The 72,089-nt window shown below is 41.0% G+C and overlaps 1 protein-coding gene and 1 pseudogene across 1 annotated transcript; one reads left to right on the forward strand and one right to left on the reverse strand.

Annotated features, from left to right (window-relative positions):
* Positions 1-15,429: 15,429 nt before the first annotated feature.
* LOC104212049 (protein PHOSPHATE-INDUCED 1-like) lies at positions 15,430-44,204 on the forward strand. The gene is made up of 5 exons (XM_070157348.1): positions 15,430-15,714; positions 33,235-33,240; positions 34,098-34,214; positions 34,513-34,562; positions 43,685-44,204. Exons 1-5 carry the CDS (start codon positions 15,430-15,432, stop codon positions 44,202-44,204), a joined length of 978 nt encoding a protein of 325 aa, XP_070013449.1.
* LOC104212048 (protein PHOSPHATE-INDUCED 1-like) lies at positions 40,553-42,225 on the reverse strand (annotated as a pseudogene).
* Positions 44,205-72,089: the final 27,885 nt, after the last annotated feature.

Here is a 72,089-nt window from a genome sequence, read left to right on the forward strand (position 1 = left end):
CTCTGCCTGGGTCGGGCTCCTTCGCAATTGCGAAGCCCTCCTCGCAAATGCGAGGTTCGCATTTGCGAACAATCTCTCGCATTTGCGAGATCTGCAACAGTAGCCATGAACACCAAAAATTTGCTGTGTTTTCAACTCCTCTCACGCGTCCGAACCTCGGGGCTCCACACCAAATACTCCCACAAGTCTAACAACATCAAACCAACTTGATTGTGCGATCAAATCACCGAAATAACATCTAAAACTACGTATTTAACACCAAAACACATGAATTTCTCAAGAACATTTGAAATTCCTATTTTTACAACTGGACGTCTTAATTAAGTCAAATCAGTCCTGACTTAAAAGTTATATTTGACCTGTACCGGGTTCCGGAACCAACATATGATCCCGATACCAACATGATCAAACATTATTCAATTTCTTTAAATCCTTAAATTTTCAGTTTAATAATTTTAACAAAAATTCGTTACTCGGGTTAGGGACCTCAGAATTCGATTTTCGGCGTACGCCCAAGTCCCATATTTATTACGGACCCTCCGGGACCATCAAAATACGAGTCCGAATCCGTTTACTAGAAATGTTGACCGAAGTCAAACTTGGCATTTTTAAGCCAAGTGTTCCGATTTCAACCAACTCTTCCAAATCCCGAACCAACCATCCTCGTAAGTCATAAATTAGTAAAAGTAAGTACGAAAAGTCTTATTTAGGGGAACGGGGTTCTGGAAAGTAAAACGACCAGTCAGGTCATTATGGTTTTTGTGTTTTTGGTAAGTTGTCGCTAGTTCAAGTTGACTTTAACATAAGGAACATAACAAAGAATAGAAAAATTATTAAGTATTCGTATATTATTTAAAATTATGTGAAAAATATATGGTAGTTAACTATGGTTATTTACTAAGAATTGTGGTTAAATAAAATAACATGTGTCATTTATTTATAGAATGGGTATAAACACCCGATGCGGATAAGTATCTACCTATATATTTTTCAATAGATGATTTAACATTCTACTTAGTAGCAAGTTTTTATTTTAGTACTTCAATTTCTCCGTTCTTTCATTTTCACAAACTAGTATATTTATTAAGTTATTATCTTTCTTGATTTTGAGATACATTTATTGAAATTTTTTAAAAGTAAATGAAATATATCATTGAATTTTTTTTGGAGTTTTTATTTATTCTTTGTAATTACTAAAATTTGATTAGGCTTTAAAATATATATGAATGGAAGTTAGACCTAGTAAAAGGAAATTTGGTTGGTTCGGGTTCAGAGTGGTTTTGGAAAGGAATGAGACACTTAGTCTCTTTTGAGTAAGCTTTTGGAAAAGTCAACTGGATATTGACTTATGTGAAAAAGGGCTCGGATGTGAATTACGATGGTTCAGATAGCTTCGAGAGGTGATTATGGACTTAAGAGCGTGATCGGAATATGTTTTAGAGGTCCGGAGTAGATTTAGGCTTGAATTGGCGAAATTGGAATTTTGGCATTTTCCGGTTGGTAGGTGAGATTTTGATATAGGGGCCGGAATGGAATTATGGAAGTTGGAGTAGGTACATTGTGTCATTTGTGATGTGTGTGCAAAATTTCAGGTCATTCGAACGAAGTTTGATAGACATTTTGATCGATAGCGAAATTTGAAAGTTTTTGAAATTCTTAGGCTTGAATCCAATGTTAATTTGGTGTTTTAATGTTGTTTTGAGCGTTTCAAGGGTTGGAACAAGTTTGAATGAGGTTATGGGATACGTTGACATGTTTGGTTGAGGTCCCGAGGGCCTCGGGTGAGTTTTGATGTGACGACCTGGCCAGTCGTCTCATGAGTTACCGCTTCTTTCCCCCATTTCTGATTCTTATTGCTTTGTCTATCGGTTCTATATGCGATCGGGTTGGTTGGCTCGAGTTCAGAAAGGATTTGGTAAGGTTTGAGACACTTAGTCTCTTTTGAGGAAGTTTAAGTTGGAAAAGTCAACCAGATGTTGACTTATGAGTTAGAGGGCTCAGATGTGAGTTCCGATGGTTCGGATAGCTTCAGGAGGTGATTTGGGTCTTAGGAGCATAATCGGAATATGTTTTGGAGGTCCGGAGTAGATTTAGGCTTGAATTGGCGAAGTTGGTATTTTGGCGATTTCCGGTTGATAGGTGAGATTTTGATATAGGGGTCAGAATGGAATTCCAAGAGTTGCAGTAGTTTCGTTGTGTCATTTGGGATGTATGTGCAAAATTTCAGGTCTTTCGGACGTGGTTTGGTTTGGTTTTTGATCAAAAGCAAAATTCGGAAAATTTTGGAAACTTAAGCTTGAATCTGATGAGTTTTCGTTGATTTGATGTTGTTTGGGTGTTTTGAAGATTGGTATAAGTTTGAATAAGGTTATGGGGTATGTTGGTGTTTTTGGTTGAGGTCCCGGGGGGCTCGGGGTGATTTCAGGTGGTTGACGGAGAAGTTTGGAATTTTGGTGAGCTGCAGATTTTCTGTTACTAGTATTTCCGCACTTGCGGATTGGGGATCGCAGGAGCGATACCGCAGATGCGAGAAGGGAGGTCACAGAAGAAGAAAATGGCTGGGAGGCTTTGACCACCGAAGCGGTTGGTAAACCGCACCTGCGATGGCGCAGGTGCGGAAAATTGGAGGATAAGTGAAAACCGCAGAAGCGGCTCTTTGACTGCAAAAGCGGTACCACAGATTCGGTGGATTGACCGCAGATGCGAAAATGCCTAGGTCGGAACATATAAATTGTTTCCTTCGCGATTTTTGAGCTATTCCACCATTTTTTAAGTCGGCTTTGGAGATTTTTGGACGATTTTGAAGAAGGATTTCAAGGGAACTTCATTGAGGTAAAGATTTTGGACCTAAAACTCGTTCCTAGAGTATTATTTCACGGATTAGAGCTATAATTAATGGAAATTAAGGGGTAAAATTTGGGGAAACTAGGGCTTGGAAACTTAGACCTTTATTGAGGATTTGAAGGACCATTTGAGGTCATATTTCTGAACTTTTGATATGTATGAACTCGTGGGGAGATAAGGAATCTATTAATGTAAAAGTTATCGAATTCCGAGACGTGGGCCTGGGGGTCGAGTTTTGGTAATTTCAGGATTTGTGTTGTAAATTAAATATTTTCGCTTGGGCTTTGTTCTTTTAGCATATTTTGATGCCGTGATTCTGATTTTGGATATATTCGATGCGAGTGGAGGCCGATTCGAGGGGCAAAGGCGTCGCTCGCTAGATTTGGACCGGATTGAGGTGAGTAATGATTGTAAATGATGTCCTGAGGGTATGAAACATCGGATTGCACATCGTTGTGCTATATTGAGGTGACGCACACGCTAGATGACGAGCGTGGGGTCGTGCACTGTTGGAGATTGTGACTTAGTCCATCCTCGAGTGATTGTTTTACCATGTATTTGCCTGAATAACTATTTGCTATCATCCTATTTTGGGCTGAATGCCATATTTGGGCCTCGTGCCAACTATTTGAACCCTTAGGGGATTTTTATTGATATTTCCTCACTGTTTTGACTTTATACTTGTACTCAGTCATGCCATATTCTGTTGTTTCCATAACTCAGCCATGTCTACTCTGTTTTAATACATTAAATGATATTTTAAATGATAATTTGGGCTGAGCATCATGTTTTACTTTTTCCCGAGTGGCTTGTGAGATTCTGACTGAGTAAGGCCGAGGGCTATGTTGTGAGGAAACACTGATTATGATTATGAGGCGAGTGCCTGAGATTTGTACGCCACGAGGTGGCTTGTTGATATGAGGCCGAGGGCCTAGTGATGATGCCACGAGATGGATTGATATTGTGCTTGGGCTGTAAGGGACCCCTCTAGGAGTCTGCTCACCCCCAGTGAGCGCAGGTACCCATTGTGATGTGAGAGATAGCCCGAGGGGATGGAATTGTTGACATTGTGCCCGAGGGGAAATCCTTTATGTGCTTATCTGTCTTATTTGTCTGTCATTTACATGCTTAATTGTTAAAAAGGCATTTCATGAAGTTTGTACTGAATTAAAAATGACTTTACACATTATCACTACTTCACTATTTCTACTGGTTTTACTGCTTCATTATAGCCTGTAATGTGCCTTATGTGTTTTCATATCTCTCAATCGTTTATTTATGATTATTACTCACTGAGTTGGAGTACTCACTTTACTCCCTGCACCCCGTGTGCAGATTCAGGCATTGCTGATCCCGCTAGCGAGTGTTGATCTTTCTAGCTCGGGCAGATCCGAAGATTCTCTAGGTAGCTGTCGGCGTTCGCAACCCAGAGCTTCTTCCCTTATGTTATTTCTCTTTGTTTTAGATTTGTATTGAACTTTGTAGACTTTCTTGTTTTATTCCGGATTTTTAGATGCTCATGACTAGTGACACCCCGGTATCGGACTGTGTTGGGTTGTATTCCGCGAATTGTTGGTATTGTCACTGCTTACTTTTGGATTTATATCATGTTTAAGACTAAATGCCTATTGTTAAATTGCTTAAAATTGGATTGGAAATGTGTCGGTTGGCCTTGCTTTCACGAGAGGCGCCATCAGGACCGGGTCCGGGTTTGGGGTCGTGACAATTTGGTATCAGAGCCTAGGTTACATAGGTCTTACAAGTCATGAGCACGTTTAGTAGAGTCTCATGGATCAGTACAGAGACATCTGTATTTATCCTCTAGAGGCTGCAGAACCTTCAGGAAAAACTCCATATTCTTGAAATTCTTGTCGTGCGAATTTGTTGATTCGAGTACTAGACTTCTGTCATTCTATTCTCTCACAGATGGTGAGGACACATGCTACTGGCCATGATGGATGACCACTAGTGCCACCAGCTATGGCCACTAGAGGCCGAGGCTGCGGTCGTTGTCGTGGTAGGGGCAGAGGTGAGGCCCGCATATTAGCTAGGGTAGCACCTGCAGATCCACCAGCGGCCCCAGTTCAGGATCAGGTCCCAGTTGTGGACGCTCCAGTAGCACCAACTCAGGTACCAGCTGTGCCCATTGTGATTCGGGGTCTTTAGGAGGCCTTGGCTCAGAATCTATTAGTTTGCACTGGCCTAGCTTAGGCAATTTCAATCACTACAGCCGCACCTACCTCTCAGGCCGGGGGAGGCAATCAGACTCCCGTCGCTCGCACACCTGAGTAGGTCGTGCAGGGACTTCACACACCGGGGGCACATCCAGCCCAGCCGGTTGCAGCTGCTCAGGACTCTGTATTTCCTTCCATACCAGAGGACGAGCAACATAGGTTGGAGAGGTTTGGTAGACTTCAGCCTCCGACCTTCAGCGGTGTAAAGGGCGAGGATGCCTAGGGTTTCTTGGATAAGTGTCAAAGGATGCTTCATACAACGGGTATTTTGGAGACCAGTGGGGTCGCTTTTACTATTTATCAGTTTTCTGGAGCTACCTTCATGGTGGGAGACTTTTGAGAGACGTAGGCCTGTTGGTGCAACACCCCTTACCTGGCAGCAGTTCTCCGTTCTCTTTCTGGAGAAGTATGTGCTGCAGTCTCACAGAGAGGAGCTGCATAGGGAGTTTGAGTGGTTGTGTCAGGGAGAGATGACAGTGATACAGTACGAGATGAGGTTCTCCAAGTTAGCTCGTCATGCTATTTGGTTGGTTCGACTAATAGAGAGAGGATTAGGAGGTTTGTTGATGGCCTCACTTTTCAGCTTCGTATTCTCATGACCAGGGAGAGGGTGATTGGTGGTACTTTCGAAGAGGTTGTGGATATTTCCCATGAGATTGAGTCTGTTCGTCGCCAGAAGCGAGAGGAGAGGGAGGTTAGGAGGTATCGAGGATCTGGTAGTTATAGTGGTGCTCCTTCGAGAGGTCAGTTTTAGCACGACAGAGGCCGTCCATTCAGGCATGCACAACCAGCTCACTCAGGTTATCATGAGGCGTTGTCGGGTCATGGTTCTCATAGTTCTCATCAGGGCCAGTAATCACTTAGCGCCCTTCTAGCTCAGAGTTCGTCCCGTGCTCCATCAGTTCAAGGCTCTTCTATGCTAGGTGCATCTGCTAGTTACTCTGGTGTGAGGGGTTCCCTTCAGTCCCCTTCTCCAGCACCTGGGAGTTATTATGAGTGCGGAGAGATGGGCCATATGTGGAGGCAGTGTCCTCGTCATCTTGCGAGATCATCTCAGTAAGAGGGGTTAGTCATCGGCTTCAGCGCCAGTTACTTCACCACCACCCGCCAGTTAGCTAGGGGTGGAGGTTAGTTAGCTAGGGATCGCTCTAGAGGGGAAGGTCGATCAGGTGGCAGTCAGGCCCATTTCTATGCACTTCTAGCTAGACCCAATGCAATTGCTTCCGATGCTGTCATTACAGGTATTGTTTCAGTCTGCCACAGAGATGCCTCTATATTATTTGATCCTAGTTCCACCTTTTCTTATCTGTCATCATACTTTGCTCGTTATTTAGGTATGCCCCGTGAGTCTCTTGCTTCACCTGTTCATGTATCTACCCTGGTGGGCGACATTGTTGTTGTATACTGTGTGTACCGGTTGTGTGTGGTGGCTATTGGGTGTCTGGAGACCCGAGTGGATCTTTTATTATTGTGTATGGTGGATTTTGATGTCATTTTAGGCATGGATTGGCTATCTCCGTGTGGTGCTATTCTGGACTGTCATGCCAAGACATTCACATTGGCTATACCAGGTGTGCCACAGATTGAGTGGTGAGGTGTGACTGATTATGTTCCCAGTAGAGTGATCTCATTCATGAAAAGCCCAGCGTATGGTTGGGAAGGGTTTTCTTTCATATCTAGCCTTTGTAAGGGATGTCGGAGCAGAGACTCCCAGTATTGATTCTGTTCCAGTTGTGAGGGATTTTCCCGATGTGTTTCCTGCAGACCTGCCGGGCATGCCATCGGACATGGATATGGATTTTGGTATTGACCTGGTGCTGGGCACTCAGCCCATTTCTATTCCGACGTATCGTATGGCACCGACATAGTTGAAAGAGTTAAAGGAGCAACTTCAGGAACTCCTCGATAAGGGGTTCATTCGGCCTAGTGTGTCACCTTGGGGTGCGCTCTATTTGTGAAGAAGAAGGATGGCACTATGAGGATGTGCATTGATTATAGGCAATTGAACAAGGTAACAATTAAGAACAAGTATCTTTTGCCTCGCATTGATGATTTATTCGACCAGCTTCATGGAGCGAGAGTGTTCTCCAAGATTGATCTCCGTTCAGGTTATCACCCGTTGAAGATCAGGGACTCGAATATTCTTAAGACAACTTTCAGTACCCGATATGGTCATTATGAGTTCTTTGTGATGTTTTTTGGGCTGACCAATGCCCCAGCAACGTTCATGCATTTGATGAACAACGTGTTCCGGCCTTATCTCGACTCGTTTGCCATAGTCTTCATTGATGATATTCTAGTATATTCACGTAGTTAGGAGGAGCACGTGGAGTATTTGAGAGTTGTGTTGCAGAGATTGAGGGAGGAGAAACTTTATGCAAAATTCTCCAAGTGTGAGTTTTGGCTCAATTTGGTGGCTTTCTTGGGGCACGTGGTGTCTAGTGAGGGTATTCAGGTTGATCCGAAAAAGATAGAGGCGATTCAGAGTTGGCCCAGATCATCCTCAGCCACATAGATTCACAACTTTCTTGGTTTGGTAGGCTATTATCGCCTGTTTGTTCAAGAGTTCTCATCTATCACATCGCCCTTGACCAAGTTGACTCAGAAGGGTGATCCATTTGTGTGGTCGGATGAGTGTGAAGGGAGCTTTCAGAAGCTCAAGACAGCCTTGACCACAGCTCCAGTGTTAGTTTTGCCATCAGCTTCAGGTTCATATACCGTGTATTGTGATGCTTCGAGAGTGGGTATTGGTTGTGTTTCGAGGTGTTTATTGATCATCGTATTCTCCAGAACTTATTCAAGCAAAAGGATCTTAATTAGAGGTATCAAAGATGGTTGGAGTTGCTAAAGGATTATGATATTACTATTCTGTACCATCCGGGAAAGGCCAATGTGGTGGCCGATGCCTTAAGTCGAAAGGAGGTGAGTATGGGTAGCTTGGCATATATTCCAGTTGGGGAGAGACCTCTGGTAGTTGATGTTCAGGCCTTGGCCAATCAGTTCGTGAGGTTGGATATTTTGGAGCCCAGTCGGGTATTGGCTTGTGTGGTTTCTCGGTCTTCTTTATATGATCGCATCAGAGAGCGCCAGTATGATGATCCGCATTTGCTTGTCCTCAAGGATAGAGTTCAGCACGATGATGCCAGATATGTGACCATTGGTGATGATGGGGTGTTGAGGATGCATGGCCGGATATGTGTGCCCAATGTAGATGGGCTTCGGGATTTGATTCTGGAGGAGGCCCATAGCTCGCAGTATTCCATTCATCCGGGTGCTGTGAAGATGTATCAGGATTTGAGGCAGCATTATTGGTGGAGAAGAATGAAGAAAGACATTGTGGGATTTATAGCTCGGTGTCTCAATTGTCAGCAGGTGAAATATGAGCATCAAAGACCGGGTGTGTTGCTTCAGCGGAGAGTGAAAGTGGGAGCGGATCACTATGGACTTTGTAGTTGGACTTCCACGGACTTTGAAGAAGTTCGATGCTATTTGGGTGATTATGGATCGACTGACCACGTCCACGCACTTTATTCTTGTGTGTACTACCTATTCTTCAGAGTAGTTGGCAGAGATCTATATCCGTGGAGATTATTCGTTGTCATGGTGTCTAGTTTCCATCATTTCAGATAGGGGAACTTAGTTTACTTTGCAGTTTTGGAGGTTTGTGCAGTGAGAGTTTGGTACTCAGGTCGAGTTGAGCACAGACTTTCACCCTCAGCCGGACGAGCAGTTTGAGTGCATTATTCAGATATTAGAGAACATGTTGCGTGCTTGTGTCATTGATTTCGAAGGGTCATGGGATCAGTTTCTACTGCTTGCAGAGTTTGCTTATAACAACAACTACCAATCGAGTATTCATATGGCCCCATATGAGGCTTTATATGGGAGGCGGTGTAGATCTCCAGTTGGTTGGTTCGAGCCAGGTGAGGCAAGACTATTGGGGACAGACTTGGTGCAGGATGCTTTAGAAAAGGTGAAGGTAATTTAGGATAGGCTTCGTACAGCGCAGTCGAGGCAAAAGAGTTATGCTGATAGGAAGGTTCGAGATGTGTCCTACATGGTTGGTGAGAAGGTTCTGTTGAAGATTTCACCCATGATGTGGACCCAGTAGCTATTTTGGGTCGTCGGGTTCGAAAGTTGAGGTCAAAGGATGTAGCTTCAGTTAAAGTGCAGTGGAGAGGTGGGCCAGTGGAGGAGGCTACCTGGGAGATCGAGCGGGAGATGAGAGTAGATATCCTCACCTGTTTGAGGCTTTAGGTATGTTTTTTGACTCATTCGAGGACGCATGTTTGTTTAAGTTGGGGAGGATGTGATGACCCAGCCAGTCGTCACATGAGTTACCACTCTGTTCCGCTATTTCTACTTCTTATTGCTTTGTCTATCAGTTCTATATGTGATCGGGTTGGTTGGCTCGAGTTCAGAAAGAATTTGGTAAGGTTTGAGACACTTAGTCTCTTTTGAGGAATCTTAAGTTGGAAAAGTCAACTGAATGTTGACTTATGTGTTAGAGGGCTCGGATGTGAGTTCTGATGGTTTGGATAGCTTCGGGAGGTGATTTGGGACTTAGGAGCGTGATCGGAATGTGTTTTAGAGGTCCATAGTAGATTTAGGCTTGAATTGGCGAAGTTGGTATTTTGGCAATTTCCGGTTGATAGGTGAGATTTTTATATAGGAGTCGGAATGGAATTCCGAGAGTTGTAGTAGTTCCGTTGTGTCATTTGGGATGTGTGTACAAAATTTCAGGTCATTCGGACGTGGTTTGGTTGGATTTTTGATCAAAAGCGGAATTCGGAAGATTTTGGAAACTTAGGCTTGAATCCGATGAGTTTTAGTTGATTTGATGTTGTTTGAGGTGTTTTGAAGATTGGTATAAGTTTGAATAAGGTTATGGGTATGTTTGTGTTTTTGGTTGAGGTCCCGAGGCCTCGGGGTGATTTCGGGTGGTTGACGGAGAAGTTTGGAATTTTGGTGAGCTGTAGATTTTCTGCTTCTGGTATTTCCGCACCTGCGGATTGGGGATCGCATGTGCGATGCCGCAGATGCAAGAAGGGAGGACGCAGAAGCAGAAAGTGGCTGGGAGGCTGTGACCGCAGAAGCGGTTGGTGAACCGCACCTGCGATAGCGCGGGTGCGGCTGGTGCATCGCAGATGCGGAAAACTAGAGGATAAGTGAAAACCACAGATGCGAAAATGCCTGGGTCAGAACATTTAAATTGTTTCCTTCGTAATTTTTGAGCTATTCCAACATTTTTTTTAAGTCGGCTTTGGAGCTTTTTGGATGATTTTGAAGAAGGATTTCAAGGGAACTTCATTGAGGTAAGGATTTTGGACCTAAAACCCGTTCCTAGGGTATTATTTCACGGATTAGAGCTATAATTAATGGAAATTAAAGGTTAAAATTGGGGGAAACTAGGGCTTGGAAACTTAGACCTTTTATTTAGGATTTGAAGGACCATTTGAGGTCAGATTTCAGAACTTTTGATATGTATGAACTCGTGGGGAGATAAGGAATCTATTAATGTAAAAACTATTGAATTCCGAGATGTGGGCCCGGGGGTCAGGTTTTGGTAATTTCGTGATTTGTGTTGTAAACTAATTATTTTTGCATGGGCTTCGTTTCCTTGGCATATTTTAACACCGTCATTCTGATTTTGGATAGATTCGACGTGTGTTGAGGCCGATTCGAGGGGCAAAGGCGTCGCGAGCTAGATTTGGACCGGATTGAGGTGAGTAATGATTGTAAATGATGTCCTGAGGGTATGAAACCCCGGATTGCACATCGTTGTGCTATATTGAGGTGACGCACACGCTAGATGACGAGCATGGGGTCGTGCACTGTTGGGGAATGTGACTTAGTCCATCCCGAGTGATTGTTTTACCGCATATTTGACTGAAAACTATTTGCTATCATCATGTTTTGTGCTGAATGCCATATTTGGGCCTCGTGCCAACTATTTGAACCCTTAAGGGATTTTTATTGATATTTCCTCACTATTTTGTCATTATACTTGTACTCAGTCATGCTATATTCTACTGTTTCCATAACTCAGCCATGTCTACTCTATTTTAATACATTAAATGATATTTTAAATGATAATTTGGGTTGTGCATCATGTTTTACTTTTACCCGAGTGGCTTGTGAGATTCTGACTGAGTAAGGCCGAGGGCCTATGTTGTAAGGAAACACTGATTATGATTATGAGGCCGAGGGCCTGAGATTTGTACGCCACGAGGTGGCTTGTTGATATGAGGCCGAGGGCCTAGAGATGATGCCACGAGATGGCCTAATATTGCGCTTGGGCCGTAACGGGCCCCTCCAGGAGTCTGCACAACTCCAGTGATCGCGGATTACCATTGTGATGTGAGAGATAGCCCTAGGGGTTGGTATTGTTGACATTGTGCTCAAGGGGCAATCTTTTATGTGCTTATCTGTCTTATTTGTCTGTCATTTACCTGCTTAATTGTTAAAAAGGCATTTCATGAAGTTTGAACTGAATTAAAAATGACTTTACACATTATCACTGCTTCACTATTTCTACTGGTTTTACTGCTTCATTATAGCCTATAATGTGCCTTACGTGTTTTCATATCTCTCAATCATTTATTTATGATTATTACTCACTGAATTGGAGTACTCACTTTACTCCCTGCACCTTGTGTGCAGATTCAAGCGTTGCTGATCCCGCTAGCGAGTGTTGATCTTTCCAGCTCGGGCGGATCCGAAGATTCTCTTGGTAGCTATCGGCGTTTGCAGCCCAGAGTTTCTTCCCTTATCTTATTTCTCTTTGTTTTAGATTTGTATTGAACTCTGTAGACTTTCTTGTCTTATTCTAGATTTTTAGATGCTCATGACTAGTGACACCTCGGTATCGGGCTATGTTGGGTTGTATTCCGCAAATTGTTGGTATTGTCACTGCTTACTTTTGGATTTATAGCATGTTTAAGACTAAATGGCTATTGTTAAATTGCTTAAAGCTGGATTGGAAATGTGTCAGATGGCCTTGTCTTTACGAGAGGCGCCATCATGACCGGGTCTGTGTTTGGGGTCGTGACATTCGGGTTATTGAACGGATCAATTCATGTTGGAAAAAGTTGCAGAAAATCTGTTGTTGGTGTTACAGACATTTGGCCTTCGCGTTCGCGAGTAGGCTCTCGCGTTCGTGAAGGGTTAGGATGTGAGGCAAGAGGGTTGGCCTTCACGTTCGCGAAGGGGGTCCCGCATTCACGAAGGGTTGGGGTCTGTGTGCATCGCGTTCGCGATGATATGGTCGTGTTTGCTTAGAGTTAGTGGGAGTAGATGGGTCCAGGTCGTCTGTGCTTCGCGTTCGCGAGCATGTTGTCGCATTCGCGATAAATTGAGAAGCTGGAGCTTCGCATTCGCGATGACAGAATAAGTGGTCAACGGAAGTTTGTGCTTCGCGAAGAAGATATTTTAAGTGCTGGGCAGAATGTTTTCACTTCCACAATTTTGGGTCTAAGTTTCACCATTGTTGAGCGATTTTGGAGCTTTTTGAGGAGGATTGAAGAGGGAATCAAGGGGGAAACACTTGGAGGTAAGATTTATGAACTTAATACTCGATCCTACTGTGATTTTTACCTATATTAACATGAAATTTGTGGAATATAAAGCCTAAAATTGGAGAGTTAGGGCTTGCAATTCGAGACTTTGATTTAGGGATTTGAGGGGTCATTTGTGGTCGGATTTTGATATGTATGAACTCGTGAGAGTTTAAGGATTTTAGTTTTGTGATTTTTATCGTAATCCGAGACGTGGGCCCGGGGGTCGGGTTTGGCCAATTTTGGGATTTTTGATGTAAATTAGTTATTTTTGAGTGGGCTTTGGTCCCTCAGCATATTTTGATGGTATAAATCTGTTTTTGGATAGATTTGGAGCATCTGGAGGCCGATTCGAGGGGCAAAGGCATCGCGGGTCAGAGTTTGGACCGGATAAAGGTAAGTAATGATTGTAAATGCTGCCCTAAGGGTATGAAACCCCAGAGTTCACATCATTGTGCTAATTTGAGGTGACGCACACACCAGATCACTAGCGTGGGGTCGTACACCGTTGGGGATTGTGACTTAGTCCGTCCCGTATGACTGTTAAACCGTGTATTTGATTGAAAACTATTTGCTATCATTGTGTTTTGGAAAATATCATCATGTTTTGGGCTGAACGCCATATTTGGGCCTCGTGACAACTATTTTGGACCTTTAGGGGATTTTTACTATTATTCCTCACTGTTTTGATTTCATATTTGTACTCGGTCATGCTATATTCTACTATTTTCATAACTCAACCATATTTACTCCGTTTTGACATTTTTAAATGATATTTTGGGCTGAGCAACATGTTTTACTGTGCCCTAGTGGCTTGAGAGATTTCTGACTGAGTGAGGCCAATATCTTTGTGTTGTGAGGATATTATGGGATCGGGCTGCGCGCCGCAGCGATGTTGTACTGATTTGGGATTATGAGGCCAAGGGCCTGATTTGTTACGCCACGAGGTGGCTTGTTATGAGGCCGAGAGCCAGTTGATTATGCCACGAGATGGCTTGATATATCACTTGAGCTGTAGGAGCCCCTCCGGAGTCTGCACATCCCCAGTGAGCGCGGGCACCCAGTGTGAGATGTGATATAGCCCGAGGGGCTATTGTTGTTTCATGTTATTTCCCGAGGGGCTGATACGAGTGATTGCGAGATAGCCCGAGGGGCTGATTCTCACATCCAGGATTTCAATGGAGCAATCCAAATAGTGCAGAGAACTCTCAAAGCTTCCAGAAGCAACAAGTACGAGGACCGTCAGGATACCAGAATCAGAACCGTAGGCAACCAAATTATAGACCCTATCAACAAACAGGGCCATATCAACAAAGGCCCAAACAAGCTCATTCAAGTCTTGATGACCTTTTATATAAGTACATTAAGGTCACTAATGAAAAGATGGAAAGCCAGGTTCAACCTTCAAAAATCTGGAAATGCAATTAAGCCAACTCATAACTCTTGTGTCAGAAAAAATTCAAAGTCCCTTGCCAAGCAATACAGAGAAAAATCCAAAGGAACACCTTAAGGCCATCGCCTTACGGTTAGGTAAGGAGTTTGATGAACCCTATGCAACCTAGACATAATAACAGGTAAACAACGGTAAGAATGTTGAAATACCCTCTGAACCATCTGAAAAGAAAGAGGTCAAGAAAAAAGAAGAAAAAAATATTGAAAATTGACTCCTTTCCCTGTGACAATTCCTTTTCCACAAAAATTGAAAAGAGAAAATCTTGATAATCACTTTTCAAACTTTTTGGAGATTTTAAAACAAATTCACATTAATATTCCTTTCACTGATGCTTTGTTACAAATGCCTTATTATGCCAAATTCCTAAAAAATATTTTGTCAAGTAAAAGGAATTTGGAAGAAGATTTTGTGGTGATGCTTACTGAAAAATGCAGTGCTATACTTCAAAATAAGCTACCACAAAACTTGGTGATCCAGGTAATTTTACAATTCCCTGCACTTTGGGAGGAGTATATTTTGAAAAAGCACTTTGTGATTCTGGAGCTTCAATTAACTTGATGCCATTTTTTATCTTTAGAAAATTAAATCATGGTGAAATGAAAGAAATAGGTGTTTCTCTTTAGTTTGCAGATCAAAGTACTAAGAAACCTAAGAGAATAATTGAAAATATGCTTGTAAGAGTGGATAAGTTTGTTTTCCCTGTAGATTTTATAGTACTTGAAATGAAGGAATATCTTGATGAACCAATCATTTTGGGTAGAAAATTTCTTGCCACAGGTAGAGAAATCATAGATGTTCGTCAAGGATAACTGATTTTTAGAGTTGATGAAAAAAGAGTCATTTTTCATATGCAAAAGATATTAAGATTTTCAGGAGATGAGACATCATCTTCATGTTTTTCGATTGACATGCTTAATTATCTTACAGATGAATTCAAAGATGATCAATTGATTCCAGACTCAATGGAAAGATGTTTGGCCAAATCTGGAACCATACAAGATGATAATCCTATTATCAAAAGAAAAGCCGAAATACTAGAAAAAGATTCTGAAGAGGAGGAGATGCTACCAGAACAAGTTCAACCAAAAATTGAACTCAAAGTTCTCCCATCTCATTTAAAATATATTTATCTTGAGGAAGAATTATTTCCAGTAATTATTTCATCTTCTCTTACTGCTGGACAAGAAGAAAAACTAATTGAAGTGTTGAAAGCGTACAAAGGAGCCTTGAGATGGACTATAGAAGATATTAAAGGATTAATCCAACTGTTTGTACGTACAAAATTCTCATGGAGGATAACTACAGGCCAATAGTCCAGCCGCAAAGAAGATTTAATCTAGCAATGCAGGAAGTAGTAAAAAAGGAGATCGTAAAGCTTTTGGCGGCAGATAATATCATTAGAAGATGTGTACCTGAAGAAGAAATGAACAAAATTCTATATCACTGTCAAGATGGAGCAATTGGATGTCATTATGCAGCAAATCGAATAGCCTTTAAAGTTTTAGAAGCTGGATTTTTCTGGGTGACTATTTTTAAAGATGCTCGAGCATATGTTACACAATGTGAAAGGTGTCAAAGAACAGGTAACATCACTAAGAGAGATGAGATGTCATTGCGGTCAATACAGGTATGTGATATATTTGATGTTTGGAGAATAGATTTCATGGGTCCTTTTCCTTCCTCTCATTCTTTTGAATATATCCTTGTGGCTGTGGATTATATGTCAAGATGGGTTGAATCCATCCCCATAAGAAAAAATGATGCTCGAATTGTGTGCAATTTTCTCAAAAAAAATATTTTTACCAGGTTTGGCACACCACGAGTCATTATTAGTGACAAAGGAACTCATTTTATGAATAGACAATTTTCTACTTTGCTGACAAAATATGGTATGACTCATAAAATAGGAACACCATATCATGCATAAACTCAAGGGCAAGTTGAAGTTTCCAACCGTAAGTTAAAAAGAATTCTTGAAAAAATGATTGGAATCTTAAGAAAAGACTAGGCTTTAAAGGTAGATGATGCATTATGGGCATACCGAATGGCGTTCAAAACGCCAATTGGAACATCCCCCTATAGATTAGTCATTGGGAAAGTTTGTCATTTGCCAGTTGAATTAGAACACAAAGCTTTTTGGGCACTAAAAGCATTAAACTTTGAATTAGCCTCTGCTATAAAAAGAGATTTTTCCACGTTAATGAGTTGGAAGTAATGAGGTTGGAAGCCTATGAAAATGCAAAACTTTTTAAAGAAAATAAAAAAAAATGGCATGACAATTTGATCCGAATAAAAAGTTTTAAAATTGGAGATCAAGTTCTTCTTTACAATAGTCGACTCAGGCTATTCCCAAGAAAATTAAAATCAAGGTGGACATGTCTTTACAATGTAACAAATGTTACTCCATGTGGAGCAATTGAAATCCAACAGAAGAATGGAGGTGACAAGTTTAAGGTAAATGGTCAAAGACTAAAATTGTATTTTGGAGGACATTTTGAGCAACATTCATGTCACGACCCAGATTTCCCACCCTCGGGAGTCGTGATGGTCCATACTAGTGAAAGCTAAGCAAGCCAACCATTTGTATTATTTACCCTTTTCCTATTTTAATCCTTTAACAATTAAGAACCAACATTATGTAAACATCGGAATTTAATAATTGGAAGAACAAAATATAACCATTTAAATATTATCAGTACAAATCCTTAAGCATAAACTACCCAGAACTGGTGTCACAATTTGACAAACGGTCTAGGAATATTACCAATAAAGTTCCAAAAAATAAATACGACGCTGTCTCTAAAATACATAAATGAAACAGGATGAAAGGATAGAAGGAGATGACAGGGCCTACGGACGCCTGCAGGACTACCGCGGATCTCCGAATGGACTGAAAGCAGCAACCCAAAGCTAAGGTCCGTATGCTCTAGTACCGGGATCTACACACAGTGCAGGGTGTAGTATCAGCACAACCGACTCCATGTGCTAGTAAGTGCCTAGCCTAACCTCGGCGAAATAGTGACGAGGCTAGGACCAGACTACCAAATAAACTTGTGCAGTTAAATCATATACAACGAAAAATAAAGGCGGAAATGTACAGTTAAGGATAGGAGGGGGAAACATGTTGCAGGGAAACATCAAGTATAACAGGAGAACAACAGATAATTATAAGGAACACCAAAGTTCAATTATCAACAAGAATCGGAAATAAAAGACAAGTGCATGGCATCACCCTTTGTGCTTTTACTATCATCTTCTCCATAAAATCAATAAAATCGGCACGACATCACCCTTCGTGCTTTTACCTCACATAAACATGGCACGGAATGATCCTTCGTGCATTATCACTAATATAAAGGCACAGAATTGTACATCGTGCGGCACGACACGACATCACCCTTCGTGCATTAACACTCTCTCCCAAATATCATACACGACATCACCCTTCGTGCTTTAACACTCTCTCACAAAAATCATGCACGACATCACCCTTCATGCTTTAACACTCTTACTTACCCAAACAATAATCACAAAGAAATAAGGGCAAGGGAATCAATAAAATCACAATAAAATCCCGGCATGGGAACAATAGTACAACAATCATATCCTGGCAAGGGAAAACAATATTAAAGAAATAACGTCCCGTCAAAGGAGATAACCTTAAAACAACAACATCCCGGCAAGGGAGACAATTTCGTAATCCTCTTTTCTTTTTCACAATTACTTCACAACTCATTTCACAATTTGAGACAATGATCCATAATGTTCAATTGCCAATTATACTTCTACAAATCATTTTACAACTTGATCCAATGCTCTTCAGTGTTCAAATACCAATATTACTTCAACAAGCCTTGCTCAACAATAGAAATCATCACATAAGGCATGAACAATACAAACGGAGTCACATTAATTATAGTATAAGACTCACGGGCATGTTTGACACCAACATATAGATACTCGTCACTGTGCCTATACGTCGTACTCAACAACTAACACATAGCAAATAGGACACAACTCCTAATTCCTCAAGCTAAGGTTAGAACAAACACTTACCTCGATGCCACGAACATAATTCAAGCCTCAACTACAGCTTTACCTCTTGATTCCACCACCATTTCACTTGTATCTAGCCACAAGTTACTTAACTATATCAATAAATGCTAAATGAATTATTTCTAATGCATGAAAATAGGTTTTCTAAAGTTTTTCCCAAAAAGTAAAAAATCAACCCCCGCCTACATGGTCAAAACCCGAGGTTCGAACCAAAACCTGATTACCCATTCACCCACGAACTCAAATATATAATTTGTTTTGAAATTGGACCTCAAATCGAGGTCAAAATCCCCAAAATTTGAAAAACCTAAGTTCTACCCAAAACACCCAATTTCCCCCGTGAAACCCTTGATTTTGAGTTGAAATCATGTGAAAGGATGTTAGAGATTAATGAAAATGAGTTATAAATGATTTACAATCGATTTGGAAGAGTACTTGTCTTTGAAAAATCGTCCAAAGGTGTGTAGGTTTTGAAAAGGTTTGAAAAATGGCTGAAAATGCGTCTAAGTTATGATTTAGCAGGTTGCAGATGTCGCAATTGCGACTATGGTTCGCAATTGCGAACCCTTCAGAACCTATTGACTTCGCAATTGCGAAGATCTTGTTGCATTTGAAACACTAAAGGAATTTAGTCCACTTCGCATTTGCGAGGGACCCTTCGCAATTGCGATATCGCTTTTGCGATAATTATGTCACATTTGCGACCAAGGCAGCCCAGGCTATCTTTGCATTTACGATGAGGATTCGCATTTGCATTCGCAACATACCAGCAATTTCCTAAGTCCAAATTTCACTCCGCTGCCTATCCAAAACTTAACGTAGCCCTCGGGGCTCCAAACCAAACATGCACGCAAGTCCAAAAACATGATACGAATTTGCTCGTGTGATCAAATCATCAAAATAACATCAATAATGATGAATATAGCATCAAAATCAAAGAAAAATCTCATGAACTCTTTCAAATTTTAACAACCGAAGGTCCGATTCACGTCATTTCAAGTCCGTTTCTCACCAAATTTTACAGGCTCAACTTAAATCCCATATAAGACCTGTACCGGGCTCTGGAACCAAAATACGGGCCCGGTACCATCAAATTCAAAGATATTTCATTTTCAAAAACTCATATATATTCCAGAAAAATAATTTTCTTAAAAAACTTATTTCTCGGGCTTGGGACCTCTGAATTCGATTCCGGACATACGCCCAAGTCCCATATTTTCCTACGAACCCTCCGGGACTGTCAAATTATGGGTCTGGGGTCCATTTACCCAAAATGTTGACCGAAGTCAACCTAAATTCATTATTTTTCATAGATTTTCACATAACGGCTTTCCAAATACACGCCCGACTGCGCATGCAACTCAAGGTGAGACAAAAAGGAGGGTTTAAGGACTCGGAACACAAAATTTATTTCTAAAACAAGTGATGACCTTTTGAGTCATCACATTCTCCACCTATAAAAGAATCGTTTGTCCTCGAATGGACATAAGAAGAAAGTACCTGAGTCAGAGAAAAGATGGGGATAACGGCTCCGTATATTGGAATCGGACTCCCAGGTCGATGCCTCAATAGGCTGACCTCTCCACTGAACATGAACAGAAGAGAAACTCTTCGATCTCAACTGACGAACCTGCCAGTCTAGAATAGCTGTCGGCTCCTCCTCATAGGACAAGTACTTGTGCAACTGGACATTACTGAAATCTAACACGTGGGATGGATCACCGTGATACTTCCAAAGCATGGACACATGAAACACTGGATGCACGACTGATAAGCTCGGTGGCAACGCAAGTCTGTAAGCCACTTCTCCCACTCGATCAAGAATCTCAAACGGGCTAATGAACCTAGGGCTAAGCTTGCCCTTCTTTCCAAATCTCATTACACCCTTCATAGGCGACATCCGAAGCAACACCTGCTCGCCGACCATGAATGCCACATCACGAACCTTACGGGTGACATAACTCTTTTGCCTAGACTGAGCTGTACGAAGCCTATCCTGAATGATCTGACCTTGTCCAAGGCATCCTGTACTAGATCCGTATCCAACAACTGAACCTCTCCTGGCTCAAACCACCCAACCAGCGACCGACACCGCCTACCATATAAAGCCTCATAAGGAGCTATCTGAATGCTTGACTGGTAACTGTTGTTGTAAGCAAACTCCGCTAATGGCAAAAACTGATCCCACGAGCCTCCAAAGTCAATAATACAAGCTCGGAGCATATCCTCCAAAATCTGAATAGTACGCTCGGACTGCCCATCCGTCTGAGGATGAAATGTTGTGCTCAAATCGACCCGTGTGCCCAACTCACGCTACACTGCCCTCCAGAAATGTGAGGTTTACTACGTACCTCAGTCCGAAATGATAGACACGGGCACACCATGAAAACGAATAATCTCCTAGATATAGATCTCAGCTAACCTCTCGGAAGAATAGGAGACTGCCATATGAATGAAATGTGCTGACTTGGTCAGCCTATCAACAATAACCCACACTGCATCGAACATCCTCTGAGTCTGTGGGAGTCTAACAACAAAGTCCATGGTGATACGCTCCCACTTCTACTCAAGAATCTCAATCTTCTGGAATAGACCACCAGGTCTCTAATGGACATACTTTACCTGCTGACAATTCAAACACCGAGCCACATACGCAACAATATCCTTCTTCATCCTCTTCCACCAATAATGCTGCCGCAAATCCTGATATATCTTAGTGACGCCCGGATGAATAGAGTACCGGGAACTGTGGGCCTCTTATAGAATCAACTCTCGGAGCCCATCCACATTAGGCACACAAACTCGACCCTGCTACCTCAAAACTTCATCATCTCCTAATGTAACCTGCTTGGAACCTCCGTGCTGATCTGTGTCCCTAAGGACACACAAATGAGGGTCATCATACTGCCAATCTCAGATACGCTCCAATAAAGAAGAATGAGCGACTGTGCAGGCTAACACACGGCTAGGCTCAGAAACATCCAACCTCACAAACTGATTGGCCAAAGCCTAAACATCTAAAGCAAGCAGTCTCTCACCGACCGGAATATACGCAAGACTACCCGTACTGGCTGACTTCCTACTCAAAGCATCGGCCACCACATTGGCCTTTCCTGGATGGTATAAGATGGTGATATCATAGTCCTTCAGTAACTCCAACCACCTTCTCTGCCTCAAATTTAGCTCCTTCTGATTGAACAAGTATTGCAAACTCTTGTGATCCGTGAACACCTCACATGACACCCCATACAGATAGTGCCTCCAAATTTTCAACGCGTGAACAATGGCTGCTAACTCCAAATCATGGACTGTATAGTTTTTCTCATGAATCTTCAACTGCCGCAAAGCATAGGCAATGACCTTGCCATCCTACATCAATACCACACCAAGTCCAATATAAGATGCATCATAATAAACTGTATATGGCCCTGAACCTGTGGGCAAAACCAACACCGGCACCATAGTCAAAGCTGTCTTGAGCTTCTGAAAGCTCGCCTCACACTAGTCCGACTACCTGAGCTGGGCACCCTTCTGGGTCAACCTGGTCACCGGGGCAGCAATAGATGAAAACCCATCCACAAACCGACGATAGTAGCCTGCCAAACCCAAGAAACTCCGGATCTCTGTAGCTGATGCGGGTCTAGGCCAGTTCTTGACTGCCTCTATCTTCTTCAGATCTACCTGAATACCTTCTGCTGATACAACATGACCCAATAATGCAACCGAACTCAACCAAAACTCACACTTCGAAAACTTAGCATACAACTGACTATCTCTCAAAGTTTGAAGACCCACTCTCAAATGCTGCTCATGTTGCTCCCGACTGCGAGAATATATCAAAATATCATCAATGAAGACTATCACGAACGAATCCAAGTAAGGCTTGAACAATCGGTTCATCAAATCCATAAAAGCTGCTGGGGCATTGGTCAACTCAAATGACATCACCAGGAACTCATAATGCCCAACCGAGTGCGTAAAGCTGTCTTAGGGACATCAGATGCCCTAATCCTCAACTGATGGTAGCTAAATCTCAAGTCAATCTTCGAAAATACCTTGGCATCTTGAAGTTGATAAAACAAATCATCAATCCTCGATAACGGATACTTATTCTTGATTGTAACCTTGTTCAACTGTCGGTAATTTATACACATCCTCATCGATCCGTCCTTTTTCTTAGCAAACAACACCGACGCACCCCAAGGCGAGACACTGGGCCTAATGAAGCCTTTATCAAACAAGTCTTGCAACTGCTCCTTCAACTCTTTCAACTCAGGCGGGGCCATAAATACAATGGGATAGAAATGGGCTGGGTGCCCAGAGCCAAATTAATGCAAAAGTCAATATCCCTGTCAGGTGGCATACCCGACAGGTCTGAGGAAAACATCTCAGGAAACTCACGAACAACAGGCACCGAATCCATAGAAGGAACCTCAGCACTAGAATCACGAACATATGCCAGATAGGCCAAATACCCCTTCTCGACCATACGCCGAGCCTTCATATATGAGATAACACTACGGGTAGAATGACCAGGAGTCCCTATCCACTCTAAACGAGGCAAACCCGGCAAGGACAAGGTCACAGTCTTGGCATGACAGTCTAAAATAGCGTGGTAAGGTGATAACCAGTCCATCCACAATATGACATCAAAATCAACCATGTCCAACTGTAAAAATCTACTCGAGTCTCAAGACCCCAATTCACAACTATACATGAACAATGGACACGATCTACCACAATAGAATCACCCACCGGTATAGACACATATACAAGAGCACTCAAAGAATCACTAGGCATGACAAGATATAGTGAAAAATAAGATGACACATAGGAGTATGTAGATCTTCGATCAAATAGAACTGAAGCATCTCTACTATAAACCAGAACAGTACCTGTGATAACTACATCGGCTCATCCTCAGGCCTGGCTGGAAGAGCACAACATCAGGGTTGGGCCCCACCACCTTGAACTAAATCTCTAGGGCAATCTGCTGCTGGCTTGCCTCCACCTCTAGCGGCCTGAGCTTCACCTCTAATACCTCTACCTCCACCTCTAGCACCTCTACCTCTACCTCTAGCTAGCTGAGTGGGCTGTGGAACACTTGGTGCCTGAACCATGGCATGAGAACCCTGATGTTGAGAGCTGCTCGATGCTCGAGAGCAAAATCTAGCAATATGCCCCATATCACCACAAGTATAACAAGCCCTTGGCTATTGAGACTGATGACCCTGACGACTTGAATGACCACCCCGAAAACTCTGGAGCGGCAGTGCACTGATAGGAGCTGGTGGTGCATTATAGGACTGCTGATCGGAATATTGCATATAAGAACTACAGCCACTTGGAGCACCGTGAGAAGCCTAAAGTGCTGAATGAAACGGCCTGGGAGGATGGCCCCTAACAAAAGAATCTCTGCCTCTAGATGTGGCACCACTGAACTTGCCCAAATGACGTGGACTCTTGTCAAACCCCTGACCACCCTCCTTTGATAGAACCATCTCAACTCTCCTGGCCACATTGGCCGCCTCCTGAAAAGAATTCTCACTCCCCGTCTCCTTAGCCATCTGCAATCATATAGGCTGAATGAGTCCCTCAATGAACCTCCTCACTCTCTCTTTCTTAATGGGAAGTATAAGAAGAGCATGACAGGTAAAGTCAATAAATCTGGTCTCATACTGAGTAACAGTCATAAAACACTGCTGGAGACGCTCAAACTGCCTCCAATAGTTTTCCCTCTGAGTGATAGGAAGAAACTTCTCCAGAAATAGCTGAGAAAACTGATCTCAAGTCAAAGATGGTGACCCAACTAGTCTATCCAAACAATAATCTCTCCACCAAGTCTTTGGCAGAACCAGACAAACAAAAAGTAGCAAAGTCGACCCCATTGGTCTCCACTATCCCCATGATCCTGAGAACCTCATGACAACTGTCTAAATAATCTTGGGGATCCTCAGAAGATGCACCGCTGAAAGTGGTAGTGAAGAGCTTGGTAAACATGTACAACCTCCACAAGGCATCAACAGACAAAGCTGCTCCATCACCGGTCTGAGCTACCACACCCGGCTGAACTGCTCCAACTTGCTCAGCTGTTGTAGTCTGGAACTGGGGAGCCATCTGCTCTGGAGTGCGGGTAGTAGGAGTCTGTGCTCCTCCCCCAGCCTGAGAGATGGATGGTGCTACCGGGAGTAAGCCTGCCCGAGTGAAACTCTCCATAAGGCCACTAGACAGACCAGGGCATCCTAGAGTACTGGGGTAGCAATGAACCCCTCTAGGACCTGAGCTGGGCCCACCGAAACTGCTTGGGCCGGAACCTCATCATTAAACTAAACTTGAGGCTCCGCCACTGGTGCTGCTACTCTGGGCTGAGCTCTGCCCCTGCCTCGGCCTCTAGCACGGCCTCAGCCTCGCCCTATGCCCCTCCTAGGAGCTGCTGCTGGGGGCTCGGGCTGTTGATCAGTGGATGAGGAAGCATGTGTTCTTGCCATATGCGAATGAACAGATTAGAAATTTAATTAGCATTGATAAACCAAACCGCACGACATGAAAGAATAAATGTGAAGTTTTTCCTAACTCTGTAGCCTCTAGGGGATAAATACAAACGTCTCTATACCGTCCCTCAGACTCTACTAAGCTTGTTCGTGAATTGTGAGACATAAGTAACCTAGAGCTCTGATACCAACTTGTTAGGACCCGAATTTCCTACACTCGGGAGTCATGATGGCGCCTACTAGTGAAAGATAGGCAAGCCAACCATTTGTATTATTTACCTTTTTCCCATTTTAATCCTTTAACAATTAAGAACCAATATTATGTAAACAGCGGAATTTAATAAGAGGAAGAACAAAATATAACCATTTAAATATTACCAATACAAATCCTTAAGCATAAACTACCCAGAACTGGTGTCACAATTTTACAGACGGTCTAGGAATTCTACAAATAAAGGTCCGAAAAATAAATACGACACTATCTCTGAAATACATAAATGAAACAAGATGAAAGGATAGAAGGAGACGCCAGGGCCTACGGAAGCCTGCAGTACTACCTCGGATCTCCGAATGGACTGAAGGCAGCAACCCAAAGCTAAGGTCCGTATGCTCCAGTACCGGGATCTGCACATAGTGCAGAGTGTAGTATCAGCACAACCGACTCCATGTACTGGTAAGTGCCTAGCCTAACCTCGACGAAGTAGTGACGAGGCTAGGAACAGACTACTAAATAAACTTGTGCAGTTAAATCATATACATCGAAAAAATAAAGGCAGAAATGTACAGTTAAGGATAGGAGAGGGAAACATGTTGCGGGGAAACATCAAGTATAATAGGAGAACAACAGATAAATATAAGGAACACCAAAGTTAAACTATCAACAAGAATCGAAAATAAAAGACAAGTGCACGGCATCACCCTTCGTGCTTTTACCTCACATAAACATGGCACGGAATGATCCTTCGTGCATTATCACTCATATAAAGGCACAAAATTGTACATCGTGCGGCACGACATCACCCTTCGTGCTTTAACACTCTTACTTACCCAAACAACAATCACAAAGCAATAAGGGCCATGGAATCAATAAAATCACAATAAATCCCAGCAAGGGAACAATAGTACAACAATCATATCCCGACAAGGGAAAACAATATCAAAGCAATAACGTCCCGGCAAGGGAGATAACCTTAAAACAACAACATCCCGTCAAGGGAGACAATATCGTAATCCTCTTTTCTTTTTTACAATTACTTCACAACTCAATTCACAATTAGAGCCAATGCTCCATAATGTTCAATTGCCAATTATACTTCCACAAATCATTTTACAATTTGAGCCAACGCTCTTCAATGTTCAAATACCAATATTACTTCTACAAGCCTTGCTCAACAATAGAAATCATCACATAAGGCATGAACAATACAAACAGAGTCACATTAATCATAGTATAAGACTCACGGGCATGCTTGACACCAACGTATAGATACTCGTCACCATGCCTATACGTCGTACTTAAAAACTAACACATAGCAAATAGGACACAACTCCTAATCCCTCAAGCTAAGGTTAGACCAAACACTTACCTTGATACCACGAACACAATTCAAGCCTCAACTACCGCTTTACCTCTTGATTACACCACCAATTCGCTTGTATCTAGCCACAAGTTACTTAACTATATCAATAAATGCTAAATGAATTAATTCTAATGCATGAAAATAGATTTTCTAAAGTTTTTTCCAAAAATTTAAAAATCGACCCGGGCCTACATGGTAAAAACCCGAGGTTCGAACCAAAATCAGATTACCCATTCATCCACGAACTCAAATATATAATTTGTTTTGAAATCGGACCTCAAATCGAGGTCAAAATCCCCAAAATTTGAAAAACCTAAGTTCTACCCAAAACACCCAATTTCCCCCATGAAACCCTTGATTTTGAGTTGAAATCATGTGAAAGGATGTTAGAGATTAATGAAAACAAGTTAGAAATGACTTACAATCGATTTGGAAGAGTACTTGTCTTTGGAAAATCGCCCAAAGGTGTGTAGGTTTTGAAAAGGTTTGAAAAATGGCTGAAAATGTGTCTAAGTTATGATTTAGCAGGTTCCAGATGTCGCAATTGCGACTAGGGTTCGCAATTGCGAACCCTTCAGAACCTGTTGACTCCGCAATTGTGAAGATCTTGTCGCATTTGCGACACTGAAGGAATTTGGTCCACTTCGCATTTGCGAAGGACCCTTCGCAATTGCGATATCGCTTTTGCGATAATTACGTTGCATTTGAGACCAAGGCAGCCCAGGAAATCTTCGCATTTACGATGAAGATTCGCATTTGCAAAGCCTGCAGACCTGCAACATACCAACAATTTCCTAAGTCCAAATTTCACTTTGCAGCCTATCCAAAACTCAACCGAGCCCTCGGGGCTCCAAACCAAACATGCACGCAAGTCCAAAAACATCATACAGACTTGCTCGTGCGATCAAATCATCAAAATAACATCAATAATTATGAATTTAGCATCAAAACCAAAGAAAAATCTCATCAACTCTTAAGTTCAAATTTTAACAACCGAAGGTCCGATTCACGTCATTTCAAGTCCGTTTCTTACCAAATTTAATACGCTCAACTTAAATCCCATATAAGACCTGTACCGAGCTCCAAAACCAAATACAGGCCCGATACCATCAAATTCAAAAATATTTTATTTCCAAAAACTCATATATATTCTAGAAAACAATTTTCTTTAAAAATTCATTTCTCGGGCTTGGGACCTCGGTATTCGATTCCGGGCATACTCCCAAGTCCCTTATTTTCTTACGGACCCTCTGGGACCATCAAATCATGGGTCCAGACCCATTTACCCAAAATGTTGACCAAATTCATCCTAAATTCATTTTAAAAGTAAAATTCATCATTTTTCACAGATTTTCACATAACGGCTTTCCGGATACACGCCCGGATTGCGCACTCAACTCGAGGTGAGACAAAACGGATTTTTTAAGGCCTCAGATTATAGAATTTATTTCTAAAACAAGTGATGACCCATGGGTCATCACAATTCATCGGTCACTTTGATAGACTGATGAATTCCACAGGTAATTAGTCAAGCTGACAACGTTAAAACTCAAAACTATAGTGACATACACGTAGCCTTTGAGGATGAAGCAATTAAGCCTTATAAGTCCAACATAGGTTTGATAATTAAATGCTTAACCAATTAACCTGATCAATATCCAGGTTAATGTACAACCAGAGCATCTCATAAAGGCCTCTACAAAAATAGAGTCACCTACACAAGAGCAACTCCATGGTGATGAGTATGCCTAAGTAACTGGTTGGTCAACCATTTAATGTTTCATGTCCAATGTTGGCTCAGATAATTTTTGGTTTATGTCTAAACCAGGACTAAATGACTGATAAACTCTTAAATTAGTCAGTCTATTACACATAGAACATGTGTAGTCATAGTTTCTTTCAAGCTTTCTTTTGTGATTGTAAATTTGAAAGCCAAAAAGATTTTTTATTTTATTTTATATACATTAGTATTAATTTTTTCTTTTCCTTAAATTAATACTTATATATGTATATCTCTTATCACGTGTTTTATCTAGGAGGATGAAATAGTTCACGCGTGGATGAGGTATATTCTGATGTTTTTCTAGTATATGTTATATATGAATCTAATATATATATATATATATATATATAAATAAATCTATTTTCTTTATATCTTTTTATATAATTATTTTTCTCTCCTCTATCCTATTTGTAGGTTTTTAATTAACAAAATAAATTCTTTACTATATGTCCAATGATTAATTCTTTTCATCTTCACCATGTAAATTCCATATCTATGATTTTGATTTTGTGAAGGTAGGAGCAGGCATCTTTATCTCCGGAAATCATTGGAATTGAGAATAATTATGATTGCAAAATAGGTAGAATCAATAAACTTGGCTAGAACTTGCTCGAAATGTTTCTCAAGGCGAAATAATAGGTGACACTGATTTTTGGAAAATGAAATTAGGCTTTCTTTGATTTATCATTTTCTAGCCTTCTTATTTTCTAACCAAATACATATAAATATTCCATTAAAACCCTTCTTTGAGCCTTTATCCCATTTTTTCAACACCTTTATCTCTTATAGAGAAGAAACAAAAGAAAAAAAGGAGTAATTATATATATACATATATAGTCATGAGATCTTCCAGCTAAAATGAGTAGAGATTGGTGGATATATTTTTTTTAAAAAGGGATGGAAGAAGAAGAAAAAATTATGTGAATATAAGATATTTGAGATTACAAAAAAAAAAAGTGTTATCAAAGGGAGGAAATGTTTGCTCCAAGCTGGGAAAAAGAAGTCACTCTAAAAATATTCTTATCCGACTAGCTTGAAGCCTAACATTACAAGCCAAGAAAAGTCCTAGAAAGATTTTAAAAATCAGTGTTTAACCTATATTAGTGGAGAAAAACATAATGAGAAAGCCTATGGACAAGAGTATGATATTAACTGAATAAGTGATCATAAATCATCAAGTCTGAAAGATTCAAGGGAAGGAGATTGCAAATTCTTGTTGATCAAAGCATAATTCAGAAATAAGGTAAAAGATTTGGTGAATTTAAAAAGATTAATTGCATTGACTATTTTGGAGGATATTTATTTTGTATAAATTTTCTATCCTACAATAGTCATGGATTTTGGAAAATATATTTTTAAAGTATTCCCTCGAGGACGAGCAAAAGTTCAAGTATGGGAGTATTTGATAGATATAAATTATTCATGCAATTTCATATGTAAAAAATAAATTTTTAAAATAAAATATGATTAATAATATCCTATCCTTGCATATTTTCTAATAATTCTTGTAGGAAAAAGAAATTATGAAAATGTCACGACCCTGATTTCTCACCCTCGGGAGTCGTGATGGCACCTACTAGTGAAAGCTAGGCAAGCCAACCCTCTGAATTATTTACCTTTTCCCATTTTTAATCCCTTGACAATTAATAACCAACATTAGATAAACAACAGAATTTAATAAGAGGAAGACTAAAATGTAATATTTTAATAAAGATGCCAATACCAATCCATACATAAACTACCCAGAACTGGTATCACAATTTCACAGATGGTCTAAGAATACTATAATTAAAGTTACGAAAAAAATAAATACAATACAGTCCCGGAAATACATAAATGAAACAGGATGAAAGAATAGAAGGAGACGCCAAGACCTGCGGACGCCTATAAGACTACCTCGAATCTCCGAATGGACTGAAGGCAGCAACCCAAAGCTAAGGTTCGTAAGCTGCTGCACCGGAATCTATACACAGTGTAGAGTGTAGTATCAGAACAACCGACCCCATGTGCTGGTAAGTGCCTAGCCTAACCTCGACGAAGTAGTGACGAGGCTAGGACTAGACTACCAAATAAACTTGTGCATTTAAATCATATTTTGTAGAAAATAAAAGCAAAACTTTACAATTAAAGATAAGAAGGGGGAATCATGCTGCGGGGGATAACAAATAGCAACAAAAACTAACAGTTTAAATGTAAAGAACACCATAACTCAATTATCAATAGAAATTAGGAAAATCAAAGACAAGTGCACGACATCACCCTTCGTGCTTTTACTCTCGTCCTCACCATAAAATCAATAGAATCTGCACGACATCGCCCTTCTTTCTTTTACCTCAGATAATAATGGCATGGAATGATCCTTCGTGCATTAACACTCATATCATGGCACAGAATTTTACATCGTGCGGCACGACATCACCTTTCGTGCTTTAACACTCCCTCACAAATATCATACACGGCATCACCCTTCGTGCTTTACACTCTTCCTCACAAAAATCATACACGGCATCACCCTTGCTTTAACACTCTTCCTCACCCAAACAATAATCACAAAGCAATAAGGGCAAGGGAATCATCAATTTCACAAATAAATCCCGGCAAGGGAACAATGGTACAACAATCATATCCTGACAAGGGAAACAATATCAAACAATAATATCCCGGCAAGGGAGATTATAACATTAAAACAACAACATACCGGCAAGGGAGACAAAGTCATAATCCTCTTTTCTTTTTCACATTTACTTCACAACCCAATTCACAATTTGAGCCAATGCTCTATAAGGTTCAATTGCCAATTATACTTCCACAAATCATTTTACAACTTGAGCCAACACTCTTCAATGTTCAAATACCAATATCACTTCCACTAGCCTTGCTCAACAATAGAAACCATCACATAAGACATGTGTGACGACCCGACCGGTCGTCTTAAGAATTCATGCCCTGATCCCCCTATTAACTGCTTTCCCCATATTTATTTCTGCTATTTTTATTTATCGAGATGTTCGTTTTGAGTTTCAGAGAGTTTTGGGACACTTAGTCCATAAATGAGAGATTAAGTGTTGGAAATTTTACCATTGTCAGAACAGTGTGAAGATGGGCTCGAAATGGAAATCCGATGGTTCCATTAGCTCCGTTGGGTGATTTTAGGGTGATTAGCGTGTTCGGATTGTGTTTTGGAAGTCCGTAGCTAATTTAGGCTTGAAATGCCAAAAGTCGAAATTTTGAAGTTTCCGGTTCGATAGTGAGATTTTGATCCGAGGGTCGGAATGGAATTCCGGAAGTTGTAGTAGCTCTGTAGTGTTGAATGTGACGTGTGTGCAAAAATTCAGGTCATTCAGATGAGGTTTGATAGACTTTTTTATTGAAAGCGTATTTTTAGAATTTTGGAATTTTTAGGCTTGAATCTGTGGTTGATTCGTTGTTTTGATGTTGTTTTAGGTGTTTAAGGATTAATATAAGTTTGGACAGTGGTATTAGACTTGTTGGTGCCTTTGGTTGAGGTCCCGGGGGCCTAGGGATGATTTCGGATGGTTGACGGAAGGATTTTAGAGTTTGGAGTTGCAGCTTCAGCTGGTTTTCTGTCATAATAACACATGCGAGTGTGAGTCCGCAGGTGTGGAGCCGTAGAAGCGGCATTTGGCATTGCATAAGTAGAAATGGGGAGGTTCAGCAGGAGCCACAGGAGCGGTACCACATCTGTGGATGGGGAGTCGCAGATGCAGAATCAGGCTAAGTTAGTGATTGTCACAGATGCGACCATTAGTCCACAAAAGCGGGACCGCAGATGCGGTCCCAGGACTGCATATGCGGAAATCACTAGGCAGAAACATATAAATACTTTCGTTCGCAAAATTTAGCTATTTTCACCATATTTGAAACGGCAAAAACTTGGGAAGCACTTTTCAAGAGGGATTTTCAGAGGAGTTCATTGGGGTAAGGTCTTTGGTCCCTAAACTCGTTATTGGAATGATTTTTATCAATTTAAGCATGAAAAATTAAGGAAAAATCAGTGGTAATTTGTGGGTTAGTGCTTCACTAAATAGAGGCCTTTGAGTGGTGATTTGAGGGACCAACTGAGGTCCTATTTTGGTACTTTTAGTATTATTGAGCTCGTGCGAGTGTGAGAATTCTGGAAATATAAATTTTACCGGATTCCGAGAAGTGGGCCCGAGGGGCATTTTGGTCATTTTACCTAATTTCGCGTATTAGCTTAGAATTTAATTGTAGAATCAGTTACTTGAAGTGTTGTTTATATTATGAAATTGAATTGAATAGATTTGGGCCATTTGGAGTCGAGTACTCATGGCAAGAGCGTGGTTTCAGATTGATTGAGCTGGTTCAAGGTAAGTGACTTGCCTAACCTTATGTGGGGGACCTTCCCCTTAGGATTTGGTATTATTGTTAATTGAAATTCCTTGTACGTGAGGTGACGAGTGCGTACTTGTGCTAATAGTTGAAATTCCAATTTTTCATTAAGTAATTACTAGTTTGTTTCTTTTCCTATTTTTATTAGATACACTATTAAGCCTGTTGTTAGTTTAGGAAAGCATGTCCAAGTGATTTAATTGCTTTAATTGCTCAAACTGCCTTACTTGAATTCTGTGCAGCATGCTAGGCTAGAACTACTTGTTTGCCTTGATATGAAATTTGACATTTCTGAATATATTTTTGTTGCTGCTATGTATTTACATTAGGACTACGGACGTGGGATTTCGATAGCTCCCCCTCTTGTATGTTTATATTTGGGACTACGGATGTGGGATTCCGATAGATCCCCCTACACAGTTATATGGAACTCGGGAATGCACCCGGTAGATTCCCCCAATACTAGGTATTTACATTTGGGACTACAGATCGGGATTCCGGTAGATCCCCGTGCACTATGAGTTGGACTACGGGAAGGGATACCGGGAGATCTATTGGATATGTGTATTTGGGACTGCAGGATGGTATCCTGGGGGATCCCAAATTGTTATTTTTGGTACTGAGCCGTATTTCTCTCTATGTACTTTGCCTCTGTAGTAGTTGTTGCTGTCCTTTATATCCTATGTTGCTTTTACTGCTGTACTTATTTATACTGCTTTGTTCTACACTATCGAACCTTATATTTTATTTAACCTCAGTAGGGCCCTGACCTTCCTCGTCACTACCCGACCGAGGTTAGGCTTGGCACTTACTGAGTACTGCTGTGGTGTACTCATGCCTTTTCTGTGCATGTTTTTCATGTGCAGATCCAGGTACTTCGACTCAGACTTACCATACTTGAGGCAAGGCGACACTTCGAAGACTTCGAGGTAGATCTGCCGTGTCCGCAAACCGAGGAGTCTCTCTTCATTCTCCCTTGTAGTTATAGCCATTCTGTATTTACTTTGTTTTAGACTATTCTGGAGTTAGAACACTATGTAGTATCCATAGTTTGTGATTCATGGGTTTTCGAGTTTTGGGCATATGTATTAGCTTTTGAGAGTTAAATATTGTGTATGTCGAACAACACTTTTAAACGTTGTTTTATTACACTATTTCTGTTTTAAATGGTTTTCTTCCACGAATTTGTTTATCTTTTACATTTTAGGCTTACCTAGTCGTAGAGATTAGATGCCGTCATGATGGTTCATGGAGGACGAATCGGGGTCGTGAAAAGTTTGTATCAGAGCTCTAGGTTCATAGGAGTCATAAATCACAAGCCGGTTTATTAGAGTCTCGCTGATCGGTATGGAGATGTGTGTACTTATCTACAAGAGGCTATGTAGCTGTTAGGAAAATTTCCACTTCATTTGATTTCCTTGTCGTGCAATATTTTGGACATCACAATTCTAAACTTCTCTTTTCTATTCTCTTACAGATGGTGAGGACACGCGCTACCCGAGATGATCAGGCACCCGCGCCCCCTACTGCAGCCGTTAGAGGCCGAGGCTGGGGTAGAGGCTGAGGACACACACGTGGTTCATCTAGAGCACCTGCGCGAGCTGCCACCGAGGTACCACCAGCAGTTCCAGCCGGAGTTCAGGCACCTGATATGCCTACTGCTACTACTACTCCAGCACTTCAGGAGACTCTGGCACAGTTCATGAGCATGTACACCACTTTGGCTTAGGTAGGGTTGATTCCCCTTGCTGCAGCTATATCTCAGGGAGGGGGAGGAGCACAGACTCCTGCCGCCCGCACTCTTAAGCAGCGAGTGCATGTTGAGAAGGTCCCTGAGATTATTCCTGTACAACCTATAGTCCGAGATCAGCCCGAGGATAGGGCAACAACTTCCGATTATGAGTAGCTAAGGTTTGAGAGGTTCAAGAAGTACAAGCCTCCTATATTCAGCAGTCTAGCATTAGATGATGCTCTGGGATTTCTAGATGAGTACTACCGCATTCTCCGTACCATAGGTATATCAAGATCGAGTGGGGTTTCCTTCTCTACTTTCTAACTTCGAGGAGCCATCTATGAGTGGTGGCGGACCTATGAGTTAGACAATCCGGATGAGGCTGCTTCACTGACTTGGACTCAGTTTTCAGATCTGTTCCTCAGAGAGTATGTTCCTCATAGCCTCAAGGACGCATGGCACGCAATGTTTGAGCATTTGCGCCAGGGTGCTATGACTGTCTCAGAATATGCAGTCTGTTACACTAGTTTGGCTAGGCATGCACTAGCCTTGGTTTCTACTATTCACGAGAGGGTTTGCCAGTTTATTGAGGGCCTTATTCCTAGAATCAGGTCTAGCATGGCTCGTGAGTTGGAAATGGATATTTCTTATCAGCAGGTGGTGAACATTGCTGGAGGATTGAGGGTATGCATGCTAGGGAGAGAGAGGAGAGGGAGGCGAAGATGTCTCGAGAGTCGGGCCAATATTCTGGTGCCTGTGCCCCAGCTGCAGGTCGTCATGGTAGGGGTTATATGAGTCGCCCTATTCATTCAGCTCTTCTAGCAGCCAGTGGTATTCCAGCTCCTCCTAGGCCTCAAAAGACTTATTATACACCTCCAGTATCTAGCACGCCTTCTGCATGGGGTGCATTCATAGGTCAGTCCAGAGCTTGTTTTGAGTATGGTGACACATGCCATATGGTGAAGGATTTCCCCAGACCTGGGAGGGGTGCACCTCCACAGACTTCTCAGCCACAACGTGCCCAGCAGAGTTCTTAGGCTACGGTTATAGCTCCAGTAGCTACCCCACCTTCTTAGCCAGCTAGGAGGTCGGGTAGGTAGAGGTCACCCTAGAGGGGGAGGCCAGGCCCGATACTATGCCCTTCCTGCCTGTACCGAGGTTGTTGCCTCCGATTATGTCATCACAGATATTATACTGGTTTGTCACAGAGATGCATCAGTTCTATTCGATCCAGGCTCCACTTACTCTTATGTGTCTTCTTATTTTGCTCTGCATTTGGGTGTACCTCAGGATTCTTTGAGTTCCCCTGTTTATGTTTCTACTCTTGTGGGAGATTCTCTTGTTGTGGACCGCATTTATTGGTCATTTTTAGTTGCTCTTAGTGGTTTTGAGACTAGAGACAATTTATTATTGCTCAACATGGTAGATTTTGATATTATCTTGGGCATGGACTGGTTGTCACCCTATTATGCTATTCTTGATTGTCATGCCAAAACCGTGACGCTGGGTATGCCAGGTGTATCGCGTGTGGAGTGGAGGGGTACTTTATCTCACACTTCTAATAGAGTTATTTCTTTTCTTAAAGCTCAGCGTATGGTTGAGAAGGGGTATGACGTATATTTAGCTTATGTGAGAGATGTCAGTATTGATACCCCTTCAGTTGATTCAGTTCCAGTAGTACATGATTTTCTCGATGTGTTTCCAACTGATCTTCCGGGCATGCCGCCTGATAGAGATATTGATTTTGGAATTGATCTGTTGCCGGGCACTCAACCCATTTCTATTCCTCCGTATCGTATGGCTCCTCCTAAGTTGAAGGAGTTAAAGGATCAGTTACAGGAATTGCTTGATAAGCATTTTATTCGTCCTAGTGTATCACCTTAAGGTGCTCCTGTCTTGTTTGTGAAGAAAAAGGATGGTTCTATGCGCATGTGTATTGATTATCGCTAGTTGAACAAGGTTACAGTGAAGAACCGTTATCCTTTGCCTCGTATTGATGATCCGTTTGACCAGCTTCATGGCGCACAAGTGTTTTATAAGATTGACTTGCGCTCATGTTACCATCAGTTGAGGATTCAGGAACTAGATATCCCGAAGACTGCTTTTAGGACTCGGTATGGTCATTACGAGTTCTTTGTTATGTCATTTGGGTTGACTAATGCCCCAGCAGCCTTTATGTATTCGATGCATAGTGTATTCCGGCCGTATCTTGACTAGTTCGTCATTGTCTTTATTGATGATATTTTGTGTATTCCCGGAGTTGGGAAGATCATGAGCAGCACATTAGGACTATGCTTCAGACTCTGAGAGAGAAGAAGTTATATGCTAAGTTCTTGAAATGTGAGTTTAGGTTGGATTCTGTGGCGTTCTTAGGTCATGTGGTATCAAGTGAGGGTATTCAGGTAGATCCGAAGAAAATAGAGGCCATGTAGAGTTGGCCCAGACCATCCTCAACTACAGAGATTTGTAGTTTCCTTGGCTTGGCGGGTTACTACCGCTATTTTGTGGAGGGGTTTTCATCGATTGTAGCTCATATGACTAGGTTTGACCTAAAAGGGTGCTCCGTTTCAGTGGACGGAGGAGTGTGAGGCGAGCTTTCAGAAGATCAAGACAGCTTTGACTACAACCCCAATTTTGATACTGCTTACAGGTTCGGGGTCTTATACGGTCTATTGTGATGCCTCAAGGGTTGGCCTCAGAGCGGTGTTGATGTAGGACGGTAGGGTGATTGCCTACGCGTCCAGACATTTGAAGTACATGAGAAGAATTATCCGGTCCACGACCTTGCATTAGCTACCATTGTTCCTGCCCTGAAGACCTGGCATCATTATTTGTATGGTGTTCCATGTGAGATTTATTCTGACCATCAGAGCTTGCAGCACCTGTTCATGCAAAAGGATATAAATTTGTGCCAGAGGATGTGGTTAGAGTTGCTGAAGGACTATGATATCACTATTTTATATCACCTGGGCAAGGCCAATGTGGTGGCCGATGCCTTGAGTCACTGGGCAGAGAGTTTGGGGAGTTTGGCTTATTTACTAGCATCGGAGAGACCTATGGCGATGGATGTTCATGCCTTAGCCAGCCAGTTTGTGAGACCTTTCGGAGCCCAGTCGGGTTCTAGCTTGCGTGGTTTCTCGATCTTCCTTATTTGATCGTATCAGGGAGAGTCAGTACGATGACCCTCATTTGTTTGTCCTCAAGGACAAGGTTCAACACGGTGATGCTAGAGATGTGATTATTAGTGATGACGGTGTATTAAGGATGCAGGGTTGGATTTGTGTACCCAATGTTGATAGGCTTCGGGAGTTGATTCTGGAAGAGGCCCATAGCTCGCGGTATTCCATTCATCCAGGTGATGCGAAAATGTATCAGGATTTGAGACATCACTACTGGTGGAGGTGGATAAAGAAAGATATAGATGGATTTGTAGCTCGGTGCCTCAACTATCAGCAGGTAAAGTATGAGCACCAGAGGCCGGTTGGGTTGCTTCAGCAGATTGAGATTCCGGAGTGGAAGTGGGAGTGGATCACCATGGACTTTGTAGTTGGGCTCCCACGAACTTTGAGAAAATTCGACACTATTTGGGTGATTGTGGATATGCTGACCAAGTCCGCGCACTTCATTCTTGTGTGTACTACCTATTCTTTAGAGTGCCTAGCGGAGATTTATATCCGGGAGATTGTTCGTCTGCATGGTATTCCAATTTCTATCATTTCAGATAGAGGTACTCAGTTCACATCATGGCTTTGGAGGGTCATTCAGCATGAGTTGAGTACTCGGGTGGAGTTGAGTACAACATTTCACCCTCAGACGAACGGACAGTCCGAGTGCACTATTCAGATTCTTGAGGATATGCTCTGTGCATGTGTGATTGAGTTCGTAGGGTCTTGGGATCAGTTCTTGCCATTGGCGGAGTTTGCTTACAACAACAACTATCAGTCCAACATTCACATGGCACCGTATGAGACCTTATATGGTAGGCAGTGTAGGTCCCCGGTGGGTTGGTTTGAGCCGGGTGAGGCCAGATTAATGGGCGCAGACTTGGTACAGGATGCTTTGGAGAAGGTTAAGATTATTCAGGATAGACTTTGCACAGCCCAGTCTAGACAGAAGAGCTATGCACACTGGAAGGTTCATGATGTTTCCTATATGGTTGGAGAGCGGGTTCTGCTTCGGGTTTTGCCTATGAAGGGCGTTATGAGATTTGGGAAGAAAGGAAAGTTGAGTCCGAGGTTTATTGGCCCTTTTGAGATATTGCGGTATGTTGGGGAGGTTGCTTATGAGCTTGATTTACCTCCCAGCTTGGCAAGAGTTCATTCGGTATTTCATGTTTCGATGCTCCGGAGGTATCACGGTGATCCGTCGCACGTGTTAGATTTAAGTTCAGTCCAGTTGGACAAGGATCTATCCTATGTTGAGGAGTCGGTGGAAATATTGGCTAGGCAGGTTAAAAAGCTGAGGTCAAAGAACATTGCATCAGTTAAGGTTGAGTGGCGGGGTTAGCCGGTTGAGGAGGCAACCTGGGATACCAAGTAGGATATGCGCAGCCGTTACGCTCATCTTTTCACTACTTCAGGTATGTCTCTATGCATGTTCGAGGACGAACAAATGTTTAATTGTAGGAGGATATGACGACCCGGCCGGTCGTCTTAAGAATTAACGCCCCGATCCCCCTATTAACTGCCTTCCCCGTGTTTATTTCTGCTATTTTGATTTGTCGGGATGTTCAGTTTTGAGTTTCAGAGACTTTTGGGACACTTAATCCCTAAATGAGAGCTTAAGTGTTGGAAATTTGACCGTAGTCGGAACAGTGTGAAGACGGGCTCAGAATGAAAATCTGATTGTTACGTTAGCTTCGTTGGGTGATTTTGGGGTGAGGATCGTGTTCGAATTGTGTTTTGGTGGTCCGTAGCTAATTAGGCTTGAAATGCCAAAAGTCAAAATTTTAAAGTTTCCGGTTCGATAGTGAGATTTTGATCCGAGGGTCGGAATGTAATTCCGGAAGTTAGTGTAGCTCCGTAGTGTTGAATGTGACGTGTGTGCAAAATTTCAGGTCATTCGGATGACGTGTGATAGACTTTTTGATCGAAAGTGTATTTTTAGTGTTTTGGATTTTTTAGGCTTGAATCCGTGGTTGATTCGTCGTTTCTATGTTGTTTTAGGTGTTTTAAGGATTGGTATAAGTTTGGACAGTGGTATTAGACTTGTTGGTGCCTATGGTTGAGGTCTCGGGGGCCTCGGGATGATTTCGGATGGTTGATGGAAGGATTTTGGAGTTTGGAGTTGCAACTTCAGCTGGTTTTCTGTCATAACAGCACCTGCGAGTGTGGGACCGTAGGTGCAGAGCCGCAAAAGCGGCATTTGGCATCGCAGTTGCGGAAATGGGGAGGTTCAGTAGGAGCCATAGAAGCGGTAGAATTTCCACAGGAGCGGTACCACATATGGGGATGGGGAGTCGCAGATGTGGAATCAGGCTGAGTTAGTGATTGTCGCAGATGCGACCATTGGTCCGCAAAAAGGGATCGCAGATGTGGTCCCAGGGCTGCAAATGCGGAAATCGCTGGGCAGAAACATATAAATACTTGCCTTCACTAAATTTAGCTATTTTTACCATATTTCAGAAGGGAAGAATCTTGGGAAGCACTTTTCAAGAGGGATTTTCAGAGAAGTTCATTGGGGTAAGGTCTTTGTTCCCTAAACTCATTATTGGAATGATTTTTATCAATTTAAGCATGAAAAATAAAGGAAAAATCAGCGGTAATTTGTGGGTTAGGGCTTGACTAAGTAGAGGCATTTGAGTGATGATTTGAGGGACCAATTGAGGTCTGATTTTGGTACTTTTTGTATGACTGAATGCGTGATAGTGTGAGGATTCTTGAAATGTAAATTTTACCGGATTCCAAGACGTGGTCCCGAGGAGCATTTTGGTCATTTTACCTAATTTCGCGTATTAGCTTAGAATTTAATTGTAGAATCAGTTACTTGAAGTGTTGTTTACATTATGAAATTGAATTGAATAGATTTGGGCCATTTGGAGTCGAGTACTCATGGCAAGAGCGTGGTTTTAGTTTGATTGAGCTGGTTCGAGGTAAGTGGCTTACCTAACCTTGTATGAGGGACCTTCCCCTTAGGATTTGGTATTATTGTTAATTGAAATGCCTTGTACGTGAGGTGTTGAGTGTGTACTTGTGCTAATTGTTGAAAATTCGTTTTTTCATTAAGTAATCGAGTGTGTTTCTTTTCCTGTTTTTATTACTTGCACTATTAAGCCTGTTGTTAGCTTAGGAAAGCATGTCTAAGTGATTTAATTGCTTTAATTGCTCAAACTGCCTTACCTGAATTCTGTGCAGCATGCTTGGCTAGAACTACTTGTTTGCCTTAGTATGAAATTTGACATTTCTGAATATTTTCCTGTTGCTGCTGTGTATTTACATTGGGAAACGTAGTTTCTAGACCAAAGTTGAACACGTAGATGTAGAAGGATCGTATAAAGCAGGAAGCACATATTTCCTTCCATTTGTACCATGTGCATTGTAGCGTGCACCTGTAGTTTTATCCACCAACAAATCTCCAGCATAGCCAGGGTAAGCACCCTTAGCATATACACCAGGACAAGCAGAAGCAGCCTCCAATGGTGCATCTGCCTCTCCTTGATAGTATCCATTTCCAAATGGGTTCGTCGCGGTCCCAGCCAATAAGCTAGACCAGTTAATTACCATACCATCAACACCCACATCGTTATTTGGTGCAACCAGGGGTGGGCTTTGTGGTTCGTAAATGGGCTGGTGGAATGGCCAAGCGCAGTAGCCAGTGTATTGAGTCTCTGAATTACCAACCTAAATATAAGCAAATTTGTATGTCTTGCCCCTAATAATGGCACCTTTAGAAGACCCATGAGTTCCACAACGATTGACACAGAACCCGTCGACTGCAACATCAGAGGCAGTCAAAACAGTGTTAATGGCGTATGCTAAGGGTGTACATGTTTTAGACTATTCTGGTGCAAACTACAGGTGTACATGCTAAGGGTGTTGCACATGGTATATGTATTAGCTTTTGAGAGTTAAATACTGTGTATGCCGAGCGGCACTTTTAAACGTTGTTTTATTACTCTATTTCTGTTTTGAATTGTTTTCTTCTGCGAATTTGTTTATCTTCCACCTTTTAGGCTTACCTAGTCGTAGAGACTAGGTGCCGTCACGATGATTCACCGAGGGCAAACCGGGATCGTACATGAGCAATACAAACAGAGTCACATTAATCATAGTATAAGACTCACGAGCATGCTTGATACCAACACTTTTCAATGTTTAAATATCAATATTACTTCCACAAGCCTTGCTCAACAATAGAAATCATCACATAAAGCATGAACAGTACAAATGGAGTCACATTAATCATAGTATAAGACTCACGGGCATGTTTAAGATCAACGTATAGATACTCGTCACCATGCCTATACGTCGTACTCAACAACTAACACATAGCTAACAGGACACAACTCCTAATCCCTCAAGCTAAGGTTAGACCAAACACTTACCTCGAAGCCACAAACACAATTCAAGCCTCAACTACCGCTTTACCTCTTGATTCTACCACCAATTCGCTTGTATCTAGCCACAAGTTACTTAAGTATATCAATAAATGCTAAATGAATCAATTCTAATGCATTAAAATAGGTTTTCTAAATTTTTTCCCCAAAAGTCAAAAAGCGACCCCTGGCCCACATTGTCAAAACCCGAGGTTCGAACCAAAACCCGATTACCCATTCACCACGAACCCAAATATATAATTTATTTTGAAATCAGACCTCAAATCAAGGTCCGAATCCCCAAAATTTGAAAAAACCTAAGTTCTACCCAAAATACTCAATTTCCCCCATGAAATCCCTTAATTTAGAGTTGAAATCATGTGAAAAGATGTTAAATATTAATGAAAATGAGTTAGAAATGCTTTCGGGATACACGCCCGGACTGCGCACATAAATTGATGTGAGGCAAAAAGGGGGTTTTAAGGCCTCGGAACACATAATGCATTTCTAAAACAAGTGAGGACCTTTTGGGTCATCACAAAAAAAGACAAGAGAATGAAGCAAAGCCACAGTTGCACATCTCATCATCATATTCGCAAATGTCGAATATACATATAGGCTTATGGAAAAAAACAATTAGAGATGAAAAGGAGTATAATTGCATATGTGGAATCTATATACGCAAAGGTCACATTCACATACATGGAACCTACATTTGCAAGTCTAAGTCATGAAGTCAAGAATGGAAGCAAAAGAGTCATAGATGCATGCGTGGAATCCATATTTGCAAATGTCACATTCGCATACATGCAACCTACATTTGCAAGTCTAAGTCATGAAGTCAAGAATGGAAGGAAAAGAGTCATAGATGCATGCGTAGAATCTATATTTACAAAGGTCACATTCACACACATGAAACCTACATATGCAATACTAACTCATGAAGTCAAGAGTGAAGCACAAGTTCCATATTTGCATATATTGAATCTACCTACACAAAGGCCATTTTGCATACATGGAAGCTACATTTGCAAGATTAACTCATGAAGTCAAAAGTGAAGCACAAGTGCCATAGTTGCATATAGAGAATATACGTACATAAAGGTCACTTCGCATACATGGATTTTACATTCGCGAAAGTGGAACACGACAAAAGCTACTCATCTTTTCCTATAAATAGCAAGCTCTGTTTGTATAAGGATATTCAATCTTAGTAAGAGAATAACTAGTCTTGGTCTTCTTTCTTTGTAGTAAAAATATTTCCTTAGCCTTTTAAATATTTCTAGTCTTCTAAATATCTTTTTTAGCTTTTCTTAATCCACAATGGAGTAATCTCTTTTCGTTGGGATAGTTGATAAAGCTTGATATATTTTATAATACTATCTCAGTTTTTATATTCTTAGATTGAAACTTCTTTTACATTTCATATTGTGCTGAAATGATGGTTTCTAATTACTCTATCATCACATCTACATATTTTATCTCTAAGTTATTCATATATTAATTTTGTAATTCTCGCAGAGCAAAATTAATATATAATAATGGATGAATAAAATAGTAGTGTGAAAGTAATTTTTCTGTAAACTATTATTTCAAATCAGTAATCTTGCTTGCCTCAGTTTTAATTCTCACAGAGGAATTGTTATAGGCAAGATTATTGATCCTTAGTAAAAATATTCTCACGAAGTTTTTACTTTTTTTTAGCACAATTCAAGCAAGAAAAATATTTCGGTTTAAATATCACTAGTGTTAAATTGATTAATTAACATAATTCTCACTAAGTGTTATTAATTAGTTATTTCTTAGTGAGCAAAATATAATTGTATTAGAAATAAGCAATTATTCTTTAGAAAAATAAATGTAAAAATTGAGATTTTATTATAGTAATATTATTAAGTGAATTCAATGATTCCCAAGTCCTTTTTAAATTATAAATCTTCCAAAAATATTTTGTTTTGTCTAAGTAATTAACATGGTTTAAAACTCACTCACTTTTCATCAATTTGATTCTCTCAAATAGTAGTTAAAATATTACAAGTCTGTAGCATAGATTATCCATTAACATTGTTTTGACTGCCTCTGATGTTGCAGTCGACGGGTTCTGCGTCAATCGTTGTGGAACTTATGAGTCTTCTAAAGGTGCCATTATCAGGGGCAAGACATACAAATTTTCTTATATTTGGGTTGGTAACTCAGAGACTCAATGCGCTGGCTACTGCGCTTGGCCATTCCACCAGCCCATTTACGGACCAAAAATCCCACCCCTGGTTGCACCGAATAACGATGTGGGTGTTGATGGTATGGTAATTAACTTGGCTAGTTTATTGGATGCGACCGCGACGAACCCATTTGGAAATGGATACTATCAAGGAGAGGCAGATGCACCATTGGAGGCTACTTCTGCTTGTCCTGGTGTAAATGCTAAGGGTGCTTACCCTGGCTATGCTGGAGATTTGTTGGTGGATAAAACTACAGGTGCAAGCTACAATGCACATGGTACAAATGGAAGGAAATACGTGCTTCCTTCTTCATACAATCCTTCTACATCTACATGTTCAACTTTGGTCTAGAAACTACAGGTGTATATGCTAAGGGTGTTGCACATGGTATTTGTATTAGCTTTTGAGAGTTAAATACTGTGTATGCCGAGCGGCACTTTTAAACGTTGTTTTATTACTCTATTTCTGTTTTGAATTGTTTTCTTCCACAAATTTTTTTATCTTCCACCTTTTAGGCTTACCTAGTCGTAGAGACTAGGTGCCGTCACGATGATTCACCGAGGGCAAACCGGGATCGTGACAACATGAGCAATACAAACGGAGTCACATTAATCATAGTATAAGACTCATGAGCATGCTTGAGAACAACACTCTTCAATGTTTAAATATCAATATTACTTCCACAAGCCTTGCTCAACAATAGAAATCATCTCATAAAGCATGAACAATACAAACGGAGTCATATTAATCATAGTATAAGACTCACGGACATGTCTAAGATCAACGTATAGATACTCGTCACCATACCTATACGTCGTACTCAACAACTAACACATAGCTAACAGGACACAACTCCTAATCTCTCAAGCTAAGGTTAGACCAAACACTTACCTCGAAGCCACAAACACAATTCAAGCCTCAACTACCGCTTTAACTCTTGATTCTACCACCAATTCGCTTGTATCTAGCCACAAGTTACTTAACTATATCAATAAATGCTAAATGAATCAATTCTAATGCATTAAAATAGGTTTTCTAAATTTTTTCCCCTAAAGTAAAAAATCGACCCCGGGCCCACATTGTCAAAACCCGAGGTTCGAACCAAAACCCGGTTACCCATTCACCCACGAACCAAAATATATAACTTGTTTTGAAATCAGACCTCAAATCGAGGTCTGAATCCCTAAAATTTGAAAACCTAAGTTCTACACAAAATACTCAATTTCCCCCATGAAATCCCTTGATTTAGAGTTGAAATCATGTGAAAAGATGTTAAAGATTAATGAAAATGAGTTAGAAATGACATACAATCGATTTGGAAGAGTACTTGTCTTTGAAAAATTGCCCAAAGGTGTTTAGGTTTTGAAAAGGGTTGAAAAATGGTTGAAAATACGTCTAAGTTATGATTTAGCACCCTTAAGGAACCTTCTATCTTCGCATTTGCGGTTATATGTTCGCAATTGCGAACTCGCATTTGCGAAGGGGGTGTCGCATTTGCGACGACTGGGGACATCTGGGGGTAATCGCATTTGCGAAGAATTTCTCGCAATTGCGAGGAAGGCTGGACAGGTCATACTTCGCAATTGCGAAGTTACCCTCGCAATTCCCAAGCCTGATAGGCTCGCAATTGCAACACCTGACCTCGCAATTGCGAGATTAGGGCCTGCAACACATACCAGCTGAAAACTTGTAACTTCCTAAGTTCAATTCCATTCCGTGGCCTATCCAAAACTCACCGGAGCCCTCGGGGCTCCAAACCAATCATACACACTAACCTAAAAACATCATACAGACTTGCTCTTGTAATCAAATCATCAAAATAACATCAACAACTATGAATTATTTTGATGAATCAAATCATCAAAATAACCAAAATGTCAAATTTTCTCAACTTTAAGTACATTTTATACCAAACCAATAATGATCTTTACCAAATTTTACAGATTCAACCTAAGTATTATTTCAAACTTGTACCGGGCTCCGGAACCAAAATACGGGGCCGATACCATCAATTTCAAATATATTTCATTTCCAAAAACTCATATATATTCCAGAAAATTATTTTCTTTAAAAATTCATTTCTCGGGCTTGGGACCACGGAATTCAATTCCGTCAAACCACGGGTCCGGGTCCGTTTACCCAAAATATTGACCAAAGTCAACTTAAATTCATTTTAAAAGTAAAATTCACTATTTTTCACAGATTTTCACATAATGGCTTTCTGGATACACGTCTGGACTGTTCACATAAATCGAGTTGAGGCAAAAAGGAGGTTTTAAGGCCTCGGAACATAGAATGCATTTCTAAAACAAGTGATGACCTTTTGGGTCATCACAGAAAAAGACAAGAGAATGAAGCAAAGCCACAGTTGCACATATCATCATCATATTCGCAAATGTGGAATATACATATGGGCTTATGGAAAGAGACAATTAGATATGAAAAGGAGAATAATTGCATATGTGTAATCTATATATGCAAAGGTCACATTCACATACATGGAACCTACATTTGCAAGTCTAAGTGATGAAGTCAAGAATGGAAGCAAAAGAGTCATAGATGCATGCGTGGAATCTGTATTTGCAAATGTCACATTCACATACATGGAACCTACATTTGCAAGTCTAAGTCATGAAGTCAAGAATGGAAGCAAAAGCGTCATAGATGCATGCGTAGAATCTATATTTACAAAGGTCACATTCACACACATGAAACCTACATATGCAAGACTAACTCATGAAGTCAAGAGTGAAGCACAAGTGCCATATTTGCATATATTGAATCTACTTACACAAAGGCCACTTTGCATACATGGAAGCTACATTTGCAAGACTAACTCATGAAGTCAAAAGTGAAGCATAAGTGCCATAGTTGCATATATAGAATATACGTACATAAAGGTCACTTCGCATACATGGATTTTACATTCGCAAAAGTGGAACATGACAAAAGCTACTCATCGTTTACTATAAATAGCAAGCTCTCTTTGTATAAGGATATTCAATCTTAGTAAGAGAAGAACTAGTCTTGGTCTTCTTTCTTTGTAGTAAAAATATTTTCTTAGTCTTTTAAATATTTTTAGTCTTCTAAATATCTTTTTTAGCTTTTCTTAATCCATAATGGAGTAATCTCTTTTCGTTGGGATAGTTGATAAAGCTTTATATATTTTATAATACTATCTCAGTTTTTATATTCTTAGCTTGAAACTTCTTATTTACATATCATACTGTGCTGAAATGATGGTTTCTAATTACTCTATCATCGCATCTACATATTTTATCTCTAAGTTATTCATATATTAATTTTGTAATTCTCACGGAGCAAAATTAATATATAAAGACGGATGAATAAAATAGTAGTGTGAAAGTAATTTTTCAGTAAACTATTATTTCAAATCAGTAATCTTGCTTTCCTCAGTTTTAATTCTCATAGAGGAATTGTTGTAGGCAAGATTATTGATCCTTAGTAAAAATATTCTCACGAAGTTTTTACTTTCTTTTAGCACAATTCAAGCAAGAAAAATATTTCGGTTTAAATATCACTAGTCTTAAATTGATTAATTAACATAATTCTCATGGAGTGTTATTAATTAGTTATTTCTTACTGAGTAAAATATAATTGTATTAGAAATAAGCAATTATTCTTTAGAGAAATAAATGTAAAAATTGAAATTTTATTATAGTAATATTATTAAGTGAATTCAATGATTCCCAACTCCTTTTTAAATTATAAATCTTCCAAAAATATTTTGTTTTGTTTAAGTATTTAACAAGTTTTAAACCTCACTCACTTTTCATCAATTTGATTCTCTCAAATAGTAGTTAAAATATTACAAGTTTGTGGCATAGATTATCCAGTCTCTGTAGAACGATATCTTAAACTATATTAGAATTTGACAGAGTACGATCAGGAAATCCCAATACATATTGGCCTCGTCATATATACGTCAAGCATGTCGTTTCTTCCTCCAACTGTGAGGACTCTATTTCTAGTATTCTGATTCTTGTTGTGAAGTAGACTTAGCAGCTGGACAAAATTATCGTTCATTTATTCTCTTTATCCTCCTTATATACCTTAGAAATAAACTTCTAACCGTAGTTATTTTTGGTTTCAGAAAAAACAATGATAAAAACCTATGACTAGATCGTCGGGATTAAAAAGTGGCAAATTTCCAAGGTTGAATTTGTCTCTGACATCCAACCCATAAATGACATCAAAATCTTTCTTGAAATTTCAAATTCGAGTGCAAGAAATTTTGGTACTTCACTAGACGGTGATATTCAGCTCCATTTTCATCATCTTGTTTACAGTGTCCATTTACATGCTTTGTGCTATTGACCTTCGGTATAGAGTGGATGATTATAAGGTGGAATGCAGTGGTTTTGCGTTTATTCTAGTGGTCAATGGGAAACACAGTATGATAGGTTACAAGTACCTTGGGCACAAGTACTTTACTTTATGTTTTGATGATCTAACAAACTTACCATCCAGAACCAGATAAGGAACCTGTTACACATTTACAAGACCCTAAGATCACAAAGTTCCAGGTTGGGATCCAGCCCTTGGGAAAGCAAGGTGAATGCTATTACTGAATCAAAGGACTTGCAGGAGCTGAGCATAGAAGAGCTGGATGGAAATCTGAAAACCTACTAGATGAAGAGGAAGACAGATAGGGAAAGAAGAGAACCAAAGAAAGAAAAGAACTTGGTACTCAAAGCTGATAGCAATGACTCAAGTGAGGAAGAGTGGAAGGAACAGCTACAGGAACAGGTCCCTACCAGTTCCCGAGGAGACTGTATGAAGTCAACTCTCTAGCAGAAAAGTTGCTGCTTGCACACGCTATTGTACAGGAACAGTACAACAGTCAACTTTCTGTGGAAGGCTTTTTACCTACCTTGCTTACATCATTGTAAGTAATGTCACACAAGTATAAATACAATCAAGGTAAAATAACTTACTTCATGAGAGAACCAGATAAAGGACCTGAAGCATGCTTGGTACAATCATTCAAGTCAATCGACTGAAGATAATCTGGGCAGTGTGCTTTAGATTCACAGGAACCAGATTAGCGACCTGATACCTTGCTGTTACCCTAACAGAAGTATAAGTTAACTGTACAGCTGGAAAGAAACTGCAGAAAGTGACTGCCTGCAACAGTGTAGTAGACAGTGCAACAGTCACTTTCCATTGATATCGGGCATCACCATTGTGAATTGACATCACTAAGTTCCTCCATTTTTGGGAGATTCTGAAGCTTTTTGAAGGGGATTGAAGAGGAAATCAAGGGGGAACACTTGGAGGTAAGATTTACGGACTTAATACTCAATCCTACTGTGATTTTTACCTAATTAATCATGAAAATTGTTGAATTTAAGCCTAAATATTGAAGAACTAGGGCTTGTAATTGGAGACCTAGAATTTGGGATTTAATGGGTCATTTGTGGTTGGATTTTGATTCTTTTGATATGAATGAACTCGGGGAGTGATAAGGAGTCTATTAATGTAATTTTTACGAAATCCGAGACGTAGGCCCGGGGGTCGGGTTTGGCCAATTTTGGGATTTGTGTTATAATTTGATTTCTTTAGTGTGGGCTTTGTTCCCTTAGCATATATTGATGGTTTTGCACTGATTTTTGGTTAGATTTGGAGCATTCAGAGGACGATTCGAGAGGCAAAGGCATTGCGGGCTAGAATTCGGAGGCCGATTCGAGATAGCAATACTATAAATGTTGTCCTGAGGGTATGAAACCCCGGATTCACATCTTTGTGCTATATTAAGGTGGCGCACACGCTAGATGACGAGCGTGGGGTCGTGCACCACTGGGGATTGTGCCATCCTGAATGATTGTTTTACCGCGTATTTGATTGACAACTGTTTGCTATCATCATGTTTTGGGCTAAATGTCATACTTGGGCCTCGTGATAACTGTTTTGGACCCTTAGGGAATTTTTACTTCTCTTTCCTCACTATTTTGATTTTATATCTATACTCAGTCATGCTATATTCTACTATTTTCATAACTCAACCATGTTTACTATGTTTTAACACTTTAAATGATATTTTGGGTTGAGCATCATGTTTTATTGTGCCGAATGGTTTAGAGATTTCTAACTGAGTAGGGCCGAGGGCTTGTGTTGTAAGGATTATTATGGATCGGGCTACACTCTACAGCAGTGTGTTACTGATTATGATTTTGAGGCCGAGGGCCTGAGTTGTACGCCACAAGGTGACTTGATATGTGGCCGAAAGCCTATTGATTATGCCATGAGATGGCTTGATATTGCGCTTGGGCCGTAAGGGGCCCCTCCCGAAGTCTATACACCCCCAGTGAGTGCAGGTACCCATTATGATATGTGTTATAGCTCGAGAGGCTGAGGTTGTTCTAGGTTACTGCCCGATGGGCTGATTTTTGTTGACATTGTGCCCGAGGGGCTGATTTTATGTGTTTATCTTTTCTCGCTGTTTTTCATTTACCTGTTTAGCTATTAAAAAGGTGTTTTAAAGAAGCTTACACTCAACTAAGGTGTTTTATAAGGCTTCACTATTTTATTGCATTTTTATTGGTTTTACACTGCCTCTTTATAGCATATTGTTCTGTTTTACGTGATTTCTTATCGCTCAGTCTTCATTTATTATTATTACTCACTGAGTTGGAGTACTCACTTTACTCCATGCACCCTGTGTGCAGATTCAGGAGCTTCGGGTCCTGCCAGTGAGGGTTGATTGCTCCCAGCAGTCTTTTCGGAGTCCACTAGGTAGCTGCTCGGCATTCGCAGCCCTGTGTTTCTCCCTCCTATCTTACTTCCTATTTCTAGTTTTGTAATAGACTGTATAAACTCTTTCAGACTCTTAGATACATGTTTAGATGCTCATGATTGGTGACACCCCGATGTCGGGCTATGTTGGTTTCCGCAAATTGTACTAGTTCACTCTTATTTTGGGCTTATTAGCATATTAATGATTTAAATTGTGTTATTATAATTCTTTAAAATGAATTGGGTGTTGTGTCGGCTGGCCTTGTCTTAATGAGAGGCGCCATCATGACCATGTTTGGGTTTAGGGTCGTGACAAGTTTGTATCAGAGCCTAGGTTACACAAGTCATGAGCAGGTTTAGTAGAGTCTCGTGGATCGGTACATAGACGTTTGTATTTATCCTCGAAAGGTTGCAGAACCTTTAGAAAAAACTTCATATTCTTGAAATCCTTGTCGTGCGAATATGTTGATCCGAGTACTAAACTTCTGTTATTCTATTCCCTCATATATGGTGAGGACACATGCTACCAGTTAGGATGGACGACCACCAGTACCACTGGCTGTGGCCACTAGAGACCGAGGACGCATTCGTGGTCGTGGTAGGGGCAGGGGTGTGGCCCGCACAGCAGTTAGGGCAGCACTTGCAGATCTACCAGCTGCCCTAGTTCAGGATCAGGTCCCAGTTATGGACACTCTAGCAGCACCAGCTCAAGCACCAGCTGTGCCCATTGTGATTCCGGGTCTTCAGGAGGTCTTGGCTTAGATTCTATCAGTATGTACTGGCCTATCTCAGTTGGTCTCAGTTGCTACAGCCGCGGCTACTTCTCAGGCCGGGAGAGACACTCAGCCCACTGCTCACATACCTGAGCAGGTCGTACAGGGGCTTAAGACACAGAGGGCACATTTAGCCCAGCCGGTTGTAGCTGCTCAGGACTATGTAGCTCCTGCCATGGCAGAGGACGAGTAGCGCATGTTGGAGAGGTTTGGTAGACTTCAGCCTCCGACTTTCAGTGGTGCAGAGGGCGAGGATGCCCAGGGTTTCTTAGATAAGTGTTAGAGGATTCTTCGTACAACGGGTATTCTGGAGACCAGCGGGGTTGCTTTCACTACTTTTCAGTTTTTTGGAGCTGCCTTCACTCGGTGGGAGGCTTTTGAGAGGCGTAGGCATGTTGGTGTAGCACCCCTTACCTGACAACAGTTCTCCGTTCTCTTCTTGGAGAAGTAAGTGCCACAGTCTCACAGGGAGGAGCTACGCAGGTAGTTCGAGTGGTTGCGTCAAGGAGATTTGACTGTGACTTAATATGACATGAGGTTCTCATAGTTAGCTCGACATGCTATTTGGTTGGTTCCAACAGATAGAGAGAGGATTAGGAGGTCTGTTGATGGCCTTATATATCAGCTTCATATTCTCATGACCAGGGAGAGGGTGTCTGGTGCTACTTTTGAGGAGGTTGTAAACATTGCTCGTGAGATTGAGTCAGTTCGTCGCCAGGAGCGGGATGAGAGGGAGGCCAAGAGGCCTCGAGGATCTGGTAGTTATGGTGGTGCTCCTTTGAGAGGTCAGTTTCAGCACGGTAGAGGCCGTCCATTCATACATGCTCAGAGAGCTTGCCCAAGTTATCGTAGGGCATCATCGGGTCATGGTTCTCATAGTTCTCATTAGGGCCAGTCATCACTTAGTGCCCTTCCAGCTCAGAGTTTGTCCAGTGCTCCATTAATTCAGGGCTCTTCTATGGCAGGCGCATCTGCTGGTCATTCCGGTGCTAGAGGTTCCCTTCAGTCCCCGTCTTCAGCACCCGGGAGTTGCTATAAGTGTGGAGAGATGAGTCATATATGGAGGCAATATCCTCGTCGTCTTGGGGGTTCATCTTAGCAGAGGAGTCAACTATCGGCTTCAGCACCAGTTACTTCACCACCACCCACCCAACCAGCTAGGGGTGGAGGTTAGTCAGCTAGGGGTCACCCTAGAGGGGGAGGTCGATCAAGTGGAGGTCAGGCCCGTTTCTATGCACTTCTAGCTAGACCCGATGCTATTGCTTCAGATGCTGTGATCACATGTATCGTCTCAGTCTATCACAGAGATGCCTCTATATTATTTGATCCCGGTCCCACTTATTCTTATGTGTCATCATACTTTGCTCGTTATTTGGATATGCCACGTGAGTCTGTTGTTTCATCTGTTCGTGTATCTACTTCGACAGGCGATACTGTTATTGTGGACCGTGTGTACCTATCATGTGTGGTGACTATTGGGGGTCTGGAGACCCGAGTGGATCTATTGTTGTTATGTATGGTAGACTTTGATGTTATATTGGGAATGGATTGGCTATCTCCGTGTCATGATATTTTGTACTATCATGCTAAGACAGTGACATTGGCTATGCTGGGTGTGCCATGGAGCAAGTGGTGAGGTTCGACCGATTATGTTCCCAGTAGGGTGATCTCATTCTTGACGGCCGAGAGTATGTTTGGGAAGGGTTTTATTTCATATCTAGCCTTTGTGAGGGATGTCGGAGCAGAGATTCCTAGTATTGATTCTGTTCCTATTGTGAGGGAGTTTCTCGATGTGTTTCCTGTAGACCTGTCGGGCATGCCATTGGACAGGGATATTGATTTTGGTATTGATATGGTGACGGGTACTCAGCCTATTTCTATTCTACCATATCGTATAACACCAGCAGAGTTGAAGGAGCTAAAGGAGTAGCTTCGGGAACTCCTTGATAAGGGGTTCATTCGGACTAGTGTGTCACCTTGGGGTGCGTCGGTTCTATTTGTGAAGAAAAATGATGGCACTATGAGGATGTGCATTGATTACAAGAAGTTGAACAAAGTAACAATCAAGAACAAGTATCATTTGCCTTGTATGGATGATTTGTTTGACCAGCTTCAAGGAGCGAGAGTGTTCTCCAAGATTGATTTTTATTCTGGTTATCACCAGTTGAAGATTAGGGACTCAGATATTCTTAATATGGCTTTCAGAACCCGATATGGTCATTATGAGTTCTTGGTGATGTCTTTTGTGCTGACCAATGCCCCAGTAGTATTCATGCATTTGATGAACAGCGTGTTTCGGCCTTATCTCGACTCATTTGTCATAGTTTTTATTGATGATATTCTGGTGTACTCGCGTAGTCAGGAGGAGCACGAAGAGCATTTGAGAGTTGTGTTGCAGAGATCGAGGGAGGAGAATCTTTATGCAAAGTTCTCCAATTGTGAGTTTTGGCTCAATTAAGTGGCTTTCTTGGGGCACGTGGTGTCCCACGAGGTTAATCAGGTTGATTCAAAGAAGATAGAAGCGGTTCCGAGTTGGCCCAGACCATCCTCAGCCATAGAGATTCGTAGCTTGTTGATTTGGCAGGTTATTACTGCCGGTTTGTTTAGGGATTCTCATCTATCGCATCTCCCTTGACCAAGTTAACTCAAAAGGGCGCTCCATTCATGTGGTCTGAAGAGTGTGAGGAGAGCTTTCAGAAGCTTAAGACAGTCTTGACCACAACTCCAGTGTTAGTTTTGCCATCAGCTTCAGGTTTATATACCGTGTATTGTGATGCTTCGAGAGTTACTATTAGGTATGTATTGATGTAGGAGGATAGAGTTATCTCTTATGCTTCTCGTCAGTTGAAGCCCCATGCGAAGAACTACCCTGTTCATGATCTGGAGTTGGCTGCCACTGTTCACGCATTGAAGATTTAGAGGCATTACTTATATGGTGTGTCTTGTGAGGTGTTTACTAATCGTGGTAGCCTCCAGCACTTGTTCAAGCAGAAGGATCTCAATTTGAGGCAGCGAAGATGGTTGGAGTTTCTATAGGATTGTGATATTACTATTTTGTACCATCCGGGGAAGGCCAATGTGGTGACCGATGCCTTGAGTAGAAAGGTGGCGGGTATGGGGAGTTTGGCATATATTTCCATTAGGGAGAGACCTCTTACAGTTGATGTTCAGGACTTGACCAATCGGTTCATGAGGTTAGATATTTTGGAGCCTAGTTGGGTATTGGCTTGTGTGATTTCTCGGTCTTCCTTATATTATCACATCAGAGAGCGCCAGTATGATGATCCTCATTTGCTTGTCCTTAAGGACAGAGTTCAACAAGATAATGCCAGAGATGTGACTATTGGTGGTGATGGGGTGTTGAGGATGCAGGGCCGGATATGTGTGCCCATTGTGGATGGGCTTCGGGAGTTGATTTTGGAGGAGGCCCATATCTCGTGGTATTCCATTCTTCCGGGTGCCGCGAAGATGTATTAGGATCTGAGACAACATTATTGGTGGAGGTGAAATATGAGCATCATTTGTCAGCCGGTGAAGTATGAGCATCAGAGACCGGGTGGCTTGCTTCAGCGGATGGATATTCCAGAGTAGAAGTGGGAGCGGATCACCATGGACTTTGTAGTTGGGCTCCCACGGACTTTGAAGAAGTTCGATGCTATTTGGGTGATTGTGGATCGGCTGACCAAGTCTGCGCACATTATTCCGGTGTGCACTACATATTCTTCAGAGCGGTTGGAAGAGATCTATATCTAGGAGATTGTTCATTTGCATAATGTCCCAGATTCCGTCATTTCAGATAGGGACACTCAATTTACTTCACAGTTTTGGAGGTCTGTGCAGTGAGAGTTGGGTACTCAAGTTGAGTTGAGCACAACTTTTCACCCTCAGACAGACGGCCAGTCCGAACTATTCTGATATTGGAGGACATGTTGCGTGCCTGTGTCATTGATTTCGGAGGGTCATGGGATCAGTTTCTACCGCTCGCAGAGTTAGCTTATAACAACAACTACCAGTTAAGTATTCAGATGGCTCCATATGAGGCTTTGTATGGGAGGCAGTGTAGGTCTCCAGTTGGTTGGTTTCAGCGGGTGAGGCTAGGCTATTGGGGACAGACCTGATGCAGGATGCTTTAGAAAAGCTGAAGGTAATTCAGGAGAGGCTTCGTACAGCGCAGTCGAGACAAAAGAGTTATGCTGACAAGAAGGTTCGGGATGTGTCCTACATGGTTAGTGAGAAGGTTCTGTTGAAGGTTTCTCCCATGAAGGGTGTTATGAGATTGGGGAAGAAGGGTAAATTGAGTCCTCGGTTCACTAGGCCTTTTGAGGTGCTTCAGAGGATTGGGGAGGTGGCTTATGAGCTTGCTTTGCCACCCAGCTTGTCGAGTGTGCATCTGGTATTTCATGTTTCTATGCTCTGGAAGTATATTGGGGATCCATCTCATGTATTGGACTTCATCACGGTTCAGTTAGATGATGATTTGACTTATGATGTGGATCTAGTAGCTATTTTGGAGCATCAGGTTCGAAAGTTGAGATCAAAGGATATAGCTTAGTGAAAGTGCAGTAGAGAGGTCGGCCCGTGGAGGAGGCTACCTGGGAGATCGAGCGAGAGATACAAAGCAGATACCCTCACCTAATTGAGGCTTCAGGGTTGTTTCTTGAGACGTTGGAGGACAAACGTTTGTTTAAAAGGGGGAGGATGTAAACGACCCGGAGTTTCCTAGGGTTAGCAAGTTACTACCGTCGGTTCGTGGAGGGGTTTTCATCCATTGCAGCCCCTATGACCAGATTGACCCAGAAGGGTGTCCAGTTCAGGTGGTCGGACGAGTGTGAGGCGAGCTTTCAGAAGCTCAAGACGGTTCTGACTACGACACCAGTATTGGTTTTGCCCACAGGTTCAGGGCCATATACGGTCTATTGTGATGCGTCTCGTATTGGGCTTGGTGCAGTGTTGATGCAGGAAGGCAACATCATTGCTTATGCTTCGAGGCAGTTGAAGATCCACGAGAAGAATTATCCGGTTCATGATCTCGAGTTGGCATCCATTGTTCATGCCTTGAAGATCTGGAGGCATTACTTATATGGCGTGACGTGTGAGGTTTACACTGATCACAAGAGTCTTCAGTATCTGTTCAAGCAGAAAGAGTTGAATTTGAGGCAGAGGAGGTGGTTAGAGTTGCTAAAGGATTATGATGTTACTATCTTATACCACCCGGGGAAGGCCAATGTGGTGGCCGATGCATTGAGCAGGAAGTCCGCCAGCATGGGTAGTCTTGCTTATATTCCAGTCAGCCAGAGATCGCTTGCTTTGGATGTTCAGGCCTTGGCCAATTGTCTTGTGAGGTTGGATATTTCTGAGCCTAGCAGAGTGTTAGCTTGCACGGTTGCTCGTTCCTCACTATTAGAGCGTATCCGCGAGCGACAGCTTGAGGATCCCCATTTGTGTGTCTTGAGAGACACAGTGCAGCGTGGAGGTTCCAAGAAAGTAACCTTAGATGATGATGGTGTATTGAGATTTCAGGGGCGAGTTTGTATGCCCAATGTTGATGGGATTCGAGAGATGATCTTAGCGGAGCCCCATAGTTCTCGGTATTGTATTCACCCTGGCGCCGCGAAGATGTATTAGGATCTGAGGCAGCACTACTGGTGGCGTAAGATGAAGAAAGACATCGTTGCGCACGTGGCTCGGTGTTTGAATTGTCAGTAGGTTAAGTACGAGCATAAAAGACCCGGTGGTCTATTTCAGAGGATTGCACTTCCCGAGTGGAAGTGGGAGAGGATTACGATAGATTTTGTTACTGGACTCCCGATGACTCGGAAAAAGTTTGATGTAGTTTGGGTCATTGTTGATAGGCTGACCAAGTCAGCGCATTTTGTTCCTGTTGCATCCACCTATTCGTCTGAAAGGTTAGCCGAGATTTATATCAGGGAGATTGTTCGCCTTCATGGGGTGCCGCTATCTATCATTTCGGATCGGGGTACGCAGTTTACCTCGCATTTCTGGAGAGCGGTTCAGCGAGAGTTGGGCACCCAGGTTGAGTTGAGTACAGCATTTCATCCCCAGACGGACGGTCAGTCCGAGAGGACTATTCAGATTCTTGAGGACATGCTCCGAGCATGTGTCATTGATTTTGGAGGCTCGTGGGACCAGTTTTTGCCTTTAGCAGAGTTCGCCTACAACAACAGCTACCAGTCCAGCATTCAGATGGCTCCGTATGAGGCGTTGTAGGGTAGGCGATGTCGGTCTCCAGTTGGATGGTTTGAGCCAGGAGAGGCTCGATTATTGGGTACGGATCTGGTTTAGGAGGCCTTGGACAAGGTCAGGATTATTCAGGATAGACTTCGTACAGCTCAGTCAAGACAGAAGAGTTATGCAGACCGCAAGGTCAGAGATGTTGCTTTCATGGTCGGTGAGCGGGTATTGCTCCATGTATCGCCTATGAAGGGCGTGATGAGATTTGGGAAGAAGGGCAAGCTCAGCCCTAGGTTCATCGGTCCATTTGAGATTCTTGGTCGTATGGGAGAGGTGGCTTATAGACTTGCCTTGCCACCTAGCTTGTCAGTTGTGCATCCCGTGTTTCATGTATCTATGCTCCCGAAGTATCGCGGAGATCCATCGCACGTGTTGGATTTCAACACTGTCCAATTGGACAAGGATCTGTCATATGAGGAGGAGCTGGTGACTATTCTAGACCGGCAGGTTCGACAGTTGAGGTCGAAGAGTTTTCCTTCGGTACGTGTTCAGTGGAGAGGTCAGCCTACTAAGGCATCGACCTGGGAGTCCGAGTCCGATATGTGGAGCCGTTATCCTCATTTATTTCCCGACTCAGGTACTTCTTTCTTTTGTCCGTTCGAGGACGAACGATTGTTTTAGAGGTGGAGAATGTGACGACCCAAGGGGTCATCACCGTAATTCTTCTTTGTTCCGTGCTCCCGAGGCCTTGAAAACCTCGCTTTTAGTTGCCTCGATTGGCGTGCACAGTTCGGGCGCGTAGCCGGAATGTTTTTATGTTAGAATATGTGAATTATGTGAAACATTTGATGAATTTTGGTATTAGTATGCATAATGTTGACTTCGGTCAACATTTTGGGTAAACGGACCCAGACCTGTGATTCGACGGTCCTGGAGGGTTCGTAGAAAAATATGGGACTTGGGCGTGTGCCCGGAATCAAAATTCTGAGGTCCCTAGCTCGAGAAATGAATTTTTGAAAGAAATTGTTTTTCTAAAATTTGATATGAAAATTTGAAATGAAAAGGAGTTAGAAAATATAGGTATCGGGCTCGTATTTTGGTTCCGATGTCCGGTACAAGTCTTAAATATGTGATAAGCACTATCTATAAAGTTTGGCTAAAAACGGACGTCATATGACGTGTTTCGGACTTAAAATGGGAAATTTGAGTTTTGTGAAGTTGAAAGAAAAATCATGTGTTTTGAGGCTTGATTCTATGTATATGATGTTATTTTGGCGATTTGATCGCACGAATGAGACCATAAGATGTATTTAAGATCATATGTATGTTTGGTTTGGAGCCCCGAGGGCTCGGGTGAGTTTTGAGTGGGGACCGGGAGGTTTTAGACTTAAGAAAAATGCAAGTTCAGGAGTTGCAGGTCCAGCGCGGCCGCGGCCATTTTCGCGCGGTCCGCACTGGCAGCCACGCGGCCGCGGGGCTTTTCTGTGCGGTCCGCGTGGTGGGGTTTAGAGGGGGTACCAGGTCGACCAGCGCGGCCGCGCACCAAAACAGTGCAGTCCGCGCTGGGTGGGTTCAGAGGAAGCCCACTTTTTCCCTCCCTCGGCGCGGCCGCGGTGCATTTCTGCGCGGTCCGCGCCAGCCCCCAGCAAAAGGTATAAATTCGGGATTTTCAGTCATTTTTCCACTTTTCAAAAAACGCAAAACCTAAGAGGCAATTTTCCAAACAACTTTTCTTCTCCAAAACGATTGGTAAGTGATTTCTAACTTAATTTCTTTATATTTTAACATCTTTTAACATGATTTCAACTTCAAATCAAAGATTTTCATGGGGGAAATTGGGTGTTTTGGCTAGAACCTAGGTTTTCTACAAATTGAGAAGTTGGACCTCAATTTGGGGTTCGATTTAAAAACAAATCATCTATTAGGATTCATGGGGGAATGGGTAACCGGGTTTTGGTCCGAACCTCGAGTTTCGACCACGTGGGTCCGGGGGTATTTTTGACCTTTTTGGGAAAAACCTTGAAAAATCTATTTTTCATGCATTGGGGATGATTCATTTAGTAATTATTAATGTGATTAAGTAACTTATGACTAGATTCGAGCGGATTGGTGGTGGAATCAAGAGGTAAAGCTATACTAGAAGCGTGAGTTGAGTTTGGAGCATTCGAGGTAAGTGTTTGTTCTAACTTTGGCTTGAGGGAATAGGATTAGGATGATATTTGCTACTTGCTAATGTGGAGTACGGTGTATAGGCATGGTGACGGTTATCTATGCACCGGAGTCTAGCATGACCGTGAGTCTTGATTGCTTTTAATTCGAATAATGTGACACAAGCTCCTTGTTTATTTGATAAGTTTCATATAATGTGAACGGTTGAGGAAGAATGATATAGAAGGAGAATGTGTTGTGAATTCTCCCTTGCCGGGATGTGTAGACTGATATATATATATATATTCTCCCTTGTCGGGATATTTTGGGTTGTTAGCTGTACCCTTGCCGGGTTAAAGGTATTGAGTTGTTATTCTTCCCTGAAGGGGTCTACTATATGAAGTCAGATATTATATATGACATTATGGGATCGTGTGGCACGCCGTCCACTTGGTTATTGGCCTCTGTTGCCGGTGACATATTGTGCACTGTGATAAAGATGAATTGGGATCGTGTGGCACGCTGTCCACTTATATATGATATTATGGGATCGTGTGGCATGCCGTCCACTTATATATGTGATATTGTGGGATCGTGTGGCATGCCGTCCACTTATATATGATATTATGGGATCGTGTGGCACGTCGTCCACTTATATATATGACATTATGGGATCGTGTGGCACGCCGTCCACTTATATATATATGATATTATGGGATCGTGTGGCACGCCGTCCACTTATATATGATATTATGGGATCGTGTGGCACACCGTCCACTTATATATATGATATTATGGGATCGTGTGGCACGTCGTCCACTTATATATGATATTACGGGATCGTGTGGCACGCCGTCCACTTATATATATATATATATATACATCATGGGAACCGGAGTCTCTTCTACCTATTTCCGATATTTCATTTTTATCTATTACTCCCTGATAGCATGTCCCCTCCCAGTTTTACTTTGTATTATCTTGTTATTGTTTTCTTGCACGTGTTGTATATATATATCTGTACAGGTTAATTGTGGTAGGTACTGTCTAGCCTCGTCACTACTTTGCCGGGGTTAGGCCAGGCACTTACCAGCACATGGGGTCGGTTGTGCTGATGCTACAATCTGTGCATTTTTGGTGCACAGATCAGGGAGCAGCTTACGGACCGCAGCAGTAGGACTTCTGGGAGCTATCTTCAGTTCAGGGACTCTCGAGGTAGCCTAGCTGGGGTTCACAGGCCGAAGTCCCTTTCCATGTTTTTCGTTTGTTCATCTTGTATCAGACAAACATGATTTATTTCCTTTCAGACATTGTTTGTAGTATTCTGTAGTAGTCTGTGAGCTGGTGACACCATACCTTGGGTAGTGATGTGTAATAAACTTCCGCACTTTTGGTTTTCAATCTCTTTAGATTTAAAGTCTTTCGCATAGATTTTGTCTCGTTTATTTATTGTTTGAAAGAAAGCAGGAAAGGTGTTTTACATATTTGGCTTGCCTAGCTCCGATAGTAGGCGCCATCACGACACCCGATGGTGGGAAATCCGGGTCGTGATATCGGGGAGTTATAAGGAGTCTATTGATGTAATTTTTACCAGAATCCGAGACATGGGCCCGGGGGTCAGGTTTGGCCAATTTTGGAATTTGTGTTGTAATTTGATTTCTTTCGAATGAGCTTTGTTACCTTAGCATATATATTGATGGTTTTGCACTGATTCTTTATTAGATTTGGAGCATCCGGAGGCCGATTCGAGAGGCAAAGGCATTGCGGGCTAGAGTTTGGACCGGATAGATGTGAGTAATGATTGTAAATATTGTCCTGGGGGTATGAAACCCCGAATTTCACATTGTTGTGCTATATTGAGGTGACACACATGCTAGATGACGAGCATGGGGTCGTGCACCGTGCCGAATGAGTGTTTTACCGCATATTTGATTGACAACTGTTTGCTATCATCATGTTTTGGGCTAAATGCCATATTTGGGCCTCGTGCCAACTGTTTTGGATCCGTAGGGGATTTTTAATGCTCTTTCCTCATTGTTTTCATTTTATATCTGTACTCAGTCATGCTATATTCTACTGTTTTCATAACTCAACCATGTTTACTCTGTTTTAACCTTTTAAATGATATTTTGGGCTGAGCGTCATGTTTTACTATGCCGAGTGGCTTTTAGAGATTTATGACTGAGTAGGGCCGAAGGCTTGTGTTGTGAGGATTATTATGGATCGGGCTAAACGCCGCAACAGTGTTGTAGTGATGATGATTTTGAGACCAATGCATGAGTTGTACGCCACAAGGTGGCTTGATATGAGGTCGAGAGCCTATTGATTATGTCACGAGATGGCTTGATATTGCACTTGGCTGTAAGGGCCCCTCCCAGAGTCTGTACATCCCCAGTGAGTGCGAGTACCCAGTATGATATGAGTTATAGCCCGAGGGGCTGAGGTTGTTCCAGGTTATTGCCTGAAGGGCTGATTTCTGTTTACATTGTGCCCGAGGGGCTGATTTTATGTGTTTATCTTTTCTTGCTGTTTTTCATTTACTTGTTTAACTATTAAAAAGGTGTTTTAAAGAAGCTTACACTGAACTAAGGTGTTTTATAAGATTTCACTCGTTTATTGCCTTTTTGTTGGTTTAACACTGCCTCTTTATAGCATGTTGTTGTGTTTTACGTGATTTCTTATCGCTCAGTCTTCATTTATTGTTATTACTCACTGAGTTGGAGTACTCATTTTACTCCATGCACCCTGTGTGCAGATTCAAGAGCTTTGGGTCCCGCCAATGAGGGTTGATTGCTCCCAACAGGCTATTCGGAGTCCACTAGGTAGCTGCTCGGCGTTCGCAGCCCAGTGTTTCTCCCTCCTATCTTACTTCCTGTTTCTAGTTTTGTAATAGACTGTATAAACTCTTTCAGACTCTTAGATACATGTTTAGATGCTTATGATTGGTGATACCCCGATGTCGGGCTGTGTTGGTTTCCTCAAATTGTACTAGTTCACTCTTATTTTGGGCTTATTAGCATATTAATGTTTTGAATTATGTTATTATAATTGTTTAAAATAAATTGGGTGTTGTATCGGCTGGCCTTTTCTTCACGAGAGGCGCCATCACGACCGGGTCTGGGTTTAGGGTCGTGACATAAACCAAGAAAGAAATGCGTCCGTACATCTCATGTAAGTTACCAAGAATGTTATATACAATTTTAATTGTATACATATATTGAAAGTATTTGTTTGAATTGTAAAGATACTGAAAGATTGTAGCAAATACACATAGGGTTAATTATATCAATTGTTCATCTTTATATAGTATTAATTACAGTATTATTTAGACCAATTAGTTCCACTCGACCATCTGAGTGTCATAATATATTTTACAGACTAGCCTGTTGGGATATATACTATTAATCATGGGTTTAGTTTAGATATAGTATTTATTATGAAATAATTGTTTGTTTAATTTTAATAAAGTTTTAAATAGATCATATATTAGTCTGTGTCATTTGCTTATATAGTTGATGATTTAGCGTATAGAGTTTAGCTTATACACGAAAAATTAAATCATCAGTTCTTATAAGTATAAAGTTTGAGTTCACAATCTAATGATGGATTTGGACAAATCATCAGGAATGATTGTAGCACAAGATTAAATATAATTTATCTTAATTATGGGAATGGTTTAATTCCAACTTCTTGTGCTAGTACATTATGTATGTATTGAACGGACCAAGTAGAGATAAATATTTAATACTGACTTAATAAAATAAACTCTCTAGCAATTAAATGTACTTATACTCTTAATCTTGATATAATAATTATTACTTGTGCACATTATTATTATTTTGATTTATTAAAAGGCGAGATTCTTTTGTGGGTCAATATGCCTGGTAAATTGGATAATAATAATAATGTACATTGGTGAAGTAATAGTTAGTTGATGGAATCCACGTCTCGGTTTAGAGATTGATGATACACCTTTATGAAAGCTTATAAGTTTTCATGTGTAAACCCGGCCGGTGGATTTTGTATCCGACACATGAAATAAGTTAAGCGAAAGTATAAAGAAAATAATCAATAAATTAAATCGTCAGTAATTTAATTTAATTGATTAGTATCTGAATCTTAATATGGGGAGTTAAATAAGATTTAATGGATGAATTTCGAAATTGAAAAAGGTGTGCAATTACGAGTTTTTAGTGGAATAATTCGTAATTAATTATGGTAGATATTAATTTCGAAAATTAGAAATTAATTCCATAATTGGAGCCTTGTTAATTAGATTTTATGGTCCCTACTGTGCCTAACTAATAGGAAAAAAAAAGGAATCCTTTTTCCGGTGGAAAAGAAACCCAACAGGTTTTGGAAAAGGATTTTAACCCTTAAAATTTGTGCTATAATTACATAAGATTTTTCACCTAGAGGGAGTAGTCTTGGTGGCCAAAATTTTCAGCCTATTTTCCTAGAAATTTCGCCCACACGAAAATGTTATTTTCGGATATTATTTGGGTAACACAGTAGAAAACCGTGGAATGTTCAGAGACCGTGATCGTACGGGTTTCAGAAAATTTATTGTGGTGCTGTGGAATTGGAAGCTCACGTGATAAAAGAGTTTTGTTTACGCTTCAAGAGGTAACCTGTAAAATTTAGTTTATGCTAGTTGTCTAGATTACATGTGATTTTGATACTAGGATTGCTTCCGCTGCTTATTATAATCCATCAATTGGTATCAGAGCTCACTCACATCTAATTAGATAACTAAGTTTTTCATGAAACAAGAATATTGTATTTATGTGCATTTTTGAATTACATGTATATGTGGTTTTCTGAAAAACTGCACTACTATTTTGTGAATTAACTATGCAAAATTTTTGAATTATTCTTGTAATCATGAGATGTCTGTTTTTTTATTGATATTTAATTGAGATTATCTGAATTTTTTGGGGGTAAACCCTAAAAAAATGCAAAACCGGATTTTGACCGAATAGCCGGTATTTTCGGAGGCAGCGAACTTGACAGACTCCGATTAAGCTGCAATTTGGTGGGTCCATCAGAAACAACGTGGTGATATAACCTCACTCTTTAACAGTGAATCATGGTGTTTTTCAGCGTTTTGAGGTCGTTTGGACTGTGTTTTGGATGTTTTTCTATTTTCTGGATTTTTTTAAATAATTTTAATTTGTTTTTAATTCAATGGTGGTGGGGGTGACTCCCCATGGTCCCCATGATTAAATACTGGTCATATAATTTGTTTACACATTGGCTATTAGCAAATAAACGTGTTGTTGTATTAAATTCAATAATAGAGGTGTAAGATTTTATTGACTAGGTCTTACAAGTTATAATTGATATTGTGTGATGATATAATTATTTTGCAAGAAAGTGAAATCCTCTATTTGATATCCTGTATGACTAATGATTGGAGCGTTTGACATATTTGTGCATAAAAAAATTCTCAAATTTTAGTTTATGTTTTCATGCGCTACGTGATTACTAGTTTTGGATTTTCGATGAAGAATTTTGTTCTCTTATTGAAGGTTCTAATTAAATGAAATATGACGATATTTTGAATGAGTTTTATATTGTTGGTATGGCTTTTAAGCTATGGTCCATATTCTGCCATAAAATAATTTTATGAGCTAAATATATTTTCACTTTTGAATTTAGAATTGTATGAGTAATAAATAGTTACCACTGAAGTGGTTTGTTTATTTGAACTCATGAAAAATTCTTAGTAAATTTGTACATGTGAAACTATATTTATTCATGGATTGAGCATTATGATTAATAAGTAGGATCCACAAAATAATCTATTTATTTGAGTCATTGAAATCTGCTTAATATACCATGTGAAAATTATCCTTGTGAAATCTACATTAATGGTGGAGGTTGTTAACTAGAAAAAGAGTTTTATCTTTGCGTACTGGTGGAGTTTCACCGAACATGAGAAAATATAATATCTTAGGTTCTTGTGTATTTAATAAAAGGATAATTTATTGCAAAGAAGATATTATGTATCCTAGAAATAGGAAGAACATAATATATGCCTTGAGCTCATATTATAGTTATAAGGAGAATAGAAATCAATATCATATATATCGGCTATATTTGTGTTAAATTTGAAACATGATGATTTAACTTGATATGATCTATATCAAGAATGCAAATCATATGGATTTAATCCTAACTATGACAAAAATAATTTATTCGAACTTGGTCAAGTTTTTGGCGATCGTGAATTTCATGATCTCCGAATGACCTGAAATTCGGTAGGATCATCAAAAATGATCGGTTAAGAAGAACTCACTGGTAATCAGTGAATCACATCGTATTTTAATGATTCGAGATCGTTTAGATGAGTTTTTTGGAGGTTTGGCGGATTAAAATGTGATTTACATACGAAAATCATTCTTTCTATCATTTTATTTATGTCTAATCTGGAACATGATAACACATGTTGATTTGATATGAATTGGTATATGATAAAAATGTAGGTCATATTTTAAATTCTTAAAAAAATGCTTAAAATGATAATTTTCTAAATTTGGTCACAATTTTTAAAGATTTTTGTGATTTTAACGATCTCCGATTGATCTGAAATTTGGTAGGTTTATCGGAAATAACCCAGTGAACAATACTCAATGCTATATAGTAAAAAACATTAATTTTAGCGTTTTAAGAATATTTATGTCACAACCCTGATTTTTCACCCTCGAGAGTCGTGATGGCGCCTACTCGTGAAAGCTAGGCAAGCCGAGCGTTATAGATTCATTACTTTTTTTACTTAGCCTTTTTAACAGATCAATATAATAGGTGATCAACATCGGAATCATTAAAAATAATAAGAAATGTGGAAGACGAAAACTTAATAGTTTAACCAAACACTAATACATAAATCCGAGATACAACTCTTCCCAGAATTTGGTGTCACAATATCACAGACTGTCTAGGGATACTACAAATAAGGGTTCGAAAGATAACTACAAGCCATTTCAGAAATACATAGAAGAAACAATATGTAAAGATAGAAGGCGACGCCAGGGCCTGCAGACGCCTACAAGACTACCTCAGATTGCCTGAATGGACTAAAGACAACACCCTCACTGCGGTCCAAAAGCTGTAGCACCGGAATCTACACATAGTAGAGAGTGTAGTATTAGCACAACCGATCCCATGTGCTAGTAAGTGTCTAGCCTAACCTCAGCGAAGTAGTAACGAGGCTAGGACCAGACTACCAAATAAACCTGTGCAGTCAAATCATATACAACAGAAAATGAAAGCAAAACTTTACAATTAAAGATAGGAAGGGGGATCATGCTGCGGGGAACAACAAGTAGCAATAGAAACCAACAGTTAAATGTAAAGAACACCATAACTCAATTATCAATAGAGAGTCAGGAAAATCAAAGACAAGTGTACGACATCACCCTTCGTGCTTTTACTCTCGTTGTCACGACCCCAAACCCGGACTCTGTCTTGATGGCGCCTCTTGTAAAGACAAGGCCAGCCGACACATATTCAATTCAGTTTTAAGAAATTAAACAATAAGTATTTAGTCTTAATCATGATATAAATCCAAAAGTAAGCAGTGATAATACAGAGCAATTTGTGGAATACAACCCAATACAACCCGATACCGGGGTGTCACTAGTCATGAGAATCTATCAGTACACTACAAGTCTGAAATGCCTACTAAACTATTATAAAATAACTGATAAAGAGATATAAATGATATAAAGGGGGAGAAACATAGAACTGTGGACGCCAAGCAGCTACCTCGTAAACTCCGAAGCCTGCCGGGAGATCTCAGCTCGCGCTAGCAGGATCAACAACGCCTGAATTTGCACATGGGGTGCAGGGAGTAAAGTGAGTACTCCAACTTAGTGAGTAATAATCATAAATAAGCGACTGATAGATATGAAAACACGTAATGCACATTACAAGCTATAATGAAACAGTAAAAGCCAGTAAAATAGTACATTGGTAAGAATACGTAAAAGTCATTTTGGTTCAACTTGAACTTCATGAAAAGCTTTTTCAACAATTAAGCAGGTAAATGACAGGAAAATATGAAAGATAAACACATAAAGGTTCGCCCCTCGGGCTCAATATCAACAAATCCACCCCTCGGGCAATATCTCAAAACAATACCAGCCGCTCAGGCTATAACTCACATCACAATGGGTATCCGCGCTCACTAGGGGTGTGCAGACTCCTGGAGGGGTCCCTTACGGCCCAAGCGCAATATCAAGCCATCTCGTGGCATTATCACTAGGCTCTCGGCCTCATATCAACAAGCCACCTCGTGGCGTCCATATCTCAGGCCCTCAGCCTCATAATCATAATCAGTGTTTCCTCACAAATAGGCCCTCGACCTAGTCAGTCAAAATCCTCACAAGCTGCTCGGGCAATAGTAAGACATGATTCTCGGCCCAAAATATCATTTAAAAGATCATTTAAGAGTTAAAACAGAGTAAACATGGATAAGATATGAAAACAGTGGAATATAGCATGACTGAGTTCAAATGTAAGGTCAAAACAGTGAGCAAATATCAATAAAAATTCCCTAAGGGTTCAAATAGTTGGAACGAGGCCCAAATATGGCATTCCGCCCAAAACATGATAATAGCAAATAGTTTTTAGTCAAATATGCGAAAAAATAGTCATTCGGGACGGACTAAGTCACAATCCACAATAGTGCACGACTCCACGCTCGTCATGTAGCGTGTGCGTCACATCAATATAGCACAACGATGTGCAAATCTGGGGTTTCATACCCTCACGACATCATTTACAATCATTACTCACCTCAATCCGGTCCAAATCTAGCCTGCGATGCTTTTACCCCTCAAATCGGCCTCCACTCGCGTCGAATCTATCCAAAATCAGAATCACGGCGTCAAAATATGCTAAGGGAACGAAGACCAAGCGAAAATAATAAATTTACAACACAAATTCCGAAATTACCAAAACTCAACCCCGGGCCCACGTCTCGGAATTTGATAATTATTACAATAGATTCCTTATCTCCTCACGAGTTCATACACATCAAAATTTCTGAAATCCGACATCAAATGGTCCTTCAAATCCTCAATCAAAAGTTTAAGTTTCCAAGCCCTAGTTTCCCCCAATTTTAACCCTTAATTTCCATTAATTATACCTCTAATCCATGAAATAATACCCTAGGAATGAGTTTTAGGTCCAAAATCCTTACCTCAATGAAGTTCCCTTGAAATCCTTCTTCAAAATCGTCCAAAAAGCTCCAAACCCGACTTAAAAATGGTGGAATAGCTCAAAAATCGCGAAGGAAAAAATTTATATGTTCTGACCCAGGAATTTTCGCATCTGCGGCCAATCCACCGCATCTTCGGTATCACTTTTGTGGTCCAAGAGCCGCTTCTGCGGTTTTCACTTATCCTCCAGCTTTCCGCATCTGCGATGCACCAACCGCACCTGCGCCATCGTAGGTGCGGTTCACCAACCGCTTCTGCGGTTTCTTCCTCCGTCACTTTCTTCCGCTTCTGTAGCCTTCCCCCTCACATTTGCGGCATCGCACCTGCGGTCCCCAATCCGCAGGTGCCAAAATAGCAGAAGCAAAAAATCTATAGCTTCTACAAAAATTCCAAACTCTCTGTCAACAATCCGAAACCATCCCGAGGCCCTCGGGACCTCAACCAAAAGTACAAACATATCCCATAACCTTATTCAAACTTATACCAATCATCAAAACACCTCAAACAACATCTAATCAACCAAAACACATCGGATTCAAGCATAAGTTTCCAAATTCTTCCGAATTATGCTTTTGATCAAAAACCCAACCCTACCAGGTCCGAATATGTAATGACCCAAAATGTCATCATATGTTTTAAAAGTAAATTTTGCATTCTGAGGCTTTAAAAACCTCTTTCAACATCACCTTGATTTACATGCGCAGTCCGGGCGCGTAGCCGGAAAGCCATTATGTGAAAAATCTTTGAAAAATGATGAATTTTGACTTTAAAATGGATTTAAGTTTACTTTGATCAATATTTTGGGTAAACGGACCCGGACCCATGATTTGACGGTCCTGGAGGGTCCGTAGGAAAATATGGGACTTAGGTGTATGCCCGAAATCGAATTCCGAGGTCCCAAGCCCGAGAAATGAATTTTTAAAGAAAATTATTTCTGGATTTATTTATGAGTTTTGGAAATGAAATGTGTTTACAATTTGATGGTATCGGGCTCGTATTATTGTTTTGGAGCCCGGTACAGGTCGTATATGTGGTTTAAGTCGAGTCTGCGAAATTTGGTAAGAAACAGACTTGAAACGATATGAATCGGACCTTATTTGAGGAAATTGGAAAATTTGATGTTCTTAAGTAATATCATGATTTTGATACTAAATTCATAGTTGTTGATGTTATTCTGGTGATTTGAATGCACGAGCAAGTCTGTATGAAGTTTTTAGGTTGGTGTACATGTTTGGTTTGGAGCCCCGAGGGCTCGGGTGAGTTTTGGATAGGCCACGAGGTGGAATTTAGACTTAGGAAAATTGTAGGTTTTCAGCTGGTATGATCAGGTCTGCAGGCTTCGCAAGCTTGCAAATGCGAACAAAGGCCTGGGCAGGCCTGATCACAAATGCGACCATTTGGCTCGCAAATGCGGAAGGCCCCAGTAGCAAATGCGACGCCTGCTTCGCAAATGCGAACCCCTTAGAAATAATGGGTGGTCACAAATGCGATAAATTTCTTCGGAAATACGAAGGTCTCATAATTCTGAAGGGTTCGCAATAACTGCGACATCAGAGACCTGCAAATTTATAACTTAGATGCATTTCAACCATTTTTCACACTCTTTCAAAACCAAAACACTCTACGGCGATTTTTCAAAGGCAATTTCTTCTCCAAATCAATTGTAAGTGATTTCTAACTAGTTGTTTTCAATCTTTAACATCTTTTTACATGATTTCAACTCAAAATCAATGATTTTCATGGGGGAAATTGAGTGTTTTGGGTAGAACCTAGATTTTTCAAAAATTGGGGATTTGGACCTCGATTTGAGGTCCAATTTCAAAACAAATAAATATTTGGGTTTGTGGGGAATGGGTAATCGGGTTTTGGTTCGAACCTCAGGTTTTGACCATATGGGACCGGGGGTGATTTTTGAATTTTTGGGTAAAACTTTGGAAAACCTATTTTCATGCATTAGCATTGATTCATTTAGCATTTATTGATGTAATTAAGTAACTTGTGGCTAGATACGAGCAAATTGGTGGTGGAATCAAGAGACAAAGCGATAGTTGAGGCTTGAATTATGTTTGTCCCATCGAGGTAAGTGTTTGGTCTAACCTTAGCTTGAGGGATTAGGAGTCGTTTCTTATTTTCTACGTGTTAATTGTGGAGTACAGCATATAGGCATGGTGACGAGTATCTATACGTCAGTGTCAAGCATGCCAGTGAGTCTTGTATTGTGGTTGTTATGACTCCGTTGTGGTTTATTGCGCTTCACATGCTATTATCATTATTATTCCCTTGCCGGGATGTTATTGTCATATTATTATTCCCTTGCCGGGATGTTTGTTTTGATATTATTCTTCCCTTGCTGGGATGTTGTTATATTGCTCTTGTTCCCTTGCCGGGTTTCTTTTGTGATTGTTGATGATTTGTAACTAGGATCGGGTGGCACGCCACCACGGAAATATATGAAACGGGAGCGGATTGCATGCCTGCAACGAGATATATGAAACGGGAGCGGATTGCATGCCTGCAACGAGATATATGAAGTCAACTCTCTAGCAGAAAAGTTGCTGCTTGCACACGCTATTGTACAGGAACAGTACAACAGTCAACTTTCTGTGGAAGGCTTTTTACCTACCTTTCTTACATTATTGTAATTAATGTCACACAAGTATAAATACAATCAAGGCAAAATAACTTACTTCATGAGAGAACCAGATAAAGGACCTGAAGCATGCTTGGTACAATCATTCAAGTCAATCGACTCAAGATAATCTGGGCAGTGTGCTTTAGATTCACAGTAACCAGATTAGGGACCTGATACCTTGTTGTTCCCCTAACAGAAGTATAAGTTAACTGTACAGCTAGAAAGAAACTGCAGAAAGTGACTGCCTGCAACAGTGCAGTAGACAGTGCAGCAGTCACTTTCCATTGAGATTGGGCATCACCATTGTGAATTGACATCACTAAGTTCCTCCATTTTTGGGCGATTTTGAAGCTTTTTGAAGGGGATTGAAGAGGAAATCAAGGGGGAACACTTGGAGGTAAGATTTACGGACTTAATACTCAATCCTACTGTGATTTTTACCTAATTAATCATGAAAATTGTTGAATTTAAGCCTAAATATTGAAGAACTAGGGCTTGTAATTGGAGA

This window comes from Nicotiana sylvestris, chromosome 9 (genome assembly GCF_000393655.2).
Source record: "Nicotiana sylvestris chromosome 9, ASM39365v2, whole genome shotgun sequence".
Taxonomy (NCBI): Eukaryota; Viridiplantae; Streptophyta; class Magnoliopsida; order Solanales; family Solanaceae; genus Nicotiana; species Nicotiana sylvestris.

What these genes read in the sequence shown, in the direction of transcription:
- LOC104212049 (XM_070157348.1), top strand. Translation starts at nt 15,430, where the DNA reads ATGCAGGAAGTAGTAAAAAAGGAGATCGTAAAGCTTTTGGCGGCAGAT. An exon ending in AGGTCCCTGAGATTATTCCT is followed by an intron (nt 34,215 to 34,512) that starts GTACAACCTATA and finishes CTCAGTTTTCAG; the next exon opens with ATCTGTTCCTCAGAGAGTAT. An exon ending in GCCTCAAGGACGCATGGCAC is followed by an intron (nt 34,563 to 43,684) that starts GCAATGTTTGAG and finishes TCTGTAGCATAG; the next exon opens with ATTATCCATTAACATTGTTT.